The sequence below is a fragment of the Phacochoerus africanus genome, chromosome 8 (assembly GCF_016906955.1).
Source record: "Phacochoerus africanus isolate WHEZ1 chromosome 8, ROS_Pafr_v1, whole genome shotgun sequence".
NCBI classification, from domain to species: Eukaryota; Metazoa; Chordata; class Mammalia; order Artiodactyla; family Suidae; genus Phacochoerus; species Phacochoerus africanus.
This window is the reverse complement of record NC_062551.1, coordinates 93244577-93315161: the sequence shown is the minus strand read 5'-3', so window position 1 is coordinate 93315161 and position 70585 is coordinate 93244577. Positions and strand designations below refer to the sequence as shown.

Sequence of the window (70585 nt, the reverse complement as noted above, 5' to 3'; positions counted from 1 at the left end):
TGTATCTACACAGTCCCTGGCACTTTGCAAGCCCTCTGAGGAATACGCTGTTACTTGGAAGGGAGCACCAGGCTTGGCAAATGTCCAGTCTCAGGATCAGCCCCAGGCCCCAGCTCCTCAGCCCCTCCTTCTGCTTCCCCACCAGGTGAGAGATGCTGTCAGCTCTGCCAGAGCGCAGTTTCTGAGCCTGGGAACAGCTGTCTGGACACCTGGGAGCAGCAGGGTGACTTCGTCCAGGGCAGCCCCAGGGCCCGCAGCTGCCCTGGGCAGACAGGACCCTGCAGCACGTTCCTGGGTGGGGAGCTGGACAGGCCCACCTGCACCACTGAACTTGGCCTCAATGCTCTGTCTGCTGAGTTAGCTGCGTTTTCCTAACCTGCTGCCCCTCGCTCTGGGCCCATGTCGGCTTTGTGAGGCACCTGGCCTTCCTTTCCCGCCCTAGCAGAAGTGAAGTCAACCAGCTGCTCTCACCCCCTTGGTTCCCCCAAAAGTTGCAGGAGGAGATGGGACCAGGGCATTCTTCCACCTCTGACCCACAAAGCCCTTCTCCAAGTGGCCCTTGGAGGGGGAGGTGAGGCTGGGGACTGGCTGAGGGACACCTATAACCAGATGTCCCTGTCTTGGTCAATGCTGGTTCTCAAGGGGGCAAGGGAGGGCTGAGCCTTCTCCCCAGGGGATCCTGGGCTCTCTGGCCTGGGCCAGGGTAGGGGCCCTTTGGGGAGGGTCTGGGGCCAGCTGAATACTTTGGCATCAGGTTCCATGCAGGCCAGGATGGGGGGTGGGCAGGCCCAGCCCCCTCTGGCCAGACATGCAGGGGGAGGCGGCTGGGCACGGCCTTGTGGGGAGCAGGCCTGGACACGGCAGAAGGCAGGGGGCTGGACTGGCTGACCTCCTGTGAGCCCAGAGGCTCCAATTCGTCCTTCTCCCCTCTAAGCAGTGCTCCTGGGAAAGCTGGCAGGTCTGGGTCAAGGGGAGGGAGTCTGGTATGGACCATATTCAGGGACGGATTAGCTGGGGGAACTGCTCCCACCAGCAGGGAGGGGAGAGATAAAGCCTGGGAGCTGGAGAAGGGGGGCCCGGCACGGAGACATTCCCTCCCCTGACCCCAGGCCCGTGCAGAGCCGTGTCTGTGGTGGGGGAGGGGGCTGCCCCCTTTCCCAGGGTACTGGCCGGCCGTGGAGCCCAGCACTTTCTCAGGCCCTTTATTAAATTTCTCAGGAGCAAGAGGGGAGGTTATTCCTCCCTCTTTTCCCCAGGCTCCCCTCCTTTTGTCTCCCTCCCCAGGAGGGTCGGAAAGGAGCTTTTCTCATTATTGTGGTTATTAAAAAATAAATGAGGCAGGGACAGAGACACACACACAGAAACAGAGACAGAGAGACTGAGAGACAGAGGCCAGCAAAGAGAGACAAAGAAAAGACAGACTGATGGGAAGAGGGAGCTGGGAAGACAGAGAGAGAAGCAAGTTGGCATAGAGACTTCGAGAGCCTGAGAGAAATAGAGAGATCGGGGGCCGCTTGATGTTGGTGGGGGAAGGCTTTGGAACTTTCTGCATTTCAGGTCACACCTGGTACAGAGCAGCATGACCTTGGGCAAGCCATGTCACCACCTTGAGCCTCAGTTTCCTCATCCTCAAAATGGAAACAATTCTTATTTTGTAGCATCCTCTTAAAGCCTAGAAATTATGTCTGAGCGCGAAGCCTGGAGCTTAACAGGTGCTCCAGACATGGCCTTCTGTATGTTCCACATTCTGTGTGTACCCATGGGGACAACGGTGCCTGATGAAGTGCCCAAAGTCCATGGGGCAGGACCGGGAGTGTCCAGGTTCCTTTCCCAGGGAATGAATGCTTTGGGGTCCCATCCACCTTCCTTGTTCCCCACCTCACTTCCCTGAACCAATTCTTGGCTCCTGAATGGGAAGGAAACTGGAGTCAGAGATCATCCCCCTCAGGTTTTTGTTTATTTTTTTCTTTTCTCTCCCAAACAAAAGTCTTTGAAAGCAAACAAACCTGGCATGGAAGGAAGTCCAGAAATTTACCGAGTTTTTTTTTTAAGGGCCAGAGGGCTAATAATGTTTATCTCATAGTTATGTTTTTGTTTTTTGGGTGTTTGCCTTTTTGTCTTTTTAGGGCTGCACCCACGACATATGGAGGTTCCCAGGCTAGGGGTCAAATCAGCTGCCAGCCCACACCACAGCCAGATCTGAGCCGCGGCAGTGACCTACACCACAGCTCACGGCAATGCCGGATCCTTAACCCACTGAGCGAGGCCAGGGATTGAACCTGCAACCTCATGGTTCCTAGTTGGATTCATTTCTGCTGCATCACGATGGGAACTCCAGTTTTGTTTTGTTTTTAATCGTTATAAAATTCCCTGGTAAAACCCACCCACTTTAAGTGCACAATTCAATGATCTTTAGTAAATGTACAAAATTGTGCAACCATCACCACAGTCCAATTTTAGAACAGTTCCATCACCCCCAAAATATCTCTCATGCTTGTGTAAGTCCCTCTGAATCCCAGGCATCTACCAATTTTTTTCTATCTCTATGGATTTGCCCTTCCTGGACATTTCCTATAAATGGAATCATGCAGGAGGTGGTCTTTGCTGTCTGACTTCTCTCACTTAGCATCTCACTTAGCATCATGCTTTGAGATGCATCGTGTTGTAACAGGGAGCAGAGCTTCACTCCCTTTTGCTGCTGAGTCATCTTCCATTTATGGGTGTACCCATGTCATCTGTCCATCCACCAGTTGAGGTCACTTGGTTGTTCACAAGGTATTTTAAGAGTTAAATAAGATAATGGAGTTCCCGTTGTGGTGCAGTGGTTAACGAATTCGACTAGGAACCATGAGGTTGCGGGTTGGATCCCTGGCCTTGCTCGGTGGGTTAAGGATCCGGTGTTGCCATGGGCTGTGGTGTAGGTTGCAGACACGGCTTGGATCCTGCGTTGCTGTGGCTCTGGTGTAGGGCGGTGGCTACAGCTCCAATTAGACCCCTAGCCTGGGAACCTCCATGTGCCACGGGAGCGGCCCAAGAAATGGCAAAAAGACAAAAAAAAAAAAGAGTTAAATAAGATATTGTTTTTGCTTGTTTGTTTTTTTAGGGCTGTACCCTCAGCATATGGAGATTCCCAGGCTAGGGGTTGAATTGGAGTTGTAGCCGCTGGCCTACTCCACAGCCACAGCAACGCAGGATCCTTAACCCACTGAGTGAGACCAGGGATCGAACCGGCGTCCTCATGGACATTAGTCAGATTCGTTTCCATTGAGCCATGACGGGAACTCCTCCAAGATAGTGTGTTTTTTTTTTTTAAAGGGAGGCCTAGCAGTTAAGGATTTGGTGTTGTCGATGCTGTGGCTTGGGCCACTGCTGTGGTGCAGGGTCGATTTCCAGCCTGGGAAATTCTGCATGCCTCTGGCTCAGTCAAAAAAATAAAACATAAATGAAAAAAAAAATATTGGAGTTCTGACATGGCTCAGTGGTACCCAACCAGTATCTATGAGGACGAGGGTTCAATCCCTGACCTTGCTCAGTGGGTTCAGGATCTGCCGTGAGCTGTGGTGCAGGTCGCAGATAGGGCTCGGATCCTGCGTTGCTGTGGATGTGGCCATAGGTCGGTGGCTACAGCTCCAGTTTTCCACCCCTAGCCTGGGAACTTCCACATGCTGCAGGTGCAGCCCTAAAAAGACAAAAATAAAAATAAAAAAAATAAGATATTGTATGTAAAGTGATTAGATCAGTCAATATCAGATAATTTAAAAGAGATTAAGGAGAGAGAAAGAGATTTGCTTATAGGCTTACCAAGCAGCAGTGAGAGTTGGAAGCCCTTTATAGTAATTTACTTCTCACATCACCACCCTGGGGGTAGGTAGTTCTATTATCCTCTCTGCTTTAGTGGGAAGAAAACCACGGCTTGGAGGAGGGAGGGCTTGTCTGCAGTCATACCCAGTAAGTGTGGAGCCGGGACTGTGTGAGCTGGGCAGTTGGCCCCAGCCCTGCAGCACCCCCTCCACTGTCCAGACCTGCCCTCGCAGCAACCAACCCCCTCACCCCCGCCCCCAGGGAGCATGGGGCAGAGCTGGGATTCCCGCAAGCAAGCCCCAGGCTCTCAGCACCCAGCGCTCACCTCCACCCACAGGTCCTGCTACTGCATTAGCTACAAATTCTCCCCCGACCCCCCACCCCGCCGGGTCTGCTCCCTCCTCTGTGTTCTTGTGGGGTCTCCAAACATGGAGCAACTACTGTGTCAGGCATGTTTCACAGGTGTTACATTCAAGATCTACTCTCATCCTTGGCAACCTCTGAGTGTCGGTGCAAAGGCTCAGAAAGGTTCGGAAACTTGCCCAAGATCACAGACTTTGTGTGCAAGTGGTGAAGCCCAGATTCCAGTATCTACATCTGTTTGACTCCAAAGGCCATTCTCTTCCTCCCCCCCTTGCTTCTCTCTCTCGCAGAGGCTGGGGCTCCACATCTGGCTCCCAAATGACCTCCCCCAGGAGGGAAGGCGAGGGCCTGGGGACCCTACTGCAGGGGTAAAGAGGCTGGGATGGGCAGAGGGACAGGCTGGCCCTCCCTAGGGCTGCAGGGGTGCTGAGCTGCCCTCTCTTCTCAGCTTCTTTGGGGAGGCCATGTGCTTCTCATTAGGCTGGTGTTGGGTTTTGCAAACCACACTAATTATGAAGTTTGGGGGTGTGAGTAAGTGCACATCTCGTGTGAGAAGAGCAGTCAGGCCTCTCCCACCTTCTGGGGTGACTTCCAGCACACAGCTGTGCCCCAGTCCTCACTGAGTGCCAGCCCAGAGGGGCAGGGAATGGGCTCCCCAAGAGAAGGCCTTTAGAGCAGGGGCCAGTGGGGGCTGAGACCAGACCATGCTGCCTTCATCTTCATCCATTGCAGGATGGAAGAGGCATCCAGCTTTACGCTCCTCTAGCTACCTCCTTTCTGATCAGGGGCTGGGCCCCCGGAGACAGTCTTCCAGGGCCAGGACTCCCTCCTCAGCCTTTCTCCCAATCCAGCAGGAGGACAGCAAAGGGGTTGCACCCCGTCTGGTTCCGCAGTGCTGGGTTCACAGTGGAGAAGCTGTGTAATGAGCGTGTAACTGAGTTAGAGCCACGGGAGCCTCCAAAGGCTCCGGTTTCCTCCCCACCCAGCGGGTCTGTCTGGGTGACTGTGACGGGGGGAGGCAGGATGCCGCCTTCTCAAACGTTCCGAAATCCTCTCTGTGATGCTGAGCCAGGCCCCCCCCGCCAGGACAGGGTAGGATGTGACTATTAAGCTGCCAGAGCTCCCGACACTTCCCTCGGCACGCATGCGCGCGCACACACACACGCACACGCGCGCGCGCACACACACGCCCGTCATAGCTGCATAGGCACAGAGAGACCACGTGACACCCTTACTCCAGCGGACATGCGTGTGAACAGACCCGAACTCACAGATGCACTGCCCCCAGACACACAAATGTCCGAACTTCTGATCACACACACGGACACACACGCAGCCACCCCATGTGGGCACTTAGAGTCTGATGTCTGCTGCAGACACATGCAGACCCGTCCTCATTCTCAGGGCATGGTGACATGCAAGGAACCCTAGGGTTCCAGTGCTGGAAGGGACTTTGGAAAGGCGCTTGTCCAGCCTCTGCCTGGCAGGCACTCCCCAGCTCTCCCAAGCCCCTGCAGTATCACCCACGGAGAGACCCAGCTCTGGGTTCTGGTTCCAAGGTCAAGGAGTTCCCATGAACTCTGACTTTTGCCAAATGGACCTTGTTGATCTGGTCCTTTGTAAACCACCTCCGGTGACTCAGGTCCTGGAGCCTGGGGCTGGCTCTCCCCTGGGAAGGGGCTCTGGGAGGAGTGGATGGGTAGGAGGGTCCACAGGGGGCCTCGCCAAAGAGAAGCATCGGTTTGGATTAGGGAGGATACCTTGTCCCGTCCGAGCTGAGGACATTTGGCTTATTTGTTTGCTTGGACAAAAGGGGGAGGAGTCAGAGGCCCAGGCCCATGTCCCAGGGATGCCCTCAGTGGACGGGGAAAATGTGGGACGGGGACCAAGGCAGAGAGGCCGGTCAGTAGACCTGATCAGGATGGCTGGTCTGGACCCCCGAGTCTGGGTAGGGTGGCCTGGAGGGGAAAGGTGAGGTCCTGGGCTCTCAGGGAGTCAGGAGGAAAGAAAGAGGCCCCACCCATCTGAGGCCAGAGGGACCAGAACGAGCACCCTGAGAAACATCCAGAATAAGATTTGCCTCTCTTGGGGTCTGAGGCCTGAACTCCAGGTTACCTGGGCTCTGTTAATTACTCCCCTCATTCATTCCCGGGTTAGAGGTTTCCTCTGGGCTCCCATGGCTTTTGGATGGCAACTTGTCTCTCTGTAGGTAACCAATGACCTGCCTGCCTCACTAGATGGTAACCCTTACATCATTTATTCACTCAGTCAGTCAGTCGTTTGTTACTCGCTGCGTAACTGGGGCCATTCGTTCTCTTCTCTAAAAGATGGATAATAATGGTACCCTCCTCAGAGTTGCTATGATCAAATGAGTTGTTATATATGTAAAGCTCACAGAATATCACCTGGCACAGAGCAAATCCTTGTACATGCCAGCTTTAAAAAGGTACAGCTGCACACTGGTCAGATGGGATGAGCTGTCATTCTTGATCCCTTGATGACAGTCATGTATGGTGACTGTTTGTAGTGGGTGAAGGCAGGATTTTAGGGGAGCACATGTCACGGGGTCCAAAGTGGGCTGAGGGTTGGAGAGGAAACTCCTGATGCAGGGACATTCAAGGTCAGAGCTGAAGGGTGAGAAGGAGTCCTTAGGTAAAGAGCTGGAAGTTGGAGCTCCCGCTGTGGCGAAAAGGGATCGGCAGTGTCTTGGGAGTGCTGGGACGTGGGTTCGATCCCCAGCCCAGCACAGTGGGTTAAAGATCCAGCATGATTGCTGCTCAGATCTGATCCCTGGCCTGGGAGCTCTGTATACCGTGGGGCAACCAAAAAAACAAAACAAAACAAAACAAAACAAAACCAGCTGGAAGAAGGGTGTCCCCAGCAGTGGCAACAGCACGTGCAAAGGCCTGAACTCCAGGGTTTAAGGCAGAGCCTGGCCTCTGGTTAGCCCTGGGTTGTTATCTGTTGAATGCAGCTCCTACAGTAGATGCACCTCATCCCATGAAATCTTTGCGGCAACCTTGTGAGATGAGAGCTGATGGATCTCACTGCACAGAGAGACAGTGAGGCCCTGCAGCATCTGTCAGTGGCCAAGGTCACACAGCTAGTGGTGGCTCCGTGGTGGACTCAGGATGTTCCACCTTATCTGTCAGCTGGCTCTGGGGAGTAAGGGGAATGTTTCTTTGCTGCTACGGTAGGGGACCCCTGAACAGAGACCCAGGCATGAACTGACAGGCTGGGGGTAGGCCCCAAGGCCCTCTCCTTTGAGACACAGCCCCTGGGATCTGAGATCAAAGTGCCTGGGGCCCAAATTTCTGGACCACTTTTGTCCATCCTGAGCCTGTGGCCTGACCTCCCCCCATGCCCGGCCTCTCAATGGCCTGGAGACCCTGGGCTCACTGGGCCCACCCCTTCCATCTCTCCTTCCCTGGAATTCCTGGGCCCCGGATCTGGCTCTGTTCTCAGGAACGTGTGTCTGCAGCTGTGGCAGATGTGGGCCTGGGACAAAGCCATCACGAGGGGGTGAGGGTGAGGCCTTCCAGGACACTCCATGTCCAATAACCCCTCTCCAAGCCCCTTCCTTCCACCTCCAGCCCAGCTGTAATTTTCCTATCAGAACCTTCAAGCTGGGACATGTGGGCACAGGAAAGATTGTGTGTTCTCTTTCAGAAAGCTAAAGTCTAGGAGGAGGCCTCTTGTGAGAACTCTGGGAGAAGGCAGAGGCCAGGCCCCAGGAGCTCAGGGCCAGGGGGCCAGGGGGCCAGGGTATTGGCATATCTGAGGGTGGCTTAGGCCTGACTTATGGATCCTCAACTCCATGTATGGTCAACTGGCAGCCTGTTTCCAAATTAAAAATTCTTCTTCTGGAGTTCCCGTTGTGGCTCAGAAGGTTAAGAATCTGACTAGTGGGAGTTCCCATCGTGGCTCAGTGGTTAACGAATACGACTAGGAACCATGAGGTTGCGGGTTGGATCCCTGCCCTTGCTCAGTGGGTTAAGGATCTGGCGTTGCCGTGAGCTGTCGTGTAGGTTGCAGACGTGGTTCAGATCCCACATTGCTGTGGCTCTGGCGTAGGCCGGCAGCTACAGCTCCAATTAGACCCCTAGCCTGGGAACCTCCATGTGCCACGGGAGCAGCCCAAGAAATGGCAAAAACAAACAAACAAACAAACAAACAAACAAAAAAAAAACAAGGAAAAAAAGAATCTGACTAGTATCCACGAGGATGTAGGTTTGATTCCTGGCCTTGCTCAGTGGGTTAAGGATCTGGTGTTGCTGTGAGCTGCAGTCGGAGATGCAGCTTGGATCTGGCATTTCCATGGCTGTGGTGTAGGCTGGCAGCTGCAGCTTTGATTCGACCCCTAGCCTGGGAACCTCCATATGCCAAGGTTGCAGCCCTAAAAAGCAAAAAAAAAAAAGCTTCTTCCTTAGGGTGCCAGGTCTCTGACTTCAGAACCAACACCAAACCCACTACACAGATAGGAAAAGTGAGGACTGCGATGCCAGGAGGGGCTGGGGGCAGGTCTGTCTTCCCCTCATCTCAGGGCAGAGAAGGGGAGACCGGTCTGTCTGTCCTTCCACCCACCCATCCTCAGGCCACTCTCAATCTTCAACCCCTCTAAATGCTCCCCGGAGCCCGTCCCGAGCGACCCCCTTCTGGGGAATGTGATGAAAGCCCTATTTATTACACTTCAGCTCGGACAGTTGTTTCAGATGTTTCCAATTCGTTAGCCTGCTCAGACATCTGTTCCTGGTTGAAGTCAGAGAAGAGAAAGAAAAAAGCGTTTCACACACCCTCACTCAAATGCACATGGACGGGCCCCCCTCCCTCCCACAGACACTCACAATCCCCCCTGCACCCTCACCACACTCACATCCCGCTCACTTTCACTCCACGTGCCCGCTCAGCTTCCACAGCTGTGCTCAAACCCGACACAACCCCCTGCCCCCGACCGCATGCACGCTCCTGCCTACACTCCTCTGGCACCTGTCCCCTCGTGGGCCCCCCAGATCACAGGTAAGCCTCACAGGGCTGGGGGTGGGGAGTTGGGCCCCTGGACCACTCTGGGCTTTTAGTCTAGACGTTGACCCCTGAGTCCAGGGAGTGTGCCTGGCCCCTGAGCCTCAGGTCCCTCGTTTATAGAATGACATCGTTTCCTTCCCTCAAGGGGCGGTGGTGCTGATTCATCTCTTGCGTGTGAGGACCTGGCCTGATGCCTGGCAGCGAGCCGGTGCTCCCAGACCAGAGGGCGGGTCATTGTTGCCAAAGCTGCTTCCACCTTCCCCTACCCACACGCATGCTCCTCTCTGCTCTGCTGCCAAATATGCTGGCACTGGGTAGGATTGAAAGCGCTCTAGGGTCCTGGGAAGCTTGGGGTCCTGCGATTCTTTTTTTTCTCCCTCCATCTCACAGCATATGGATTTCCTAGGACAGGGATCAGATCTGAGCTGCAGCTGCGGCAATGCTGGATCCTTAGCCCACTGTGCTGGGCAGGGAATTGAACCTGCTTGCTTCCCAGTGCTCCAGAGGCGCTGCCGATACTGTGGCGCCACAGCTGGAACTCCGAGGTCCTGTGATTCTTGACACCCCCCGCCCCACAGATGTACACAGCTGGACGTGCCTGCATGATGAGCAACCCAGTCCGACACACACACACACACACACACACACACACACACGAGCAGGTGTAAACAAAGGCACGTGCACTTAGAAGCAAACCTCCCCATACACAATCCTTAACACACTCACACTTACCTACACAGTCACGCACACCCCCCACCCCCACAGCACACACTCCCTTCTCAGCTGATTCATACATTCCCACCCAGCTCCACACACTGGAACCCCCCAGGGGAGCGCTGGGGACTGGCTGGGTAGGGGGAGGTCTGGGGTCATAGGGACCAGGGCTGGACCTGCTGGGCTGGGGACTGAGGGAAGTCAGCCTCTCCAGCTTCTGGTCAGGCTGGATGCATCATTGGGGTTGGGGAGAACAGCCCCACCCAACTCTGGGGGCTTGGGGTGAGCAGGGTGGGGGGAACGATAAACACCTCTCCTGGAGTTCCCGTTGTGGCACACGGGAAACAAATCTGACTAGTATCTATGAGAATGCGGGTTCGATCCCTGGCCTTGCGTAGTGGGTTGAGGATCCAACATTGCCATGAGCTGTGGTGGAGGTTGCAGATGCGGCTCAGATCTGGCATTGCTGTGGATGCGCTGTAGGGCGGCAGCTGTGGCTCTAATTCAACCTCTAGCCTGGGAACCTCCATATGCCATGTGTGTGGCCCTAAAAAGCAAAAAAAAAAAAAAAAAGCCAACAAGAATAAAACTGAAAAAACAGTCTCCTGACGCCTGGCAGTGCTCACCCCAGTCACCCCATCTCTGAAGGACTCTCAAGCGAAGGAGCTCCAGGTGAAAGGGAGGTTGAGGGGCAGCGAATCAGTAGGGTGAAAGGTCAGGGGGATGGCTCCTCTGCCCAGGATGGTCTGCTGGTCGGCACCTTGTGTTCAGCAACCCCAGCCCCCAGGTCTGGGCCATGAACTTGGAAACAAGAGCTCCTCTCTCACTGCCTTCCCACCTGCCCCAGTTCCCGCCAGCCACAGGTGGCTTCCATCATGGTGTCTCCGCCAGCCCAGCCCAGGGCCACTCCCACCTAGGGCACTCCAGGTGGGCTTAGCTGACCCCTCCACCATATCCTGAGCCCCCAGTAGGGTGGACATAGGGGTTGACCACTGTGGGGCAGAGAAACTCCGACCACCAAAGAGCAAGGAGAGGGGGTCTTCAAACCCCACCATAGCTCCCTCTGCTTCCCCCAGGCTGACCGTCCAGCTGTCTGTTACTCACAGTCCCTGCTCCCCCCACCCAGACCCCAAAGCAGGAGGGATGGAGGGTTTTCCTTATTAGACTTCGACAAACCTGGAGCAGCCAGCTCAGCATACGTGTGTTTTGGGGCCTCTGAGTCACAGTCCAGCTGCCAGAGGCCCCCCAGCTCCATTCTCTTCCCTGCCCAAGCTTGGGCTCTTAGGGAAACTGGACCACCTCCTTCTCTCCTCTGTTCTTGGAGTCAGAACAGACCCAGGTTCAGCGCCTCAGCTCTGCGGCTGGGCGCAAGGCATGTAGCTGCTCTGAGCTTTGGTTTGCCTCCCTGTGAAAGGGGCAGGATAAATAAGGCTTTGTGGTGAGAACTCCAGAGATCACAGCCACCAAAGGTCCTGGCCCTCTGTGGGGGCTCAGTGAGAACTTGCTGACTCCATCCTGAAGCCAGGTGACCGGTCCCCACTCTGCACCCTTGAAAATTTCTTCCTTCTGCAAACTCCCCCATTTGGGCCTCCACCTCAGTAGGAGGGGGAGTCTGCCTGGATGAGGAAAGGCAACATCTCTCCCAAGGAGCCTTCCCCACTCTTCTCCCAGTTTTCCTGGCAACCCCCACCTCCAGTCCGAAGGACCATAGGCCCTTCGGGAACGAGGGGTGGTGCTGGGTGGCAGGCAGTGCTGGAGATTCTTAGATCTGCCCAGTGTCCTTGGATAGGGATCTCTTCTCCCAGCCACAAGGGGCGCAGTCATGAACTGAGCCCTTCTTCCCCTCCCCATCCCAAGGCCAAGGGCAACACGTGCTGTCATTTTGCTTTTAACTATTTCACACCTGCAAGGTTTGCAGCTGTGCATCCACCCTGTTCCTACCCTAGAAGAAGCCTTCTTCAGGTATTTAAACTGGAGTCAAGAACCAAGGAGGAGCAGAGTTCCTGTTGTGGCTCAGCAGGTTAAGAACCTGACTAGTATCCATGAAGATGCGGGTTCGATCCTTGGCCTTGCTCAGTGGGTTAAGGATCTGGCATTGCCATGAGCTGTGGTGTAGGTCACAGATGTGGCTTGGATCCCGTGTTGCTGTGGCTGTGGTGTAGGCCGGCAGCTGCAGCTCAGATTCAACCCCTAGCCTGGGGACTTCCACATGCTGAAGGTTTGGCCCTAAGAAGCCAAAAGAAAAGAAAAAAAAAAAAGAACCAAGGAAGAAGGAAAGGGGCCAGGAAGAGAGGCTCCTGCCTCATTTCTCCCCCAGGAAATAACATCAGGTGGGAGGAGAGGGTAGGGAAGTAAATGTTTATTGAGTTCCAACTGTGTGCCAGACCTTGCAGGGCAATGCACGTATTAGTCTGTATATACCAGAGTGTAATTTCATAAGGGCAGAGGCTTTTCTCAGTTTTGTTCAGTGTTATAACCTCAGTGCCTAGCACAGTGTCTGGCAAGTCATAGGCACTCAATAAAAATATGTATTCATATATATGAGTTTTTACCTGTCATTGTCATAACTCTGTGAGGCAGGTGCTATTATTATCTCCATGTTACATTATCTTCACCTGAGGCTCAGAGAGGGTAAGCAGGCTCAAGGTCACCCAGCCAAGTAAACAGAAGAACAGGGCCTATCTGGCTGTCAAGCCCTTTTTTTTTTTTTTTTTTTGGCTTTTTAGGGCCACACCTGCAGAATTTGGAAGTTCCCAGGCTAGGGGTTGAACTGGAGCTGCAGCTGCCAGCCTACACCACAGCCACAGCAATGCAGGACCCAAGCTGCATCTGCAACCTGTAACACGGCTCACGGCAATGCTGGATTCTTAACCCATTGAGTGAGGCCAGGGATCGAATCCGTAACCTCATGGATACTATTTGGGTTCACTACCACTGAGCCATAATGGGAACTCCTGGCTGTCAAGCCCTTTTTCTGTTTGCATCACTCAGTGAGCAGGCCCAGACTATCACTGTTACTCTGTGCGTGTAGGTGCCCAGGCACAGGGCATGATGCCCCTGCTGTCCCATAGACACCCATGGTCCTCTTGGCTACTCCGGTGCCTCAGCGTACCATGTGTGCTCTGCACGCAGAAGCCTGTCCCTCCACTAGCCCCAGCTGCTACCTGGTCACCCAGGTATGGACTGGACATGAGGTGCGAGAGGCAGGTCCTGGGACAGGGCGCCCAGGCTTCTCTGGGGCACAGTGGACCCAGCTGGCTCTTCTTGTCTCTCTTGGACCAGTGCCCAGAGGATGTGATTGCTTGAGCATATTTGCACTCATGTATGGTGTGCATATGTGTGCACACGTGTCTGTGCATTTGTGTGTGTTGTGTGTGCATGTGTATGCATGTGAACCTGAATTGCTTCTGCCTCAGGGACCCTGGCCTGACCCATCTCAAAGTCCCAACTCTTGTTTTTGTCTTTTTAGGGCCACACCTGCAGCATATGGAGGTTCCCAGGCTAAGGGTTGAAGCAGAGCTGCAGCTGCCGGACTATGCCACAGCTACAGCAACATAGAATCTGAGCTGCACCTGTGACCTACACCACAGCTCACGGCAATACTGGATCCTAAACCCACTGAGTGAGGCCAGGGATGGAACCCATGTCCTCATGGTTACTAGTCGGGTTCATTACCACTGAGCCACCACAGGAACTCCCAAGTCCAACACTTCACAGACAAATGGGGTCCTGGGAAGGCTGAACAAAGAAGCTGGAAGAAGTCAGCTCTGGGCCTGATGCCCCTGGGGTGGGTGTGCATCACAGAGCAGGCAGAGGGGTGGGCACAAGATTAGGGAGTTAGAAAATCCCCACCCTCCTCTCCCCTCCCAGGCTAGGCGGGGCACATCAGACCTGGGGTTAAGCGAGAACACATACACACAGACACACAAACCATACACTGATGCAAGCACACATGCATAAACACTGATTCCCACACACACAGAACAGATGGGTTCACATGTGCAAACGTGCCTGGACATACACACTAACACAGGCTCCTGTGCACACAGATATGTCACTGATAGCAGGTGGACACACACACACACACAACTGACGAGCACACAGGTCCATAGACACACACATCACAATGAACAGATCTGGTCTCATCACAGGAGCTCCTGCCTGACTCCTCCACCCAGCCCACCCACCCTGTCCCTCCGTGAATACCCTCGTTTCCCCAAATCTGAGCTGGTTTGGGCCAGACTGAACTGAACTGAGGTTCACGCTGCAGGATGGGTGAGGGCTCTCCATTGCTCGTTCCTTCCGCACAGAGTCCAGGGGCCAGAGCACCTGCACTTCACTGGCTGACCAGCCTGCTCTGTGTAGGTCCTGCCTGGGGCAGGCTAGCCCAGGGAGGGGCTGGACAAGCCCTCTGTGGACTTGGGACTCAGCTCCCGACCCCCTGCTTACAGAGCATCATCTCTCGTTGTGGCAACCTCGGTACACACTCGGCCCCCTCCTACTTCCTTCAGGTCTCTGATGATGACTTATCTTCAGCCTCCAGGACTTAATCACATGCTCCTGCCCTCAATACAAACCTTTCCTTCCCACTGTTGGCCTATCCACGTGCTTTCGGATCCCAGCTGAGAGTCACTTTCTCCAGGAATCTTTACAGCTTATCCACCTCTGCTCCGGGGTCCCACTGCCTCTGATTCATCCCAAAGGGAACACCGTTCCTCTGAAATGTAAATGCTGCATGACCTGTCCCTCTCCTTTCTCCCCTTGGCTGCTCTCAAGGACAGGGGCAAGTTTCTTCTATTTGTCACTGTTTTCTAGTTTTTGTTTGGGTTTTGGCTTAGAACTTGACATATAGTAAATGCTTCATAAATACTAATTGAATAAATGAAATCAGTGAATGAATGCATGAGAGCTTCAGCCCAGTCTTTTTTTTTCCTTTCCTTTTTACGGCCAGACCTATGGCATATGGAACTTCCTGGGCCAGGGGTCAAATTAGAGCTGCAGCTTCTGGCCTGTGCTATAGCCCCAGCAATGCTGGATCCCAGCCACATTTGAGACCTATGCTGCAGCTTGCAGCAACACCAGATCCTTAACCCACTGAGCAAGGCCAGGTATTGAACCCGAATCATCATGGACACTATTTGGGGTTCTTAACCTACTGAGCCACAATGGGAACTCCTCAGCCAGTCTCCTCACTGACACCCTGGTATTGCTTGGAAAGGCTGGGTGATGAGAGGATGGGTCTTTAGCTGGTAGAAGAGGCACCAGGCTTCTTCTTCTTCTTCTTCTTTTTTTTGTCTTTTGTCTTTTGTCCTTTTAGGGCTACACCTATGACACATGGAGGCTCCCAGGCCAGGGGTCTAATCGGGGCTACAGCTGCCAGCCTATGCCACAGCCACAGCCATGCATGATCCAAGCCACATCTGTGACCTACACCACAGCTCATGGCAACACTGGATCCTTAACCCACTGAGTAAGGCCAGGGATCGAACCCTCAACTTCATGGTTCCTAGTCGGATTCATTTTTGCTGCGCAATGACAGGAACTCCAAAGAATTACAAATCTTTTTTTCTTTTCTTCTCTTTTTGCCACACCCATGTGGAAGTTCCCAGGCTAGGGATCAAACCTGCACTACAGCAGTGATCTGAGCTGTTGCAGTGACAGTGCTGGGTCCTTAACCCAACTGCACCACAGGGAATCTAATCATGAAGTGGCAGAGTGACCTTGGGTAAGTCACGTCCCCTCGCTGGGCCTCGTCTCCTCCTCTGTGAGGTGGAGGAGAGCTGATGGCCAGGTGTTCCCCGACATCCTTCCAGCTCTGCCACTTCACATGCCCTGGGCCTCCGGCTTCCCAACCATGGGCCCGCAGTTTGGGAGGAACTGGCCCTTGCTTTCTGGGAGGGGCAGGGGCACGAGTGGAGAATCCAAGCACCCTTTACTTGACAGAATGAAGTCTGACTCTGGTTTGGCATTCAAGGCCCTCCACCATCCCGTCTCAGCCCCACGGCTTCCTTATTTCATTCCTTCCCCTCGCCCCACGAAGAACACACACACACAAACACACACACACACGCGCTTTGCGCACGAACACTGGGCAAAACAAGAGGCTCACAAGAAAAAGATGCCTGGGGCCTGTTCCAGCTGCCAGTTACTGACCTGCCATCAGCATCTGAGTGTGACAGGTGAAGCTCAGGGTACTGAGTCAGCTGATCTGAGTTCAGATCCAGGCTTGGCCCCGCATGGGCAGGGCACTTAGCCTCTCTGTGTCTCGGTTTCTTCATCAGAAAGATAGAAACGGATAACTTCCCTGTAGGGAGGCTTTGATCAGAAGAAAAGAGAGTGTCTATAAAACACACGGAATGTCGTGTGTTCAGGCCCCTGACCAGGAACTGAGAGATTCAGGAAAAGTTTGAGGTCCAGTTGCTGTCTACTTTGGGGGACTTATGGTCTAACCAGGAGAACGGATGAATATCCAGGAGCCCCAGGGGACAGAAACATGTAATCTGATAAAGGGCAAATGACAGGCTGGGGGAAATAGTTGCAATGAATATGACAAGCAAATAATGAATATTCTTGCCATCTCACAATCTTATACAACTTAAGGGGAACCCCTCCTGAAAGACCTCAGCCTATTAGTGGGCAAATGATATTGATACAAAATTCACAGGAGAGAGCACTATGTATCAACTATACCTCAATAAAATGTTTAAAAATTCACAGGAGATAAATTATAAATGTTCGGTGGTAGACATTTGTAAAATATATTCCATCTTCTCAATCACCAAAGAAAGGCAAATTAAAGCAATGATGACATTTCCGCTTATCAAATTAGCCAAGTTTTTTTTTCTTGAAAGAGAATACCGCCAAAAAAGACAAACAAAAAAGAAAACAGAAAGAAAAAAAGGAGAGAAAAGGCAGTGTCGGTAAATCATCATGAAATGGACAACCTCAAACACAGACACTTTTTCCAGTCATCTTTCAATATTTTTCAGGCACATACAACACACCAGGCACCATACTGGGTGCTGGGAAGCAGGTTGGCAATAGAAAGAAGGAGCCTTCAAACATCATACACCAGCCTTGCAGTGAGAAGTCCCGTCTACAGCACTGACTGCCTTGGTTGAGCCTGGTGGTGCTTCCCAGAGAAGTGGATGCAAACCCAGACTGTGTCATTAGTGTCAGGGGAGCTGCCTGAGGGGCCAAGCTCTGTTTCCTTGTCTGTACAATGAGGATAACAATACCCAGTCCGCAGCACTGTTGAGCCCTAAGCAAGACAAAGGTGTAGACATCAGACCTCAAGCGACTCAGTGGCAGAGCCTGGGGACACATGATTTGCCTTGTGCATTGTTTATCATGGCCAGAAACACCCACCCAGGTGTCCATCAATGGAAGAGGGGCAAATATATGTTGTCACATTCACTGCATCCTCAAAACACCATTCAAAAGGGTACTTCAAAGGAGCTTTAATGACATAGCCCAATATTTGCAAAGCAGCAGTTGATACAGATGGTGTATGACAAGTGACAAAATCACTGCTGAGCAGCACCTCTGGAAGGAAGGAGTGCCTCCACAATGAGATTAGGGATGAGTCTATTCCTCCTGTTTTCTAAATAATCACAATCTTATTACAGGGAACTACTTATACATATTATATTATATAATATTAATATTATATAATATAATTCACTGTTGATGTATTGCCAGAAGGGTCTTGTCAGGCAGGGAGTCAAAAGGCTATTGCAATGAGTGTCGCGGACCTGTCAAGAAACTTTATACTTTTTAAAGCCAGGGATCATTTCCTACTCATCTTTCTTTTCCTGGGCACATTACTGGAACCTAATCAATCAATCCATCTTTGAGAAACTATGTACATACCTGCTTTCCATGCATCCTTTCAACTCTCCCCACAATCCTGTGAGGGGTGAACTATAATTACCGCCATTCTACATGTGAGGGAACAGAGCTTGTCAAGTTCAAGAGACTTGCCAAGGTCACAAAGTTATCAGGCAGAGCTGAGATTTGAACCCAGGTGTAGTGTGGCTCCAATGTGGCTTTAGCCACATTGCTGTGCCGGATTCTCTAACTCTCTGGTGCTAGAGACAAGTTGGGGGGATGCCTCACCATGGGGGAGAAGGTAGGAAGACTTCCCCCAGAACCCTGAGATGGGTAAGGGGAGGTGGGGGGATTTGGAGTTGGGCTGCCTGGAAGAGGCCAGCTGGGTCAGAGACAGGACAACGGGGGAGAGGGGCTCGTTTTTAGGGGAAGAGTAATCTTTTTTCAGGTTGAATTTGAAGAGATAGCAGGAAGCTTGCGGCATTCACTGGTGTGAGAATTGGAAAACCAGGCTGGAGATAGATAGACAGGGGAGCCAGAGGATCCCAGCAGGAGGGAAGGGCGAAAGAAGGAAGTGTCTGGTGGGTTTTTTTGTTTGTTTGTTTTTTGTTTTTGGTCTTTTTAGGGCCGTGTCCTCAGCATATGGAAGTCCCCAGGCTAGGGGTCAAATCAAAGCTGCAGCTCCTGCCTACACCACAGCCATAGCAATGCAGCATCTGAGCCATGTCTGGGACCTATACCGCAGCTCACAGCAAGGCTGGCTCCTTAATCCACTGAATGAGGTCAGGGATCGAACCCTTATCCTCACTGATACTAGCTGGGTTTGTTACCACTGAGCCAAGATGGGAACTCCTATTTTTTTTAAGCTCAGTGAATTTTATTATTTTTATAGTTGTACAACCATGATCACCTAATTTTACATTTCCATCCCAAACTCCCAGCCCATCCCTCCCCCCCACCTGTCTCCTTTGTAACCATAAATTTTTCAAAGTCTGTCAGTTTCTGTTCTACAAATAAGTTCATTGTATCCTTTTTTTTAAAGATCCCACATATAAGTGATAGTATATGCTGTTTGTATCTCACTATCTACCTTCATTAAGCATGATAATTTCTAGGTCCATCCATGTTGCTGCAAGTGCCATTATTTCATTCCTTTTTATGGCTGAGTAATATTCCATTGTGTATATGTAGCACATCTTTATCCACTCCTCTGTCCATGGAGATTTAGGTTGCTTCCATGTCTTGGCTATTGTATATAGTGTTGCAATGAACACTGGGATACATATATCTTTTTGAGTCATGGTTTTCTCTGGATAGATGCCCAGGAGTGGGATTGCTGGATCAAATGATAATTCTATTTTTAGGCTTTTTTTAGAGGACTCTCCATACTGTTTTCCATAGTGGTTGCACCAATTTACATTCCTGAGAGTGTCTATTGAGGATGTGCCACGTGCCAGAGCATGCTAAGTGCTCTGATTTACGGCAGGTGTGTTTTGGGGTGCCTGTCCCATCACACCCCTTTCTTTGGAATTGTCCTCTATCCACGATCCCTTCTGAAGGCACATGCCCAGGCAGCCACAGGCGCCCCTTGACCTCATCATCCCACCCACAGGTGACTGCACCAGCGGGTCAACAGTGCACTCAAGTTAGGTCCACTGAATATTCTCTCCCTGGAATGGGCTGGGACCCTGGGAGACAGAAGTAGATCTTGGGCAGCCAGGTTGGACTGTGAGTGGCTACCTAGAAGCGAAAGAAGCTGGTCTTCAGAGAGTAGGCACAGCTATACAGAGAAAAGTGATGAGAAGGGACCATGTGGCCCCACAGAGAGATGGAGGATGATGACTGTCACCTTTCTGGTCCCCTGGAGGTAGCCCATCTCTCCTGTGTTGTAATTCCTCTCCTTGGATCGTCATCAGATTATCAGTTGTAGCATTTTGGTCAACCTCTTTCCCCTGAGTTGGCTTGAGAGAGTTTCTGATTTTTTTTTTTTTTTTTTTGCCATCAAATGCCATTGAATTCACAAATGAACATCCTATCTTTTTTTTTTTTTTTCTTTTTAGGGCCACACTTGGAGCAGATGGAGGTTCCCAGGCTTGAGGTTGAATCAGAGCTACAGCTGCTGGCCTACACCACAGCTACAGAAATGCCGGATCCAAGCCATGCCTGCAAGCTACACCATAGCTCTCGGCAACGCCAGATCCCAGACCCACTGAGCGAGGCCAGGGATCGAACCTGCATCCTCATGGATGCTGGTCAGATTCGTTTCCTCTGAGCCATGACGGGAACTCTGTGAGCATTCTATCTTAAGTATAAAGTGCTTGGTGTCGTGCTTGGCTCATCACTGGCAGCAAAAAATGGTGGTTATTATCTCATTTACTCCTCAAAGCAACCTGAAAGATGGAGGGTACCATTACACCCACTGGAAATTTTAGGAAACTGAGGCTCACAGATGCGCTCAACAAATACTAGTTGAGTTCCAGCACTGGGGATACAGGAGAGGCAAGAGTCTAGCTTTGAAGATTATTTCTGATGGGGGAGACAAGCAACAGACAAAACAATAATACACAGGAAAACATCAGGCAGCAGTACAGTGCTGGAAAGAAATGGCCTGTTATTTTAGGCAAGAGAAAGCCTCTCTGAGGTGGTAAGAGTGAAGCTGAGACGTAAGTGACAAGAAGGGCAGGCCAGGGAGTTCCTGTTGCAGTGCAGCAGCAAAGAACCCAACTAGTATCCATGAGGATGAGGGTTCAATCCCTGGCCTCGCTCAGTGGGTTAAGGATCCGGCATTGCTGTGAGCTGTGGTGGAGGTCATGGATGAGACTTGGATCTGTGTGTTGCTATGGCAGTGGTGTAGGCCAGTAGCTACAGCTAAGATTCAGCCCCTAGACTGGGAACTTCCATATGCTGAGGGTGCAGCCCTAAAAAAAAGCTAAAAAAAAAAAAAAAAGGGGCAGGCCAAGTTTGGACCTGGGAGAAAAGCATTCAAGGCAGAAGGAAAAGCCAGAGAAAGGCTCTCTGGGAGTTCCCCAGGGGTCTAGTGGTTGGGACTTGGCACTTTCACTGCTGTGGCCTGAAGTTCAAACCCTGGTCTGGGAACTGAGATCCCATATCAAGCTATTGCACGCTGCAGCCAGAGAGAGAGAAAGAGAGGCTCTCTGGAAGGACTGGGTTTCGGGCTTTCGGGGGACAGCAAGAGGCCACCATGGACAGAGCCAGTGAGCAGGGGCAGACCACCAAGTGTTTTGTGCATCAGCAGAAATGTTTGGCCTTAATTCTAAGCGCAGTGGGAAGACTTACGAGCGCTGTGGTAGACAGCCCCCCAGAGATGCCCACCCACTAATCCCCCAAACCTGACCTGGAAAAAGGGATTTCACAGATGTGACTAACATAAGGATCTCGAGATGGAGAGATGGTCTTGAATCAGCCAGGTGGGCCTGGTATAATCACAGGGGTCCTCGTGAGAGGGAGGCAGGAGGCTCAGGGTCCAAAAACAAGATGTGATGACAGCGGCAGAGGTCAAAGTGATGCAAGGAAGGAGCCATGAGCCAAGAAATGTGTGTGGCCTCTAGAAGGTAGAAAAGGCAAGGAAACCGTCTTCCCAGAGCCTCCAGGAGGAACGAGCCCTTATAACCCAGAGCAGGCTAGATGGAAGCTAATAAATTTGTATTTTTTTTCATTTTTGAAAATTATTATAGTTGATGTACAATGTTGTGCCAATTTTAAGCCACCGAATTTGTGGTAATTTGTTACAGCAGCAATAAGAAACTCATATAAGTGCTACGATCTGATTTTTTTTTTTTCTTTTCGCTGCACCTGCAGCATGTGAAATTTCCCAGGTTGGGGATCGAACTCATGCCACTGCAGTAACCAGAGCCATGGCAGGGACGCCAGATCTTTAATCTGCTGACACATCAGGGAACTCCCTGCTTTATTTTTTTTTATTTTATTTTTTTTTGTCTTTTTAGGGCCACACTCGTGGCATGTGGAGGGGTCTAATCACAGCTGTAGCCACCGGCTTACACCACAGCCACAACAATGCCAGATCTTTAACCCACTGAGTGAGACCAGGGATCAAACCCGCAACTTCTTAGTTGGTTGTTAGTTGGTTCTTAGTTGGATCCGTTTCTGCTGCGCCACGACAGGAATTCCTCCCTGACTTCTATTTTTTAAAAAATCACCTTGCCTGCTGTGGATTGTTGGAATGAAAGGAAAGCTGGGAGACCAGCATCACCAGGCAGGTGAGGATGGCGCCTGTACCATAGTGATGGGAAAGGAGCTAGAGCTCAGTGCATGGATCCAGACATCCTCTGGAGGCAGAAGGGCAACAGCTTGCTGGTGGATCGGATGGGAGAGTAAGGTAAAACCTAGGGTGCCTCTGGGTTTTACCTTCAGCAGTTGGTTGCTTGCTGGAGGGGCTGTTTATTGGGACGGGAAAGATTTGGAGAGAAACAAGTTTAGAAATATCGGAGTTCCCGTCGTGGTGCAGTGGTTAACGAATCCAATTAGGAACCATGAGGTTGCGGGTTCGGTCCCTGCCCTTGCTCAGTGGGTTAGGGATCCGGCATTGCCGTGAGCTGTGGTGTAGGTCGCAGACGCAGCTCAGATCCCGCGTTGCTGTGGCTCTGGGGTAGGCCTGTGGCTACAGCTCCGATTCGACCCCTAGGCTGGGAACCTCCATATGCCGCGGGAGCAGCCCAAGAAATGGCAAAAAGACAAAAAAAAAAAAAAGAAAAAAAGAAATATCAAGGGACCTGGATAAGGTCACCCAGCCAGCAAGTGGCAGACCTGGGACTAGAACCGGATGTCCTGATTCTCAGGCCCAACATGTTTGTATCTGTGAGGATGGTTTCACTAAGGAAGAGTTTGGGAGATTGTAGTTAACATTCTATTAGTGGAGCTCTCCAGAGAAACAGAGCCAATGTGGTGTGTGTGTGTGTGTGTGTGTGTGAAGGAATTGGCTCACACAATTGTGGAGGTTTGGCACGTCCAAAACCTACAGGGTAGGCTGAAGGCAGACACCCAGGGAAGAGCTGGTGTGGTCGTTGAAGGGCTGGCAGATTGCTTCTTGCTCAATGTAGGTCAGTTTTTATTCTACCAAGGCCTTCAACTGATTGCATGAGACCCACCTGCATTGTGGAGGATGACCTGCTTTCCTCAAAGTCTTAAATGTTCATCGCATCTAAAAAATACCTTCACAGAAACATCTAGAATAATGTTTGCACCATGGCCTAGCCAAGTTGACAGATAAAATTAATCATCACACTTACTTTTCTTACTATCAGACATTGTGGTGGGGCTTTTGGTTTGTTTGTTTTCGTTTTTGTTTTAGCTTTTTAGGGCTGCACCCGTGGCATATAGAAGTACTAGGCTACCGGTTGAATCGGAGCTGCAGCTTCCAGCCCACACCACAGCAATGTGGCATCTGAGCCACGTCTTCAACCTACACCACAGCTAATAGCAATTAAGGCAAGTAGATCCTTATCCACTGAGCAAGGCCAGAGATAGAACCCTTATCCTCATGGATACTAGTCAGATTTGTTTCCCCTGCACCACAACAGGAACTCCCTGTTTTTTATTTTTTTTGTCTTTTGTCTTTTTAGGGCCACACCTGTGGCACACGGTGCTTCCCAGGCTAGGGGTCTAATCGGAGCTGTTGCTGCCAGCCTATGCCAGAGCCACAGCAACACCACATCCAAGCCTCGTCTGCAACCTACACCACAGCTCACAGCAACGCCGGATCCTTAACTCACTGAGCAAGGCCAGGGATTGAGCCCGCAACCTTATGGTTCCTAGTCGGATTCGTTTCTGCTGTGCCATGATGGGAACTCCTGTTTGTTTGTTTTTTTACAGCTGTACCTGTGGCATATGGAAGTTCCTGGACCAGAGGTTGAGTCAGAGCTGCAATTGCAGCCTGCACCACAGCCATAGCAACACCAGATCCAAGCTGCATCTGTGACCCATGCCATAGTTTGTGGCAATGCCGATCCTTAACGAGTGAGGCATCGAACCCTCACAGAAACAACACTGGGTCCTTAACCCGCTAAGCCACAACAGGAACTGCATTTTGTTTTAATCTGTATTAATTCCTGGTTAAAGAGAAGAGCAGTGGCCAGGGATAACCTTTAAGGGCAGGGAGGAGATGTCAGTAGAAAGACAAAGAACAGGAAGCAGGGTGGCAGAAAGACGCATTCCAAGAAGGAGGGGGGTATTGAGAGCTGTAGAGAGGGGCATTCCCGTTGTGACTCAGAGATTAACGAACCGCCCCCCCCCACTAGCATCCATGAGGACCTGGGTTTGATCCCTGGCCTTGCTCAGGATCCGGCATTGCTGTGACCTGTGGTGTTGGTGGCAGATGCAGCTCGGATCCCACGTTGCTGTGGCTCTGGCGTAGGCCGGTGGCTACAGCTCCTATTCGACCCCCAGCCTGGGAACCTCCATATACCACGGGTGCGGCCTTAAAAAGACAAAAAGACACACACACACACACACACACACACACACACACACACGAGTTGTAGAGAAGCATTTCCTGGTGGCTCAGAGGGTTTCTGGCATTGTCACTACTGTGGCTTGGGTAGCTGCTGTGGTGAGGGTTCAATTCCTGGCCCAGGAACTCTCACATGCTATGGGCACGGCAAAAAAAAAAAAAAAAAGAGCGAGAGAGAAAGAGAGTTGCGGGGAGATAGAGAAGGAAAAAAAAGGAGTTACAGAACGTGGTGGTTAGGAGGTTGCTGGTGACCTTAGCGACAGACCCCGCAGGAAGAGTGAAGGGCAGAAAGGAAGAAAGTCTCTTTCCCGTGCCAGCAATGGGGACTTGAGTCCAGTGGGGAAGCAAGCAAGGCAATGATTACAAAGTACAACCTCCGATAAAACAGAAAGGAAGCTGTGATGGGCCATGTTGAGGAAACTACTTGGACGGAGAGGTCAGGAAAGGCCCTTCAAACAAAATGATGTTTAAGCTGAGATTGGAAAGAAGAAAAGAAGCTGCCCCCGTGAAGGGCTGTGGGAAGGGTGAGCTGGCAGAGGACCTGTGCAAAGGCCCTGAGACGAGAAAGAGTTTGGAGCGGCCAAAGAATTGGAAGAAGCTCAGGAAGGGCTGAGAGAGAGAGAGAGAGAGAGAGAGGCGATAAATGAAGCCGGAGGGATGTGGCCTTATAAGGGATGGTGTTTGGATTTGATTCTAAGCGCGATGGAAAATCACTGGAAGGTTTAAGCAGGGGAGTGAGTGATGGGATCCGCTTTATACTTTTTAAAGTTTATTCTGGCTACTGTGTGAAGCCTGTGTCGGGCAGGGGATAAAGGAGAAACAGGTGGGGACACTTACAATGGACCAGGTAAGCAGGGAAGATGGCGCAAGGGGGTGGCAGGGAGGTGAGCAGCAGATGGGCTTGGGAAATGGTCTGGAGGTAGAACCAATAGAATTTGCCAGTGGAGTGGATGTGGGAGGTGAGAGAGGGAGAAGAATGAAAAACAACTTCCGGTTTCCTGTTGGTCAGGTTCACTGCTGTTTACCAAGAAGGAGGAAATCTAAGGAGAATGAGGTCCTGGGCAGGGCTCACGAGTTTAGTTTTAGGGGTAGGAAATTGAAGGTGTCACTCTCGGCCGTCTCAGCATGTCTTGATGAAGGTGGGCTTCCAGTGGCTTGAGGGTTGGAGGCTGGTGGCCGAGTGCCAGGTGGAGGCTGGCAGGGGCACCGTCCCGGGCATGGCTGGGGGACCCTCTTGCAGAACTCAGCGAGAAGAGGTCGAGGGTTTGCAGGGCAGTGGAGGCACTAAGGGGAGGTCAGGGCAGAAATCATTATGGAGTAGTGGAAAGGTCTAGAATCTGAATTAGGAGGAAGGGAGGAGGAGGGTCTGCTGGGGCCCCTGGGAGGGCGACGACCACAGGGATGGAGCAGTTGGGGGGAAGCCAGGAGGGGGTTGCCCTGTGAGCAGGAGGAGGAAGTGAAATAGACCATTGACACTGTCTGGGAGGCCAGGAGGTGTTGAAAGTGGCGCTGACATGGAGCATGAGGTCCCTGAGATGACGCTTGCACCTGCAACGGAGAAGAGGAACCTGGAGACAGATGTCAAGGTCCTGTGTGACCAGTGAAGGTGCCGGAGGGCAGGTAACCCAGGTGAGGAGCGGAGGGAGGCAGAACGGGGGAATGGGAAAGAGCAGGGCGTTCCCAGGATGGTGCAGGGCTGGCCACCAAGGGGGGGGCAAAGGGAAGAAAGCAGATGGCCCATGTGCTCCCCGTGGATGAGAAAAATGAGTGGGTTTTCCAGACCCTTCAGGGTGAGGGCTGCAGAGTTCCAGGGATGTGTTAGGGGAGCCCACGCTCCCTACAAGGCAGAGAATCTGGGAAGGTGGGCTTATGCTGGCAGTAAGTTTCCAGAGGGCACGCCAGCCGCTCTTGGGAGTCTCCTCCCTTCTATTCTCTCACCGGGGCTCCTCACCCCCTCCAGGTGCTCTCTCTTCAAATCCAGCCTTCACAAGAGCTGCTAGGCACTCCTTCTAAAGCACAACTCCATCCTGCCTCACATCCACCTCATAAACCCCACTGCCCTCAAGCTGAGTCCCTGCTCTTTAGCCTGGTACACAAGATCCTTCTGGAAGGATCTCATCTGCTGCCCTCCTTCCCACCTCTCTCATCTTAAATCCCCTCAAAGCAGGACAACATACCTCCAAGGGCACCACGATGCATCAGGCCTCCGGGCCTTTGCACATGCCATTCCCTCTGCCTGGAATGCCTTTTTCATCTCATGTGCCTAGAAAATGCCAAGTCTTTCAAGCAAGCATTTCCTCCTTGGGGAAGCTACTCTGACTCCCTCAAGCCTTCATGAGTGCCCCTTTCTTTGTGCCATCACTCTTCCTCATCTACCTTGAGGAAGAGTGAAGACAGTGTGGTATTCATTTCTCATCCTCCATTCCCAGAGCAATGCTTAGGATGCAGTAGCCCTTAAAACATATGAATGACAGGACACAGTTATAGCTTATGATAAGAGCCAGCATGTACTAAGTACCCTCACACTGCAGTAAACTCCTTAAATGCACTATCTTATCTTATGCCCATAAGAACTGTAGTGGGCAGACAGTGTTACTATACCCATTTTACAGATGAGAACACTGAGGCTCAGGGAGGCGAAGTGACTGGCCCCATTGAACTAGCTGGTGATAGAGATGGGCTTTGAATGCAGACAAGGCTAATTCCAGTGTCTGTGCATTTAACCATCATCCCTCAGTGCCTCCATGAAAGAGAGGATGACAAGAGCTCAGAGAACAATGGGGTCGTGGAGACTAAGGTTTTTGGGGGAGTCTGAAGTCAAGTGACAATACCATAGTCATCTTTTTGAATAACAGTATGATCATAAGCACTGTTGGGGGCCTTCCCAAAAGCCCATCTCCCCTTTTTCAGTGCTGTCAGAGTTCTGCTTTTGTCTGTGAACACCTTTCCCCCCCACCCCCCTACCCCCATAATTCAGGTAAATCCTGACTGGTCTAAGCTAATTTTAGTAGCATCATCCTTTTCATCTGTCGTTGGTTCAGTGGTGGACATGTGATTCAGTTCGCTCCTTTAAAATGTTTTTTAAATCGTGATAAAATATACATAACTCAAATTTTATCCTTTTAACCATTTTAAGGTGTCACTTAACTCTTTAAAAAGAGAAAGCTAGACTTATTGCCGGACTTGATTGAGGATGTAGTGTCTGGAGCTGCTGCAGCCATCTTGTGATAATGAGGACAATGGCCAACATATTGAGGATGGTGGAATGAGAGTCGAGGAAAGAATCTGATATAGTTCCTCGGCTGCTGGATCATTCCCACCTTAGCTCTTCCTGATGCAGGAGATAAGAAATCAATAAAGAAAAGTAGAAAAGAAAGGAAACCACCCTGTTGTTTAAACTATGTTGAGTTGGTCTCCTATTACTTGTAGTTGAAAACATATTGATATTGACCCTGCAGGTGGTAGGATAGTTCTTGCCTGGTACAGGATGACTTAACATATAAGGAACTTCACTAATCTTTGGGAGCTAGAGCCCTGGCCTGAGTCCACTGAACTTTGCCCTTCTAATGAGAATGATGATCTTGGCCTGGGTGAGTAGTGATAGCGACCTGAGACATCATCTGAATAAGCCTGCAGGATCTACAAAAGATACAGTCCTAGCCATCGAGGGGTTCAGTTCACCAGATAGCAGTTAAGTGTGATGCTGCATGCTGGGATCATAAGGCTGAATCAGACACAGCCTTTGCCCCTAAGGGGCTCACACTGCAGTTGAAGGCCAGGGATGAGTAATGTGTAGGTACACACACCGTTGGAGGCTGATGAGCAAGGTGGCCGGGAGAAACTTCACGTAGGCATTTTGAAGGATGATAAGAGAAGGGTCAGAGGGAAAGACATTTCTAGGCAGAATGACCAGCATTTGCAAACTTAGAACAACATGACTCTTTCAGGGAAATTATAAGTCATTTAGCATAATAGGAACCGAGCTGGTCACTTAACAGGTTGTGTATCTATCTCTGAGCAAATTACTTTTTTTTTTTTTGTCTTTTCTGGTGCCACACCTGTGGCATATGGAGGTTCCCAGGCTAGGGGTCTAATCAGAGCTGTAGCTGAGGGCCTACGCCAGAGCCACAGCAACACAGGATCTGAGCCGGGTCTGCAACCTACACCACAGCTCACGACAATGCCAGATCCCTGACCCACCGAGCGAGGCCAGGGATTGAACCCGCACCATTATGGTTCCTAGTCGCATTCGTTAACCACTGAGCCATGATGGGAACTCCTGAGCAAATTACTTGATGTCTCTGAGGCTCAGAATTCTCCTTTGTAAGAAAAATAAAAAGCAAGCAAGCAAAATAGTTGCAAAATTAGGTAACAGAATTTAGATGCAAAGCACAGTGCTTGGCATATATTAGGTGCACAAGAAATGCTCTATATTATTCGTCCGTTCGGGTCACATGGTTCTAATTCTTTATCTTCTCTGACCCAGGTGGCTTTCTTCCCTTCCTCACTCATTCCTGAGCCTAGCAGTGAGGCCCCCCAACTCCCACAGACTTTTCCTCAGGCAGGAAACCCGACCCACTGCCTGGCCTGGGACAGCTTCTAGGGCTGGGTGGTTTGTGTTATTCATTCTCTTCTCTCCCTCTCTCTCTCTCTTTTTTTTTCCCCTAAATGCAACAAAATAAAACCAAACAAAAAGCCCAACGCCTGGCGTGGCTTGTCAGGGAGTTATGCAAGTGTGTAAAAAAATAAAATAAAATAAACATTGAGTTTTCGGCATTTGGAGCTGTTTGATTAGGCACAGAGCAGAGCCAAGGGCCAGTGAGGTGGAGGGAAGGCTCAGGGCAGAGGGGAGAGGGGAGGGGCTTGAGAATGGGGATGGAGGGGGCCCAGGACCAACTGGGAAATGGCTGTTTGCCCCCTGCAAACTTGGCAAGGATCTGACTGAATGAGCCCAGACACTGGTATCTGGGACCCAAGGGTTCCGCTTTCTCTGGCCACCATCTCTGCTCCCTGGCCCTCAGGACACACCAGAGGTCGTTCCATCCATTCCCTCGTCACTGTAAATGACCCTGTGCCCTTGTCTCAATAGTCAGGGCTCCCTCCTCCTCTCCTGAGAAGGAGATTCCACAGCCTGTCTTGATTACTCACCACCCCACCCCACCCCCCATCAGTATAGCTTTTCTGCTCCAACTTAACTCCTGCTAACTATAGTTTTAGCCCATTTCCCTTTACCCAATCTGAAATGATGCCGAAGAACAGCTGTTTGCCACCCTGAGAAGTGAGTCTCCCTCCCTCCCCTTCCTCAGGCTTGACTTCAGCATCATCTGGGTTCCTGCAGATGTCTACAGCCCTTCAAGACACATTCCACCAACATTTGTAGAGTCCCTACCATTGACTGGGCATTGGCATCCTTCATCTCACTGACCCTCAAAACAGATGAGCCCTCTGAAACTCAGAGAGGTTAAGTAACTTAGGTGTGGTCACACAGCTGGTTCGTGATGGAGCAGGGATTGAATCTAGGTTTCATTGCTAAATCTACATCACCCTCTCTCACCAGCTCCCAGTTGGGGAGCCTCACTTGCGTTCCTGGGAGGTTATAGCCTCACATTTCCTCCGAACTGGAAAGATGCTCTGAAGAGTTGACTCTGAGAAGAGGAAGGCGTGGCCGGGACCGTAGGCCCTGTTGAGCCTGTTCCTTGTCACTTTCTAGGTTCCAGATGGGGAGACTGAGGTTTCAAGAGGCAACCCGGTCCTGTTCTAACCCCAAGATGCCTGGAGCTGCAGCCGGTGCTCTGGCTGCGTGGAATCCCCGGGGTTCGGGGCGGCAGAAGGGGACAAGGCAAGGACAGATGGTCTGCGCCAGGATCCAGACCCAGTGTGCCGTCTCCAGCCCTGCTCCAAGTGCAGCACCCCAGCTGAGGGCAAGGACTTGCGGGAGGGGGGCTACGAACTCCCGGGCCTGGCGCTCCAGTCCGTTTTTTGCTGCGGATCCCGGGAAGGGGGGCCGGCTCGGGGGTGGGACTGCAAAGGAGGTGGGGGGGATTCCCTCCCTCGTGCGCGCGGAGGACTAGCCCCTCTACCGGCTGGGAGCTCCGGAGGAGCCAAGCGCAAAGGAGAGCCCCAGCGCGGGCGGAAAGCGGGGAGCGGCCGGCCGGAGCGGGGCACTGCGGAGAGGAGGGCCGGACCGGGCCGCCCCAAAGGACCGATGCGCCGGGTGGGGCGCTGGCCCCGGAGGGCGTGAGCCGCCCGCAGATTGAGCAACTTGGAAACCGGCGGGCGGAGCGCGGGCGCGCTGGGCGCCCAGGACAGTTCCGCGGCGGGCGGGTGAGCTGGCCGCGCCCTCGCCCCTCCCGGGCCTGCCCCCGCCGCGGCTGGCAGCGCGGAGGTGAGTCCCCTCGGAGCTGCCCCGTCTTTCTCCCTAGCGCCCCCTTCCCCTGGGACCTGGGGCGCCGTGGGCTCTCTCCACCGGGCTTGGCCGAGCTGAGTGCGGGGGGCGGGGGGCGGGGGGGACCGCTAGAGGAAGGGGACTTGTGACTGCTCTCGGGTCAGCTAGGGCAGGAGAGGGCACCTCTTGGAACCCCTCCTGCAGATCCCGCGGTCTCCACCCCCGGCGTCCCTCAGGCCGGTGGGCAGCCTCCTCGCCCTGCTGCCTCGTGTTGCCCTCAGCCCCGCAGCCCCCGGGTGATTGGTGATCATCCTCACTCCTAGTTCTGAACTCGGCAGCTCCGCCAGACCTATTCTCCACCAGCCCTGAACCAGAAGCCCTTGATTCCTGGGCGTCTTCGCCTCGGATTCTTCCCGAGTCCCACGGCCCCTAGTCGTCTCCCGCTCCAGCCCCCGCAGCCTGGGCCCGGGTCCGACGTGGCAGGCGTGTGCGGCGGCCCCGGGTGCGCTGCGAGGTGGCCGCGGCTCAGGGACCCGCGGGGTTGGGCGCGGAGGGACGGATGGTCTTGCTTGGTTGGGGAGTGGGGAGGGCCTGTTTGTTCGCACAGGGCTCCCAAGAGGTCCAGGATGGATTCCGGGTGCGCGCGCTTGGGGCAAGGGTTTTCTTGTGAAACGGGCCTCTCGGACTTGGAAAGTTCTCTTGTATTTTGGGGTGCAGTCAGGGGAACTTCAGGTCCGCCTCCTCTCCCCTTGCACCTGTTGGGCCTCTCCCGATAAGTAGGGAGGAAGAGTTTGCGCGCTTGGAGTCACGGTGGAGCGACGAGAAGGAGCCTTTCCCTGCTGCCCTTGGTGTTGCGGGAGGCGGAGGGTGGTCGGCCTCAGCACCTGGCTTGGCTCCGGCAGACACACTAATCCCGACAGGTCGGGCTGGCACGTACTTGGTCCCGCCCCGCCTCGCCCCCAAGCCCGGCAGTACCTCTGCCCCCGCCTGCCAGCCCTCTCCACCCGTAGCTGGTCCCGGGGAGGGCTAATGAGAAATTATCGGGATGGTTTACATTTTTGGGTCTGTATGCGGCCCGGGACGAAGTACCAATTTCTCCAGATAGTGTTGCAGGCAAGAAGGTGAAAGTCATTCCAAACTTGGGGGGCAGGGTGAGTCCTCGCCCTCCGCCCCACCCCTAGCTGTGTCCCCGTCCCCAGTCTGTCCTCCTCATCTCAGACCACCTAGCACGTGAGGCCACTCTCCCTGGCCCCAGGTCGCCCGGCCTCCCACCGGGTCCTCAAGCTGAGTCTGTGCCCTGTGCCCTACACCCTTCATTGACTAGGATTATAATCCCAAGACCCTTAACCTCTCAGCACCAGTAAAGTGGGAATAAGTCTGCTTTCTTCCTAGCATTGTGGTGAGGAGTCACTGAGGCCCCGCAGCATGGCAGGTAGTGCAGGCACCAGTAGATGTGAATCCCTCACCCCCCCCTGGGATGCCTGAGACCTTGACCACTGCCAATAATTCCCACTGCTGGCTCTGCTGGTGCAGAATGATGGACCTCAAAAAAGGATCCGCCTGTGACATGTAGCCCAAGGAGCAAAGGAAATCAGAGGAACCAATAGAAATGAGGCAGGCTACTCAAAAGAAAGTCATTAACTCCTATGCCCTCTCTCAGCAGCCTTGGTCCAAGGTTGTCTGTGTGAGTACCCACTGCGTGTTGGGGTGGGGGGGGTGGGAAGAGGGTAGGGGGCTAGGTGAAGGTGGAGCTGTGATCTTCTGGGGCTTGGTACCACAGGGTTCCTAGCCTGAGACCTGCCCTGCTTTTCAAATCAGAGATCACATAAAATTCATAGTTTTCAACTTCTCTTTTGAAAAAAAATCAGAAGACCTAGCATATTGAGCCAGTATTTCTGCCTAGCAGCAATCGGCTGGAATGGAATAGCAGATGCTCCTTTTAGATGGAGGCATTTGCTCTCCAGTTCACCCCGTCCACACCCAGCATCCCTCTGGTTTGTTGCTTATACCTCTGTTAGATTGAACTCTTAGCTCCTTTTCAGAGTTGATTCTGTATTGAAATGCTTCCCATCCAGTGATAAGTGAGGAAGGCCACTGTCACTTGCTCTAGTGACATTCAGACCTGGCGTCTCCTCTGTATTTCCTCACTGAGATCATGGTTCAGAGGGGATACAGGTGGGTGGGAGTGAGTCCGAAGATCCTCACTGGCAAAGGGCTGGGTGAGCCTGGCAAGGGCCAGACCGCAAGCTAAGGCCTGGGAGGATTGAGGGGGCATTTAGAGGGAGCAGAGGGAAGGAGAGGAAGGGCACTAACATTTGCTGAGCACTAGCCCTGAAGTGCCAGGCAGTGAGCTGGGCAGGCACCGGACATGCACAGATGCACAGACCTGTTCTGTCCCCAAGGACCCCAAGGATGCTGATCCCGCAGCGAGACCAGAGCCTCACAAACTCAGGATGTGACACCAGCTCTGTCCGATGTGGTCTCCTCCAGCGTTTGTCAACTGTAAGGACTCAGGGTACCCTGAGAATGTATCTGCTAGGGGTTCTCAGATTTCAACTTGAGAAATGCCACCATTAAAGGCTAATCCGGTTCCCACCATGGTGCAGTGGGTTCAGAATCTGACTATAGCAGCTCAGCTCACTGTGAAGTTGCGGATTTGATCCCCAGCCCAGCTCTGTGGGTTCAAGGATCTGGCATTGCCCCAGCTGTGGTGTAGGTTGCAGCTGTGGCTCAGATTCAATCCCTGGCCCAGGAATTCCCATATACAGCCATAAAATAAAACATTTAAAGAATAAATAAATAACATTTAAGAAGCCTAAGCCTATCTCTCTAAGTTATCCCTAGGGCCAAGGCAATCAACCATAAAGACAAATGCAAACAGGGAAATTGCATAACCGGACTCAGTGTTAAGAGGAGTGTCCAGATGGTATGAAAACTGTTGCTCTTGCTTTTTAGATGACCATTGGAATGTAGACGCAACACGAAGTCTTGGTCATAGAACACACAACCTTATTGAGTCCTCCTTATGGGCCAGGCACTGTCCTAAGTAGTTTCATGTATTAATCAACTTAAGCTCTAAAAACAACAGCCCTCTTTGTAGATAAAGAAACTGAGGCTCGGACCAGCTAAGCCACTAGCCTTAGGTAACAGCTAATAAGTAGCAGAGGCAACATTCAAAGCCAGGCAGTCTGGCTCTGACATTTATGCCCTTAACCATCATGCTCCACGGCCAGCCTGTGGGATTGTGTTCTTGGGGCTCAAGTGCGATCAGCTCAGCCGGACTTCGGCAGTTTGTGGGTGAGGGAAGTGGGGTGTGGGGGCTGGGGAAGATGAGAAGAGTCTGGCAGGTCACGCAGGGAGTACTGGAGAGGCAGGTAGGGGCTGGCAGCTGACAGGGCATTTGGGGGCGGCTGGGGGCATCGCCGCGAGCTCCGGCCGCAGCACCAGGTGGGACCCATCAGTCTCATGTAAACACTTCTCACAGGCAGCTTAACCACTTGAGTGTGTCTGGCCTTCAAAGCCGGTGGGAGAGGCTGAGGAGGGGGTGTTGAACTCCCTCGTGGGATAATGATTTATCTTCCGTGCAGGTGGGCTCTCCTGGGGCCTCCCTAGAGGCGAAGGGGGAAAGGGTTGGGATGAGGTTGGGAGGGGCGCCTCTACTCTAGCATTTCAGTTTCCTCATCATTAAGCAGAAAACTCAGCCAGCTCTCAGAGCCAGCCTGTGGACCAGGCATATGTATCCCCATTTCACAGATGAGGAAACTGAGGTTCAGAGAGGCTCAGTGACTGGTGCAAAGGAGTCTTACCCAGCGGGTGGGAGGGCAGTGCCGCCCTGGCATCTATGAAGCTTCCTGAAGGCTCACTCTTTCCTCTCACCCCCGTGTGAGTGTGTGTGTGTGCTTCAAGTGTGCGGGGGGGCAATGCGTGTGCGCCTCCATTGTGGGAGTGTGAGATCCTGTGAGTGCGAAGTGGGTTTTCATTCCCTGACTCCCAGTTTGGGCTCCAACTTCCCAGACACATTTCATCGGGGAGGGACCAGCTCCCCCTGCCCCCATCACCCGGGCCAGCGGGTCCAGGCTCTCGCTGGGCTGGGGGATTATCCCCATTCTCTGTGTCTCTGGCCAGGGCGGGTGTTGCTGCCTCTTTTATCCTCTCACAAAGGCCAGGCCCGCCGGGCCTGCTGTGTCAGAGTTTCTGTGGCCGGGGGAAGCCTTACTTCCTTTTCTCCCGCCAAGCCCAGAGGGCCACGCAGGGTCTGCCAGCTTGTCGGGGCCAGTGCTCTAGCTCCAGACCTGTGAAAGGCACAGGGGTGACTCAGCACTGGGGAGAAAAGGCCGAGGGGTCACTCTCAGAAGGCAGAAAGAGCTCCTGTTTAGGAGACGTGCTATTACTGCAGCATGAGGCCTATAGGGTAGACCTAAAGAAGGACTTCCAGCTAGAGCTGGCTAACATTGAGCAGGGTGGAAACCGGGCAGCTGGTTTCCAGGGATCCACACGTTTGATTTGAGTGTCCACCGTATTTTAACTACTTGAGTAGTAGCCAACTCCCATGCCACATTAGGGATTTTTGCAAGATAAGAAAAGGAGCAGATTCCTGCTGCAGGGATGCAGGATGGGTAACTTGCCATGTCCAGCATTCCGAGTTCTCACAGTCTCCTGGGTAGGGGACCACATGGGAGGGCAGGAGGTATAGGTTGGAATGGCCCATGGTACCCCAGAATTAACCCTTCTCTTTCCTCCCGTCCACAACAGGTTGGTTTTTGGAGGTGTCCCTGCTGAAGTGACAGAGTTCTCCCATGTGACACCCCGAGGTGCCTTTGAGGAAAGTTCTCTGGACCTCTTACGGGCTGATGAAGAAGTGGGCTTCCCACACCCTCTTTGTCTCCAGCTGAGATTATGGTGGATTTGGGATACAGGGTGGATTTGGGATACAGCCCAGGCCTGGGCCTCCTGCTGCTGACCCAGCCCCGGAGGCGTTAGCAAGAGCCCTGTGCCGTCCACAAGCGCCCCCCCACCCCGAGACCACCCCTCCTACCAGGGGCCTGGAGCTGGCGAGTGACTATGCGGCTTGGGCTGTGTGTGGTGGCCCTGGTTCTGAGCTGGATGCATCTCGCCGCCGGCAGCCGGGGGATCAAGGGGAAGAGGCAGAGGCGGAGTGAGTACTGAATGGGGCTGGACCACCTTGGGCCTTGGCAGTGGTGGCGGTGAGGGTGTTGTCCGGGGTCTAGGGTCTTCGGTCGTTTCCTTCTGTGATGACCGTTGCAGATTTCCACTTTGTCGCTTCCAGCTTCATAGATTGCTCAGTGGATGATCCTGCTCGTGGATTATCCAGTTTGTGGAGTGATTTATTGTGATCCCCATTCTGTAGATTACTTTGTTTTCCCCTTTGTAGACGCTCTGCTTTCTAGATTAACCCCTCTCTTGTGGGGACCCTGATTGTGGATTCTGCCCTTTGACATAACACCAGCTTTGTGTGGTATCCATGGAGATGCTTCCCCGCCCAGAGCCCCTGGGGTGCTCAGCCCCCCACGGAGAGGAGTTCAGCACTCCTTTCTTTTGGTGGTGTCTGAAGGGCAGCCCTCAACCCCTCGGGGCCAGGAACCCCTGCACAGCCTGGTGGTGGGCAGCTGCCTTCCCTGCCCAGATCGCAGAGCAGAAGCGGTGGAGCGGGAGGACTGTGGGATAGTCCACCGCCACCGTGGTTTTTAACCCCGCCCAGTGGAACGGCGGGCCGCACTAGGGACTGAAGGGGAGGCAGTGGGCGGGAGGCTGGCCCCACCGTCCTTCAAACCAGAGCAGCTTCACTCTTCCCTGCTTTGGGGACGATTCCACTTAAGATGTCTTTGGAAGAAAGGCTGCTCACAGCTTCAAAAATAATAATAATGATAATAATAATAGTAATAAATCCTGGAGTTCCCATCGTGGCTCAGCAGAAGCAAATCTGACTAGCACCCCTGAGGACGTGGGTTTGATCCCTGGCCTCGCTCAGTGGGTTAAGGATCCAGTGTTGCTGTGAGCTGTGGTGTAGGTCGAAGATGTGGCTTAGATCTGGCATTGCTGTGGCTGTGGCCTAGGCTGGCAGCTACAGCTCTGATTGGACCCCTAGCCTGGGAACTTCCATATACTCTGGGTGTGGCCCTAAAAATACAAAAAAAACCCAAACCCCAAAATTAAATCCTATCATTGTATGGTTGGGGAAACTGAGGCTAAGAAAGGGGGAGAGACACAGGCTGAAGAACACGGTATTGGAACCCATGTCTCCAGATGCCTGTGAGTCCAGTCTTGAAAACAGAGCCCATGGAGTTCAAGAGTTACCTGTCCCCAGCATCTTCACCATCCCTCCCAGAATCTCATGCTAGGCGGTCCTGAGAGCAGGTCCCCTCACCTCTGCTTGATGCCTCCAGAGAGGGGGGTTCAGAATCTTCTGTTGTGTTGTGGAAGTAGCTACTGTGTGTGAGGGACTGTGCCAGGCAGCGGGGTGAGGCCCGACCCATGCTTGTCTGTCTCTCAGCATCCTCAGCAAGAGATGTCACGCCCCCAGACAGGCAGCTCCTCTGAAGTCTGGCCCAGCCACCTCTTGCTTCACTCCTGAGGCCCTGCAGGCCGAGGTCTGCCAGGAACGGCTGAAAGGCGGTGCAGTGTTGTTGGGTCCCCATGGGAGGGGCCAAGGCCAGATCCTAGCGGAGGGAGGGAAGCTCAGAGAAAGGGTGAAGCTGAAAATCCCTGCCTCACAAGCAATTAGAGGCAGTTAGGTTTAATCAGCAGCGAGGCCTTGATTTTTCCTCCCGTCTCATCTGTTGCGACCAATATTTTGGGCTCCACGGGCCAGATGCGGTTTAGCAGTTTATAATCAGTCTCCTCTATTTCCGAGATGAGAGAGAGAATGGGAGAGGCCACGCACCCTCGTGTGATATGCACTAGTGGTCTTACTTTCACTGGTGAACCACACACTCGCCTAAACCAGGAGTCAGAAGACCTGGGTTCATCGTTTGTACTTGAAAAAGAAAAAAAAAAAGCCATTAGAATGGGCAGATCCCAGCATCGGCCAATCAAACGCAGCGATTTGGATGTGTCCATTTTTGAGACAGCCACATCCCACGGCCTCAGCAGCACGTAGGCCAGTGTTTATTACCAAGCAGTGTGAGTGACAGGCATTGTTGATGGTGAGATATGAGGATGGGGAGACGTGTGGGAAAGACTCGGGGTGCAGCGAAGGTTCAACGTGGACGGAGGCTCTGAGAGAGATGAGGGTAGATGTTGCCAGGCAATAGTTAAATCATAACCATAAAGCTGCAGGGGGGAGTTCCTGTCATGGCTCACGTGGTAAGGAACCTGACTAGTATCCATGAGGACTCATATTTGCTTCCTGGCAGCTGCAGCTCCATTTTGAGCTCCAGGTCCCATCCTAAGTAGGTTAAGGATCCAGCGTTGCTATGAGCTGTGGTGTAGGTCGCAGACACAGCTTGGATCCTGCCTTGCTGTGGCTGCGGTGTAGGCTGGCAGCTGTAGCTCCAATCCCACCCGCAGCCTGAGAACTTCCGTATGCCGCAGGTTCGGCCCTAAAAAGCAAAAGCGGAAAAAAAAAAAAAAAAAAAAAAGGCTGCAAGTGTAATTGCAGAGGCTTACAGGGAGCATTATATGAGATAATAGATACACTGATTGTGAAACTTTGGGAAAATATCAAGCTCTCTGTAGATGTAGGGAAGCATGTCCTGGTTACATAAACGATCTGTGGACCATTTTGCCACAGGGTTCCAGCGGAGTGAGGGAGGGAAGGAAGGACGGAGGAGAGGAGCCAGTGAGGAGGCTGCTGTGGTCCCCACAACATGCAAGGGCAGGGGGCAGCCTCGGGGGCAAAGTCTGCTTGCTGTGTATAAGAGCCTCAGATCTGTGGACTCTGCCATCTCTCGTGACTGCATACCAGTAGAGCCACCCGGAGCCACCCAGTATAGCTCTGATCCAGAACCACATGCCAGTTTTGAGCCCAGAAATGCCTGATCCTGGATCTGAGTGATGATGTCCCCGTGTGAAGCGGGAGAAGTTCAGCTATGAGTCGTGAAGCCTGGCAGGGCGTTCTCCTCCTGTTCCACATGTTGAGGGCCCCCCTTCCCAGCCCTCTCTCCATGCACCCTCGCTGGCCCTCACCCTGTCCTGAACACCTTCCCCCTGGAATCTCTGCTCCTCTTGGAGCCCTCAGAGCCCTCGCTGTGCCCTGAACTGAGTGCCCCTCCGCTTACTGAGACCCTTCTCCTGCCTGATCCCTGGACCCCCTCCTTCAGTCCTGCACCTCGTGAAGCCTTCATTGAACCCTGATTCTTTCAGAAGCTGGATGCCCCTTTTTCCCCTTCTCACCACCCCATCCTCTATCTGGAGCCTTCATCCCCTCCCCCGCTGACCATCTGTGAGCTCCGCTTCCCTGGCTGAAGCCCCATGCACGCATCCACGGTGAACCCACAGAGCCCAGCCCTGGGTGGCAGAGACAGATCGTGAGGAGCCCACGGGTGAAGGAGGAAGATACAATTTCAGCCTGGTGTAGGGAACGCAGGAGAGAGCCAGGAGGGCTGCGAGGGCCTAGAAGCAGTGACTGCTGCATTGTGATTTTATTCTATTTATTTATTTATTTTTAGGGCCACACCCACAGCATATGGAAGTTCCCACGATAGGGGTTGAATTGGAGCTGAGCAGCCGGCCTACGCCACAGCCACAGCAACTCCAGATCGCAGCTGTATCTCCAACCTACACCACAGCTCACAGCAATGCTGGATCCTTAACCCATTGAGCAGGGCCAGGGATTGAACCCCTGTCCTCATGGATACTAGCCAAGTTTGTTTTGGCTGGGCCACAATGGGAACTTTCTGAATTGTGATTTTAAAGATGAGTAGGGAGGTCAGGGGAGTGGAGGACACTCCAGGCAGAGGGTGGGGTTGGGATGAGGCACAGACCAGACCGAGCAGTAAGTGGGGTGCAGCTGGAGAAAAGGTTTCTGAATGCGGTTCTTGGGAGTGCTGGGGTTTTCACTGGAGCAGCTCTGCTCATTCTGTTTTATACCTGGAGGTCCTTCTCTACTGAGAAGAAGGGTTATGCTGCTAAACCCATCAGGGCAGAGTCACGAAAGCTGCCTGGGGGTGAACGAAAGCAGCCGCGGGCAGAGGTCAGATGTTGGAGTGCCTGGTACCCACCCGGCGCCCACCTGTGGAGTTTGAACTGTGGGTGATGAGGAACCCCTGGGAGGTTTTGTTCAGGAGAGTGGCATGGTCCAGTTCCAGGAGGGCGTGAGGGGAGCAGCTCGAGGTGGGAGGCAAACAGGCCAGTGAGAGGCCATGTGGGCCCAGGTCAGGGAAACCTTCAGTCTTCACTGAGCTCACAGTTGAGTTGAAGTATGCTGGATCTTCCTGGGGGGCATGCGCAGGGCGCCAGGGCACCAGGAGTGGGCTCTTCTCCTGGGAAAAGTGTGGTCTCAGAAGGCCCTTTGTCTACCCCCTGCCTCAGCCCCTTCAGCGAGGCCGCTGTTCCTGTTACGGCCCCAGCCCCATCCACTTAACTCACTGCTCTCTCACTGAACCCAATTCCTCCAAGGTTAGATTCCACCTCAAAGCCAAGGTCAGCCCTCCTCTGGATCATGGAGAGTTCCTCTCTCTCTGCCAAGGACCCTCACCCAATGCCCGCAGCCCCCCAATTCCTATCCAGTCCTGCTCCCCACACTTCATTGAACACTCAGTGAGCTCCGCCCATGTACTCCGCCCTCCCTAAGCCTCTGTCTCACTCACTACATCCTCAGCCCTGCATTCTAGGGGTGCCCTTGGTGGAACCTCACCCCTTACTGGTGTCCCATTCAGAAACAGGACTGGCTCCACCCTCCAAGCTCTTTCCACTTGGCAAAAAAGACATCTTAGTGGGCAATAAGGACACAAAAAGATGTCTACCATGATAGAGTCAAGTACGGGGGGCAGGGAACACAGAAAAATACTCCATCCAGATTTTACAGGGAGGTGCAATCAGGGGAGACTTCCTGGAGGGGGGCAACTTTAGTTCTGAGGCATGAAAGAATTAGGCTAAGGAAGGGGCAGAGAGAGTTCCAGACAGAAGGCTCAACTTGAGCAAAGGCACAGAGGCGTGAAGCAGTGTGACATGTTCAGAGAAACAAATCCGTCTAGGAACCATGAGGTTGCAGGTTCGATCCCTGGCCTTGCTCAGTGGGTTAAGGATCTGGTACTGTGAGCTGTGGTGTAGGTCGCAGATGCGGCTCAAATCCTGCATTGCTGTGGCTGTGGTGTAGGCTAGCAGCTGTATCTCCGATTAGACACCTAGCCTGGGAACCTCCATATGCCTCGGGTGTGGCCCTAAAACAGGGGGAAAAAAGTTCCATACTGAAAAAAAAAAAAAAAGGAGTTCCCGTCGTGGCACAGTGGTTGACGAATCCGACTAGGAACCATGAGGTTGCGGGTTCGGTCCCTGCCCTTGCTCAGTGGGTTAACGATCCGGCGTTGCCGTGAGCTGTGGTGTAGGTTGCAGACGCGGCTCGGATCCCACGTTGCTGTGGCTCTGGCGTAGGCCGGTGGCTACAGCTCTGATTCAACCCCTAGCCTGGGAACCTCCATATGCTGAGGTAGTGGCCCAAGAAATAGCAACAATAACAACAACAACAAAAGACAAAAGACAAAAAAAAAAAAGTTCCATACTTCTTAGAGTTGGTGTTAAAAGATGAAGTGGGAGTTCCCGCTGTGGCTCAACAGTATCCGTGAGGACTTGGGTTTGATCCCTGGCCCCACTCAGTGGTTCAAGGATCCAGCGTTGCCACAAGCTGTGGTGTTGGTCGCAGTTGTGGCTCAGATCTGGTGATGCTGTGGCTGTGGCTGACAGCTACAGCTCTGATTCAACCCCTAGCCACAGGCGCAGCCTTAAAAAGGCAAAAAGGAGGAAAAAAGAAATGAGGTGGGCGGCACAGCCAGGCAGAAGAGCTGGGTCTAAATTCTGCATGGATTGGGAGCTATCGATGGGTTTTAGGCAGGTGTATGACACCATCAGAATTTGGGTTTTTGAAAGATCTTGAGATGAGAAAGTTGGGGACTGGGAGAAGTAAAGCCCAGGCGGAAGAGGCACTGAAGCCATTCTTCAGAGAGGTGTGGGCTGAGCCACCCCGGGGTTTTTGCACAAGGATTCGGGAGGTGAGAAGCAGCAAGGGAACGGAGGAGAGCACAGCCTTGCCTTCCTGGCTCAGAGTAGTGGGCTCCACTGAATGCTTGGGATGGAGGGAGTACACTGGGGATGGGAAGGGCAGAGCTCTGGGAGAAGGGTGGCCAAGAGGTTAGAAAGAGGCTCCATCCACTTTCTGAGCACCCTCCCCCATCACTGAGCCCACGCCGTCTCCTCAACCCAGGCTCCAGCCCTGCAAGGCTGCCTCCTCTGCCCTCCTCCCTCCATCATAGGCACAGAAGCCAGAGGGAGCATTTCAAATTGTGAATCCCGCCATGCCCTTCTGAAGTCCCTTTCCTTGCTGCTAGAATACAGCCCGGTTTTCCATTCCCCGGATGCACTAGGATGTTTGATGCCTCTGAGCCTTCGCATAGGCTGTTCCTCCTGTCTGCACACCCTCTTCACCCAGCCCGCTGGGGAAGGGAGCGCCCTCCGTCCTCTTCCATTCCCTACAATGTGCAGCCAGCCCTCCGTGGGCGTTAGTTGCTATACTTCCACATCCCCAGCTCCTAAAGGTTCTGGACACATACTCGGTATGCAGCGAACGTCTATGGAATGAATGAGCCTCGGTTTCTCCCTTTGAACGATGATGCAACCTCTGCCCATACCCAGCATCTTCTTGGGACACCCCCCTCCCCGGCACATGCAAAGCCGAGCCTCCTCCCCTCTAGCTCTTCACCCCCCTACTTCCCATCTATTTGCTTTGCTAAGCCGAGAACACCCTTCGGCTCCCAAGCCCCTTGATAAACATCCCTGTCCTTAGTGAACCACCCCTGCCCATCCCTGAGCCCCTCTCCTCCTTGCTAAGCACCCATCCCTCTTCCTAAGCCTCCAAACCTCATGGAGCTCAGCTCCCTAGTCCCTTGTCCCTGACTCCCGCCTCAAGCCTCAAACCTGGTCATATGGCCTGTAAGCTCTGAATCTTGACTCGTATCCCGGGGTCTTTGCTCCGTCACTTTACCCTGCCTCTGTCTTGTGACCACAGTCCCTGCTCCCAGCTGCTCTCTCCTCTCTGTCTCTGCGTTCCCTGACCCTCTCTGTCCCTCACCTCCTTTTACCTGCCACCTCCATCCTGTCCACTCACTCTTCAGCCCCCTGTGGTTTGGCCCTCATCCCACCACGTCACCACGTTGCCCTTCTTGAGGTCACCCAGTCACCTCCTGTGCACGAGTGGTAGGTTTGCCCAGTGCTCCTCCCAGCTCCGGTCCCTGCAGATCTCCCCCTCATCCCCTGGGTTTCCACCCCCACCCCCTGTCTTTCTCCAGCCATTGCTTCTCAGCTTCTCTCCAGGCCCCTTCCTCCTCTTGTCTGCTGAACATATTGCCGGGACCTCAGTGTGGTCCTTGTCTCAAGCTGCACAGCTTTCTCCCTGGATGCCTTCCACCCCCAAGGATTTAATCACAACCACGGCTCCCAGGATGGATCGCTGAGTTCTCTTGCCCTCTCCACAGCCAGTTTCTTTTCTTTTCTTTTTTTTTCTTTTTTCTTTTTTTTTTTTTTTTGTCTTTTTAGGGCTGCACCCGAGGCATATGGAAGTTCCCAGGCTAAGGGTCAAATCAGAGCTGTAGCTGCCAGCCTACACCACAGCCATAGCAATGCTGGATCCGAGCCTTGTCTGCGACCTATACCACAGCTCACGGCAATGCCAGATCCTTAACCCACTGAGCAAGGCCAGGGATCGAACCTGTGTCCTCATGGATGCTAGTCAGATTCATTTCCGCTGAGCCATGACTGGAACTCCAAAGCCAGTTTCTTGAATGAGATGGTTCTTCTTCCCCACCTTCCTTTATCCCTCGACCACTGCCCTCCTCTCATCACCCCCACCACGGACGCCAACAACCTGTTTGTGGCCAATTCCTTCGGCACTGGACCTCCCCCTCCTTCCCTGAGTGTACACTTCCCTTGGCTTCCTTGAGGCAACATGCTTTTCAGTGTCCCCAACCTGTCTGGATGTTCCTTCTTCTTTTCTCTTTTTCCTTCTTTTTTACGGCTGCACCTGCAGCATATGAAAGTTCCCAGGCGAGGGGTCAAATCCGAGCTGCAGTTGCTGGCCCACACCATAGCCACAGCAACACCAGATCCAAGCCACATCTGTAACATATGCCGCAGCTTGCAGCAATGCCACATCCTTAATCCACTGAGGATGCCAGAGATCAAATCCATATCGTCATGGATACTAGTTGGGTTCCTAACCCTCTGAGCCACAGTGGGAACTCTTGGGTGCTCCTTCTGGACCGTTCTCTTCCATGTCCAAGGCCTGTTCTCACTACCCTCCCAGCCATCTCATGGACCTCCAGGCCTTTGATAACTTTTTTGTTTTGTTTTTTTTTTTTTTGCTACACCTGCGACATATGGAGGTTCCCAGGCTAGGGGTCCAATCAGAGCTGTAGCCGCCAGCCTAGGCCACAGCCACAGCCATGCAGGATCCGAGCCGCATCTGTGACCTACACCACAGCTCACAGCTATGCTGGATCCTTAACCCACTGAGCAAGGCCAGGGATTGAACCCTCAACCTCATGGTTCCTAGTCAGATTCGTTTCCACTGTGCCATGATGGGAACTCCCCGATGACTATTTCAAATTAAGGACTCCATGTCCCAATCTCCAGCCAAAATATTTCTCTTGAGTTCCAGACCCACAGGTTTGGCCACCTAATAGACACCTTCCTCTGGGCGTCCCACAAGAACCACAAACTCAACACAGCTCATCAATTCCTCCACCCAAATCTGCTCCTCCTCTGTGGGCCCTGTCTTTGTGATGGGCTGACAGCCGCCCCATTACTCATGTGTTTTCCCGGGCCCTCAATCCCCAGCCGGTTCATCACTTGGTCTTGTTGATTCTATCACCTGGAGATCTTACCTATGTCTACTCCTTTTCCATCCTCTTGGTTCAACTCTGTCTCTTTGAACCTGGGAGTCCTCTCCCCGCTTGGTTTACCCTTCCTACAATCCATTCTCTACCTTACCGAGTCATCTTTCTAAAGTGGAATCCTGACCATACCTCCTGCTTTGTTTTCGTTCTTGTTTTTCCTTTTTCAGCTGCCTCAAGGCATATGGAGTTCCTGGGCTGAAGAACAGACGTGAGCCACAGCTGCCGTAATGCCAGATCCTTTAACCGACTGTGTTGGGTGGGGGATCAAACCTGCATCCTGGTGCTGCAGAGATGCCACTGATCCCTTTGCACACAGTGGGAACTCCCATGCCTCCTGTTTTAAGGCCCCCAGGGAGATTTCCCTGGTGGTGCAGTGGGTTAAGGATCTTGCTTTGCCAATGTTGTGGCTCCAGTTGCTGCTGTGGTGTGGGTTTGGTCCCTGGCCAGGGGACTTCAGAATGCTGCAAGTTTAGCCAAAAACAGCAACAGCAAAAAGCCCCCAGGGATTCCTCCTGGCCTTCAGGGTACTGTCCGTGCTCCTTTATACAGGTTCAAGGTCCTTCCTCCTCTGGCCCCTCTCTCCACTCACTTCACGCTCCAGCCGTGCCAAACTAATTTCAGATGCTGCATGGGCCATACCTGCTCTTGCGTGTCATTGATAGCTCTGAAGGCAAAGATCCAGACATTTGTTACTGGTTGAGCTGGAGGTGGGCAGTTAGATTCTAAGAAGCCCTTTTGCAAATCCACCCTTAACAAAGGTGACAAGAGAGAAACAAATGAATAAGGGAATGTAGCTGGAGGCCTGTTACTGGGATGCCTGGATGACTTTGGTTATTGAAACCAAGGCCAAAACCTAGAGAGAGTGTTCATTTCAACAGTGAGTTAAGTGTGGAGTTCCCGTTTTGGCACAGCAGAAGCAAATCCAACTAGGAACCATGAGGACGCGAGTTCGATCCCTGGCCTCACTCAGTGGGTTAAGGATCTGGCGTTGCCGTGAGCTGTGGTGTAGGTCGCAGCACAGCTCAGATTCTGTGTTGCTGTGGCTGTGGTGTAGGCTGGCAGCTGTTGCTCCGACTGAACCCATAGCCTGGGAACCTCCACATGCTGCGGTTGTGGCCATAAAGAGCAAAGCAAAACAAACAAACAAAAAACAATGAATTAAGTAAAAACCTTGAGTGATAGATAATTTAATATCTTTGAAGAGGGAGTGATATCGAAAATTTACAGTGATTTATTAATTCGTAATACAGCTGAATAAAGACCTAAAGTGGAAAACTAATCCCAAAAAATCTCCCTTATAACTTCAACACAACCTCGGGAGTCTTTTTTCTTTTACAATGACCCAACAAACGAGAATGTTATTTAATTTTAAATTCATTGATTAATTAAATGGTCGTATTGATTCTATATCAATAAATTCTCCATTTAAAAAAAATGAGTCTGGGAGTTCCCGTCGTGGCGCAGTGGTTAACGAATCCGACTAGGAACCATGAGGTTGCGGGTTCAATCCCTGCCCTTGCTCAGTGGGTTAACGATCCGGTGTTGCCGTGAGCTGTGGTGTAGGTTGCAGATGCAGCTCGGATCCCGCGTTGCTGTGGCGTTGGCGTAGGCCGGCGGCTACAGCTCTGATTCAACCCCTAGCCTGGGAACCTCCATATGCCGTGGGAGCGGCCCAAAGAAATAGCAAAAAGACAAAAAAAAAAATTTTTAAATTAAAAAAAAATGAGTCTGGGGGAATTCCCTGGTGGCCTAGCGGTTAAGGATCTGGCGTTGTCACTGCTGTGGCAATGGTTTGATCCCTGACCCAGGAACTTCCGCATGCCATGGGTGCAGCCAAATAAATGAAAAAAAGTCAGTCTGGACATGCTTTCAGTTTCCATGTCACCTCTTAATGTCCCACCCTTGGCCTTCATAAACTTTGTACCCTCCTCCTAGAATGCATACTGGCTGTGAAGCTTCGTTCAAGTTATTCGACCTCTCCATTTCTTCATCCATAAAAATAGAGTGTGAGAAGGTACTAGTACCAGAGTTCCCCATTATCCCTCAGTGGGTTAAGTACCCGACTAGTGTCCGACTAGTGTCCGTGAGGATGACCATTAGATTCCCTGGCCTCGCTCAGTGGGTTAACGATCCAGTGTTGCTCTGAGCTGTGGTGTAGGTCACAGACATGGCTCAGATCTAGCGTTGCTGTGGCTATGATGCAGGCCGGCAAGCTACAGCTCCAATTCGCTCCCTAGCCTGGGAATCTTTCCCTTCATATGCCGCAAGTGCGGCCCTAAAAAGACCAAAAAAAAAAAAAAAGTAGTAGTACCTACTTCTTGGGTCATAAGGACTAAAGGAATTAATACTTGTAAAGCACTGAGAGCGGTGCCTTTGGGAATAAGCCTCCGTGATGACGATTTAGTTGTTTTTAATCATCATTGCGTCTGTTATGCCCCACTTCTCCTCTGCTCGCTTTTCTCCTACTCATTCTCCTGTTCCGAAACCAGGGATTGTTTCTGGAGCATGTGCTCCTCCCCACAGCCCTGTGGGATGGGCCTCCTTATCTCCCTTTTCTGGTGGTGGGAAGGGAGAACCACAAGATGCACTAATTTTTTTGTATTTGTTTTGTTTTGTTTTGTTTGCTTCTTAGGGCCACACCCGAGGCATATGGAGGTTGCCAGGCTAGGGATCAAATTAGAGCTACAGCTGCTGGCCTACACCACAGCCACAGCAACACCAGATCCAAGCTACATCTTTGACCTACACCACAGCTCCCAGCAACGCCGGATCCTTAACCCACTGAGTGAGGCCAGGGATCGAACCTGCAGCCTCATGATTCCTAGTCGGATTCGTTTCCGCTGCACAAGGATGGGAACTCCAGGATGCACTGTTTTGCTTAGGGTCACGGGCTGGGCATTTGGCTCCAGGTCCAGCCAACTCTGAAGCCTTAACTCTGACTCTTGTGTTGCTGCCTGATCTCCTGCTGTCTCTGTTCTGATTCCCCGGCTCTGCCTGCAGCCTCTATCTACAGCTCTTCACCGCCTGGTTCCTCTGTCAGTGACTGGCCCCAAACATCCCCTTGTCCACAACCCTGGGAAACACCCCAGGCTCCTCTCACTCCTACTGGTCACCACAGCCATGCTGAGTGTATTCCCCAAGCATCTCTCAAATCGTTTTCTCTCCACCACTACTGAGCAGAACTTGGTTTAAGATTCCCTTACCTTTCTCACCAGCATGATCAGGTCAGCTTCCTCCCAAATGGTCCTCCAGTCTCTGATCTCTCCCCAGGTTGCAGAGGAACCCTTCCAACCAAGAAATCGGATGAGCTCTTGCTCCTGCGTAAAACTTGCCCATGGAGTTCTCTTCATGGCTCAGCAGCAACAAACCCAACCGGTATCCACGAGTATTGGGTTCTATCCCTGGCCTTGCTTGGTGGGTTAAGAATCCAGTGTTGCCACAAGTTCTGGTGTAGGTCACAGATGAGGCTCAGATCCCTTGTGGCTGTGGCTTAGGCCAGCAGCTATAGCTCAGATTCGACCCATAGCCTTCCATATGCCGCAGATACGGCCTTAAAATGACAAAAAATAGAAAGAATAATAAAAAAAATAAAACTTGCCAATGACTCTCTGTTACCTAGTCAGTTCTGAGAAAGGTCCCCCTCAAACCCTGCGAAATATAAGGGCTCTGTGGCCAAAATGTCTATGAAGTACAACTCACTCTGTCCCCCTCAGAGAGAGTCACTCTATGTCATAGGAGCATAAGAAAGACTTCAAAAAAGCCCTGTAGCAAAAAAAATCCTGTTCAGTCAGACTCGATGATTCTCAGTCTTACCTAATGCCTTGGCTTTTTCTCCATACTCTCCTTTAGATATTTAGGAGAGTCACCTTCCAAGGAATACTCTTTGCGAAATTCTGCCTGGTAGGATAAAGTTCAAGTTCATTAGCATGATATGAAAAAAGGCCCTTCAAGATGGGACACCTCGGAGTTCCCATCGTGGCTCAGTGGTTAACGAACCCGACTGGTAACCATGAGGTTTTTGGGTTGGATCCCTGGCCTTGTCAGTGGGTTAAGGAACTAGCGTTGCCGTGAGTTGTGGTGTAGGTCGCAGCCGAGGCTCAGATCTGGTATGGCTGTAGTGTAGGCTAGCAACTACAGCTCCAATTGGACCCCTAGCCTGGGAACCTCCATATGCCACGGGTGCAGCCCTAGAAAAGACAAAAAAAAAGAAAAAAAATAGGACACCTCAGGGAGTTCCCTGGTGCCTCAGTGGGTTAAGGATCCAGCATTGTCACTGCTGTGGCTCCAGTTGCTGCTGTGGCAAGGGTTTGATCCCTGGTCCAGGAACTTCCACATGCCACGGGCACGGTCGGAAACAAATAAACAAAATGATAGGACACTGCATCCCTCACCACTGCCCTCTCCACCTCTCCTGCACCCTTAAACTAGCCAACGTTCCCTTTGGGTCATTTTATACCTCTGTGGTCTTGCTCTTGGAGGGCCTTTATCTCTGCTTCTCAATGGACACATCGCTGCTCATTCTTCAAGAGTTGGTCCAAATAGCACCTCCTCTGGGACTCCTTCCTTCCTCTCTTCTTTCCGGATCCTTTATTGCTTGGCCTCGTGGCTACCAGCATGCACCTGTTTGCAGGTCTGTCTGCACCCCTGAGAGATCAGTTCAGGGTAGCTAGCTGCCTTTGTATCCATGTCCCCAGCACTTACACTGCACATGGTACCTGGGAGGGGCCGGATGAGTGTTGGTTGAACAACTGAGTGAAGAAATGAGATCAAATATCTGAGACTATTATTGCTGGGCCTGGAGACCCCACTGGCTCAAAGGATGGTTCCAACCTCAGCAACTTTGACTTTTTTTTTTTTTTTTTTTTTTTTTTGCCACACCCAAGGCATGTGGAAGTTCCCGGGCCAGGGATCAAATTCTCACTGTAGCAGCAGCCCAAGCCACTGGAATGACAATGCCAGATCCTTAACCTACTGTGCCACAAGAAAACTCCAGCATCTTTGACATCTTGGACCAGATGATTGTGGTAGGGGCTGCCCCATGCATTGTAGGGTGTTTAGCAGCATCCCGGGCCTCTGTCCCCCAGATCTCCCTATCCACCCCCCTCCCCAGTGTGATAATCAAAATGTCTCCAAATTTTGGAGACATGACTCTGCCAAATTTCCCCTGGGGGAACAGACTCATCTCTGGTCGGGACCAGTGTTCTAGACATGGGTTATTCCAGTTGTCTTCTCATCTCTGGGCAGGTGGCCTTTTCTTCATATCTCTCTTGTCCTTAAAACTTTCTCAAGGATACGAAGCCCTCCTTCCATTCCTGAGGCTGAACTTTTCTTCCTTGGGCAGGGGGTGGGGGGGACTTAAATTCCAGGAAGGGTGCAGCTTCGGTGGCTTCTCTGGGGATGGCTAAGCAAGCCTGGAAGATGAGCTTGCATTGTACCCAGAGCTGGGGAGGCACGTAGGATGGATGGCAGCTCTTGCTGTGCTGGTTCCCTTGAAAGCGGATACTGGGGACATTTATAAAGCAGCCTTGCAGAGAGCTGCCAGCCTGGCCTGTGCTTTCTGAGAAGCGCATTCATTGCGTAGGCTGAAATTCCTGTCTACTCACTTCTCATCCTTGGGGGAGCCTGGGAAAGGTGGAGGTCTCTCCTATGGCTGCCTCTCACCCTTGCTCCCCCTTCCAGTCAGCGCCGAGGGGAGCCAGGCCTGTGCCAAAGGCTGTGAGCTCTGTTCGGAGGTCAACGGCTGCCTTAAGTGCTCGCCCAAGCTGTTCATCCTGCTGGAGAGGAATGACATCCGCCAGGTGGGCGTTTGCTTGCCATCCTGCCCTCCTGGATACTTCGATGCCCGCAACCCCGACATGAACAAATGCATCAGTGAGTGTGCACAGGGCTGGGGAAGGGCGCCAGAGGTTCTGGACGTGGTGGGTAGGGGGTGCTTGGAACTGTCGATGGCCTGCAAAGGAGTAGAGGGGAGACTGAGGAGGGGGAGTTCCTGATTCAGATATCTAGCTGCTGGCCAGACATCTCCCCAGACATTCCACCCCCTTTCCAACACTTATCACAGCTGCAGCTCCTCCCTCCACACCTGCACTGACCCATTCTCAGTGTCCCAACCCACCATCCAAGCCACAGACCTGAGAGCCAACCTCTCATTTATGTGCCCACCCCACCCCTGCCATCCATCCAATAACCAAATGGTGCCTACTCCATCACCTTTCTCTCTTTCTCCCTTTTTTTTTGCGGGGGGAGGGGGGGGGGAAGGTTTCTTGCTTTTTAGGGCTGCACTCACGGCACATGGAGGTTCCCAGGCTAGGGATCAAATCAGAGCTGTAGCTGCTGGCCTCCACCACAGCCACAGCAACTCGGGATCCGAGCCACGTCTGTGACCTATACCACAGCTCACAGCAACACCAGATCCTTAACCCACTGAGCAAGGCCAGGAATTGAACCTGCGTCCTCATGGATGCTAGTCAAATTCATTAACCCCTGAGCCATGACAGGAACTCCTCTCTCTCTTATTTGTTTGTTTGTTTATTTATCTATTTATTTATTTTTCGGATGTCTGTGGCATGCAGAAGTTCCTGGGCCAGGAATCAAATCTGTACCACTGCAGCGACAATGCTTAACCACTAGGCCACCAGAGAACTCCCTCCTCCGTCTCCTTTTCATCCTCACTGCCATTTTCTTCCCTTCCTCCTCTTCCTCTTCCTCTTCTTTGCTGCATTTTAGGGCCATACCTGCTGCATATGGAGGTTCCCAGGCTAGGGGTCAAATTCGAGCTGTAGCTGCCAGCCCGCCCCACAGCCACAGCAATGTGGGATCTGAGCCACGTCTGCGACCTACACCACAGCTCATGGCAATGCCAGATTCCCGACCCACTGATCGAGGCCAGGGATTGAACCTGCACCCTCATAGATGCTACTTGGATTTATTTCCGCTGCACCACAATGGGAACTCCGTTACTGCTGTTGGAGCTTATCCAGGCTCCCATCATCTCTTCTGCACCATTGCAATAGCCTGTTCATCTGTCGCCCAACCCTCATCTGGTTCCCTTCAACTCTTCCTCAGCACTGCAGCCAGAAAGATGCTTCTGAGACACATAACCTTTCCAATCATACTTAAAAAAAAAAAAAAAAACCACTACCTGGGAGTTCCCTGGTGGCTCAGCAGGTTAAGGACCAGCATTGTCACTACTATGGCTCGGGTAACTGCTGTGGCACATGTTCAATCCCTGGCTCGGGAATTTTTGTATGTCTTGCTTGCAGCCAAAAAAAAGAAAAAGAAAAAGAAAAAAAAATAATAATTGCTGGCTCCAGTGACCACAGAGAAATTCAAGCCCTGATTGGCCTTCTCTCCTCACCCTTCTCCTCTCCCCCCAAGGTCTTCTCACTCTGCTCTGCTCTCTTATACCAGTCCCAGACCACATGCTCCAATGCACATGCTGTCACACCTGCATACTGTCTCAGTTGTGACATGCTAGGGGACACACAGTGAACATACTCCTATGAACAATGCCAGTGACCCTCCCATTTTGTTCAGTGCCTTGGGGTTTAGAATGCATTTCCAGACTTCCTAGCTGCTGAGCTACCCAACCACCTCTGGAGGAAGACAGACCTCAGTGATGCTTCCCTTTTCGTAGCTGATAACACAAAGGCCGCAGGGGAAATGATTGACCCAAGATCATCAACTTGGGTTCTAATCCCAACTCTGCTGCTTATTCATTGTATGACCTTGGGCAAGTTGCAGCCTCTCAAAACTTCATCTTCAAAATTCAGGTGTGCTTTCTTTTCTTTTCTTTTTCTTTTCTTTTTTGGCTGCCCCACGGCAGATGAAGTTCCCAGGACAGGGATCAGATCCGAGCCTCAGTGGCGACCTACGCCACAGCTGCAGCAACACGGGAACCTTTAACCCCACTGTGCTGGCCCAGAATCAAACCTGCATCCTGGTGCTGCAGAGATGCTGCTGATCCCGTTGTGTCACAGAGGGAACTTGGGCGCACATTTTTACCCTGTAGGATTGTTTTGAGAGGCATATGTAAGCCCTCGGTGTCTGGCAGTTAATAAATGTAGATGCTATTCTTATTTTTGTTCATATATTGCCTGCTACCAAACCCAGGAATCAGAGCCCAGGAGGCAAAGAGGAGGGTGGGGTAAGGGAGGTAGGGAGTTTGTGAGGATGGAGGTAGGATCCTGCCCTCTTGGTCCTCAGGTATTTAGGGTAGGGAGTACCTGGTTGTGCCAGCTCCTGGGGAACTGACAGCCCAGGCTTCGGGAGCAGAGACTGGAAAGAAATCAGCTCAGCCCACAGTCTGGGAGGGGAAAGATTGTGAAAGACCCCCGGGGGCTTCCAGTCTAGGCCAGCAACCTGCCCTCCCCTCATGTCCTCAGAGAAGGGAGAACTGGCAGAAAGGCATCAGGGAGGGACCCAGAGTCCAACCAAGGTGGTTTGTGGAACTTGGCCTTGTAGAGGCAGAGGAATTTGCCCTGGAATTGCTTCCCCTCCTCCAGGCAGATTCTTGCTGCCCAGGGAGAGGAGGAAAACCAGGGTTGGGGGTATTGTCAATGCCCAGCAGTGGGAGAAGAGACCACACAGCCACTCTCAGTGTCATTGTATCCCTCAGTTCAACTCTGATTGGTGTCCTCTGGGTGCCATGAGATGCTGGGACCCTCCTCACTTGCCCCCACCAATCTCCTCTCCTCTGAAACTGGCTCTCTTGCCCCCCGCCCCCAGGCTCCAGGGCCTGGGATTGGGTTGGGGTTGGAGGTTGGCTGAGTGGCAGGCATCACAGCCAGCTGGCAAGAGAGACTGCTTTAGCCCCCTATCCTCCCACACCCTGGTTTTCCATTCTTGCCACCCACCCCCAATACTCCTCTGCCGTAATTCCAGCTCCAGCCTGGGTCCTGACCTGTGTGGATGGGTGTGGATGGGTGGGCTTTGGGCATGGTGGTGGCAGGGAGGGGAGCTGTCCATTTCAATCCTGCCCTGTCCTCAGAATGCAAGATCGAGCACTGCGAGGCCTGCTTCAGCCATAATTTCTGCACCAAGTGTAAGGAGAGCTTGTATCTGCACAAGGGCCGCTGCTATCCCGCCTGTCCCGAGGGCTCTGCGGCTGCCAACGGCACCATGGAGTGCAGCAGCCCGGGTAAGGCGGGGTAAGGCGAGGCGGGTGCCGCACTGAGGGTCCGGGACCGGGAGGGAGGGGCGGGCCACGTGGGTGTGGCCAGGGAGAGTGTGGGCGGGGCCCTATGCAGAGAAAGCTCCCCCAAGACGCCCCGCTAAGGTTTCTCTGCCCTCTGGACCATAGATGCCTCTGGCCTCGGGCTGAGGTCCAGAGCAGGTGGGAGAGGCTCCCCGGGGGTACCCAGGGCCATGAAGGAGAGGGGACCCCCGCCCCACCCTTGCCTCTCTCCATCTTCACCCTCCTCCCGTCAGCACAATGTGAAATGAGCGAGTGGTCTCTGTGGGGGCCGTGCTCCAAGAAGAAGAAGCTCTGTGGCTTCCGGAGGGGCTTGGAGGAGCGAACGCGGAGGGTGCTCCAGGCCCCTGGGGGAGACCACGCCATCTGCTCCGACACCAAGGAGACCCGGAGGTGCACTGTGCGGAGGACGCCCTGCCCCGAGGGTGAGCTGCCACCCCGCCTCCCTGGGGTAGAGGGTCAGCACAACCATGGCAGGACTGACCACCTCTGTTTCCTGCATGTTGCCCACGAGAGGGCCTCAGGCCAGGGACCCATGGGGCGTCCCCAGCTCAGGACCCCACGTTGTGCCGGCCCGTGCCAGGCACCGAGCAGTCCCCGCAGCTGTGTGGTGTGGCAGGAAGCCTCTGTAGCCCTCTCCCTCCAGTTTCCCCATTTCTTCTGAGCCAGCGGATGTTGGCCCTGGAAAGGCCCTCAGAGGTCAGACGGCGGCGTGGAAGAGGGTGCCAGGACCCAGAGAGGTGCAGTGATTTATCCAAGGTCACGCAGCCTGTGGTTGGCAATGGTGCGGCAGTGGTGGGGGATGGAGGAGTAGGGGCCACCCTTCCTGTCCTGAGAGCCGCAGTGATCATCTGGCAGATGTTCTCCATCCATTCAGATCCAAGATCTGAGGAAGACATGAGGGAGAGGAGGGTCCATCAGGGGTGGAAGGTGCAAAAGCTCATGGGACCCTTTCTCAGTACCTGGGTTGCAGGGCCCTCTGTGGTGGCTGCTGGTCCAGTGGCCTAAGGGCCTCCCTCCCACATCCCTGGACTCAGCTTCCTCACCCCACCCGCCCTGGGGCCCTTGGCCTTGCCCAGGGCCTCCCTGTTGTGTCAGGATGCCCTTTGTTGACTCTTCCTGCTATTGGGGTTGCAGGCCAGAAGAGGAGGAAGGGTGGCCAGGGCCGGCGGGAGAACGCCAACAGGAACCCCAGCCGGAAGGAGGGCAAGGAGGCGGGCACCGGTGCTCGGAGACGCAAGGGCCAGCAGCAGCAGCACCAGGGGACAGTGGGGCCGATCACCTCTGCGGGACCCACCTAGGGACACCATTCAGCCTCTGGGCCCATGTAGAAAGAGTCCAGCACTGCTCTGTGTGATGACAGCTTTACCGAACCCGAGCCCTGGGAGCAACATGTACACACACTCTCCGTACATAGAGGGACACGCAGATACAGACACACAGACCCTATGTCCAAAGGTGTTACTGACATACATGCAAAAGTGTGCACGTGTGCGCATGCGCACACACACAGACATATACACACACACACACAATCGAAGCTACGGGAAGACACTTCTATTCCTCGGACATCACTGAGTGAGCGGGGCAGGGAGGCAGAGGGGGCATCTCTGCCCGAAATAAGGCCCAGAGGCACACACTTTGGTTTGTGATGCTCCCAGGCAACGTGTCAGAGAGAACGTTTTCCAGCGTCCAAGCCCAAACTCTGCAGAGTGGAGCTTTCTGCAGGAGCTGCTAGAACCAGCCTGGTGTGGCAGACAGGAGCCAAAGTTCAAGGACTGTTCAGCCTCTCCAGCTGTGTGACTTTATCCTTGGAGAGTATTGTTACACACCCATGATCCACATCAGGGCTTTCCTGACTCTGAAAACTGCTTAAAGGTTTATTTCAAATTAAAAATGACTACCAAATGACAATAGTAGCCACAGGTACCATGTTCCTTGTCAGGGGACAGGGGCTGGTGGGGTACCCATGGGGGTGGGAAGGGACAGGGAAGAATTTCAAGAGACTCCCCCCCACCATGGTCTCCTCTGCAGAGGGGCCACAGCAGGAAGAAAATTCAGGGGATAGTTAGGTGACCAGATTCTCTGCATCTTTGTTACTCAAAGTGTGTGTGGTCCATGGACCAGGATCAACATTACCACTGGGCAGCTTGTTAGAAATGAGCATCCTGGGAGTTTCAGTTGTGGCTCAGCAGGTTAAGAACCTGACTAGTGGAGTTCCCATCGTGGCTCAGTGGTTAATGAATCTGAGGACACAGATTCGATCCCTGGCCTCTCTCAGTGGGTTAAGGATCTGGCGTTGCCATGAGCTGTGGTGTAGGTCGCAGACACAGCTTGGATCCTTCGTTGCTGTGGCTGTGGTGTAGGCAGCAGGTACAGCTCCAATTCAACCCCTAGCCTGGGAACCTCCATATGCCACAGGTGTGGCCCTAAAAAGTAAAAAGAAAAAAACCTGACTAGTATCCATGAAGATGTGAGTTCAATCCCTGGTCTCAATCAGTAGGTTAAGGATCTGGTGTTGCCATGAGCTGCAGTGGAGGTCACAGATGCGGCCCAGATCCGGTGTTGCTGTGGCTGTGGTGCAGGTTCGACCCCTAGCCTGGGAACTTCCATACGCCACGGTGCTGCCCTAAGAAAGAAAGAAGAATCTCAGGTCCCATCCCAGACCTGAGGAACCAGAGTCTTCTTTTTAACAAGGTTGCAGGTGATTGGCCTGCACATTCAAGTCTGAGAAGCACTGTTCTCTTTATCTCTAAGGATGGAGCAAAGAGCTCGGCCAGCTTGCAGCAAGAGGGCTTCTAGTTAACTCTATAGGAGGACTTGCCATCTGGGAGAGGTAGAATCTATGTACTGAAGGGGTCCCGTGGCCCCTTCTAGTGGGAGGGATGCTCAGGCTCTCTGAGATGGTTGGGGACAGCTGGACCTGAAGGCAGAACCATGGATGTACTTACCTCTTGAGAAATTCTGAAGTGTCCACTGGTAGCCATCCATGCACCAGGCTCTGGATGGATATTTGGTTCCCAGAGGGGAAGCAGACAGGGGCCTCCCTCTCATGGAGCTTAGAGGTCGGTTGGGGACAAGCGTGAATCAAGTAATCCTTCAAATAAATGTATAGTTATAAATGAGTGGAGATAAAGGCAGGCAACCTTGGAAACATATACAGAGCTATGAAAATAGATAAAACTAAATACAAATAAAAGGACTCTATCTCAGGGATGCTTTTCAGAGGAGGTGATTTTTTTTTGTCTTTTTTTGCTATTTCTTTGGGCTGCTCCCACGGCATATGGAGGTTCCCAGGCTAGGAGTCGAATCGGAGCTGTAGCTGCCAGCCTACGCCAGAGCCACAGCAACGCAGGATCCGAGCCGTGTCTGCAACCTACACACAGCTTACGGCAACGCTGGATCCTTAACCCACTGAGCAAGGGCAAGGACCGAACCCGCCACCTCATGGTTCCTAGTCGGATTCGTTAACCACTGCGCCACGACGGGACCTCCTTTTTTTTCTATTTTAGGGCTGCACCTGCGGCATATGGAGGCTCCCAGGCTAGGAGTCTAATTGGAGCTACAGCCGCTGGCCTATGCCACCCACAGCCACAGCAACACAGGATCCTTAACCCACTGAGCAAGGCCGGGGATTGAACCCGCATCCTCATGGATCCTAGTTGGGTAAGTTATCTGCTGAGCCATGAAGAGAACTCCCAGGGGAGGTAATATTTAAGCCAAGCTCTGAAGGATGGATAGAAGGGTTAATACAAAGATGAGGAATGGCATTACAGACCAGGGCTATCCAACAGAAATACGATATGAGCCACCTTACAGCAGAAATTGACAGAACAATGTAAATAAACTATAATTTAAAAAATCTGATGGAGTTCCCATCGTGGTGCAACAGAAACAAATCCGATTAGGAACCACGAGGTTGCGGGTTTGATCCCTGGCCTTGCTCAGTGGGTTAAGGATCTGGCGTTGCCATGATTTATGGCGTAGGTCACAGACGCGGCTCCCATCTGGCATTGCTGTGGCTCTGGTGTAGGCTGGCAGCTGCAGCTCTGGTTAGACCCCTAGCCTGGGAACCTCCATATGCCGCAAGTACAGCCCTGAAAAGACAAAAGACATAAAAAAAAAAATCTGAGCCACTTATCTAATTAAAAAATTGGGGGGAGTTCCCACTGTGGCTCAGTGGGTTAAGACTCCAACAAAGTCTGCGAGGATGCAGGTTCTATCCCTGGCTTTGCGAGTAGTTAAAAGTTTTTGGATAACTGAATTGAATGCTTTTTAAACTTTAATTTAATTAATTGAAATTAAATAATCTTCACAATTCTGTTCAAGTGCTCACTAGCCATATGTGGCTAGTGGTTACTGTTCTGGACAGCATAGTCCTATATAAAGGGCACAGCATGTGCAAATGTCCTGTGGCAGAAAGAAGCTTGGTGTTCAGTGAACTGAAAGAAGGCCAATATAGCAGGAAGACCTGGAGAAGAAAGGAGGCGAGATGTTCTCAGAAAGATTGCCTAGAGTTGGGTCCTTTATTCTCAGAGCCAAGGGAGGCTACTGTAGTGTTTTAAGCAATAGGCCATCATGATCAGATTTTCAAAATGCAAGTTTGATCATATTGGTTGTTAGTTAGAAGACAGATTGTCAGGACGCTGTTTAGGAGGCTGCTGCTGTCATCCAGGTGAGACATGTTGGAGGCCAGGACTAGGGTAGTGACAGAGGAAATGGAGAGAAGAGGACAAAGTGAAAGGAATCTGGAGAATAAAGTTGTCAGTGTTTGGTGACAAATTGGACATGGACAGGGGGAGAAGGAGAGAGAGCGATATCAAGGAGAAAGTCCCCATTTCTGACTCAGACATCCAGACAGATGATGGTGCCATGTTCTGAGATGGGGAACCCATGAGGAAGACCACCTCGGAGGAGAAAGAAGAACAAAAGTTTGGATTTGACCACGTTGAGTTTGAGATTCCAGTGAGACCTGCTGGTAATGATGGTGAGTAGACCTTGTGTTGACACAAGTACAGGTCTAGAGCGCACACAGAACATCTGAGCTGAAGTGTCCCCTGGTGTGGAGATCACTGAGGCTGTGGCTTTGGAAGATTCCTGGGTGAAGAGAGGGCTCAGGACCCAGCTCTGCAGCCCTCCAAAGATAAAGATGAGATAACAGAGGATCAATTGGCAAAGGGGTCAGAGAAGGAGCAGGTGAGAGAAAAGCCAGAGGAGCATCATGTCCCAGAAGCCAGCAAGCAGGAGGGGAGATCAAGACCAAACACTCTGAATTCTCATTGTGGCTCAGACCTGACTAGTATCCATGAGGGTGCAGGTTCAATCCCAGGTCCCGCTTAGTGGGTTAAGGATCCGGCATCAGCGTGAGCTATAGTGTAGGTCAAAGGTGTGGCTCAGATCCTGTGTTGCTGTGGCTATGGCATAGGCCAGCCCCTGCAGCTCTGATTCAGCCTCTAGCCTTAGAACTTCCATACGCCCTAAAAAAAGAAAGAAAAAAGGAGTTCCCATCATGGCTGGTGTTTCCATTGTAGCTCAGTGGTTATCAAACCCAACTAGCATCCATGAGGACTTGGGTTTGATCCCTGACCTTGCTCAGTGGGTTAAGGATCTGGCGTTGCCATGAGCTGTGGTGTAGGTTGCAGACACGGCTCGGATCCCATGTTGCTGCGGCCGTGGGTAGGCTGGCAACTGTAGCTCCGATTCAACCCCTAGCCTGGGAATCTCCATATGCCTCGGGTATGGCCCTAAAAGGCAAAAAGACCAAAAAAAAAAAAAAAAAAAGGAGAGAACCAAAAACTGCTAAGAGACAGGTGAAATAGGCCTGGAAATTGGTCTTACAACATGTGTGCCAATCGTAGCTTCGGCAAGAGCTTTTTGGAGAGGCTGAGGGAGGCAGCATTCAGCATGAATTCTTTCAGGATGTTTAGCTGAGAGACAGAAATAAGACAGGGACAAGAAAGAGCTATGGGGTCAAGAGAGACGCTTCTTGAAGGTAGAAAAGACTTGAAAATGCTTTTGTTTTTGTTTGTTTGTTTGTTTTCATGGCTGCACCCCAGCATATGGGCACTCCCAGGCCAGGGATCGAATCCAAGTGGCAGCTGCAACCTTTGTCACAGCTGCAGCAACACCGGATCCCTAACCCACTGGGCCAGATTCGTGCCTCCACAGTGACCCAGGCTGATGCTGTTAGGTTCTTAACCTATGATGCTGCAGTGGGAACTCTAGAAAGACAAAAATATTTAAAACCTGCTGGGAAGGACCCAGTGAAGAGGAAGAGATGGAACAGAGGAGAGAGAAGGGGAAAATCAGTAGTGGGAGTCTCTGGAGGGAGAGACAGCTCCACAGGAGCAAGGAGAGGGTGGTGCCTGTGGGAAGAGACTGGGCAGTTTGGAAGGTGGGACATCTCGGGCCAGGTCTGTGCGCCGGACACTCTGCAGGGGCTCGACCCACCCATACCTCTGAGCCCCTTCCCTGCTTATCAGGAGCCTAGAGTGTCACCAGCTGCCCATGGCTGGCTCTGGCCTCTCCCCAGACTCCTTATCTTACCTTCTCTCTCTACCTTGGCTGTCCTTGCCAGGCCCCGGCGCTATCCATCATCTATCTCTGACTTGGTCTCTCTGCCTCTGCCCCTCCCTGTTTCTCTGACTCTGTCCTTTGTCCTTCTTTCTGTCACCTTGTCTTTCTCTGTTCCTACCTCCTCCGCCTCTGACTAAAGTGGGTGCACAATTGTTTCTGTTTCACTGGGTATCGGTACTCAGTGTCTGCGCGTCTTGGCTGCTCTCACTCTGACTTGTCCCCATCTCTCAAGAACCCCAGGTCCTCCTTGGCTGTGCAAAGTGTGGCCCCAGGTCAGCAACCTCAGCCTCATTTGGGAACTGATTAAAAATGCTCGCAGTTCCCATCATGGCTCAGCAGAAACAAATCTGACTAGTATCCATGAGGACGCAGGTTCAATCCCTGGTCTCGCTTAGTGGGTTAAGGATCCAGTGTTGCCGTGAGCTGTGGTATAGGTTCCAGACGAGGCTTGGATCTGGCACTGCTGTGACTGTGACTGTGGCCAGAGGCTACAGCTCCAATTGGACCCCTAGCCCAGGAACCTCCATGTGCCATGGATGAGGCCCTCAGAAAAGACTGAAAAAAAAAAATGCAGACTCTAGGAATTCACTAGTGGCTCAGCAGGTTAAGGATCCAGAGTTGTCACTGCTGTGATGCGGGTTTGATCTTTGGTCTGGGAACTGCGGAATGCCACAGGATCGGCCAAAAAATAAAATAAAAAGTAAAATAAAAATACAGACTTAAAAAAATTATGTGTACATGTATGTGTAACTTGGTCCCCATGCTGTACAGTGGGAAAAAAAATGCGGACTCTCAGGCCCCTCCCAGATCTAGAAATCTGGATCTGCCTTGTAACAGATCTCCAAGTAATTCACATGCATGTTAAACATTTCAGAAGCACTGCCTTCATCTTTCCTCTAAAACAACATCAAAATAAAACCCCAGAAGTTTCCACTGTGGTGCAGTGGGTTAAGAATCTGACTGCAGCTGTCAGATTAAGAATCCGACCACAGGTTTGATTCCCTGCCCAGCATGTTGGGTTAAAGGATCCAGTGTTGGTGCATCTGCGGCTGGTGTCAAAATCTCTGGCCTGGGAACTTCCATATGCTGCAGGTGTGAAAGTTGTTTAGTGATAATGAACCCAACTAGTATTCATGAGGAAACGGGTTCAATCCCTGGCCTCTCTCAGTGGGTTAAGAATCCGGCATTGCCGTGAGCTGTGGTGTAGTTCACAGACCCGGCTCAGATCTGGTGTTGCTGCGTCTGTGGTGAAGGCCAGCAGTTGCAGCTCCTATTTGACCCCTAGCCTGGGAAGTGCCATATGCCACAGATGCAGCCATAAAAAGAAAAAAACAAAAACAAAAACGATGTATGCCACTGAGTGTGGCCATAAAAACCAACAAACGAATAAACCCAGAAGAATCAGAATGAGCTGAATCCTCCCTTATCTCGTGTATCACCTCGGTGATGCTGAGGTATTTGGCATCTCTGCATCCCTCCTAAAGCCACTCCTGATGCTCTAGGCAGTTAAGGGAGGGAACTTAATAGGGGTTTCGGGGGATTCTGAGCGTCCCCATCTGCAGAATTACCCACAGAAGGAAATTCCCTTGATATTGATACACTGTGCATGCAGATACAATTCCAGTGTGCCCTGGTACCAGCCCCACCTAGATCTACCCCTGCCTGTCCCATGCTGTCCTTTCAAGACCAAAAATGGTTTTTTTGAGCTGGAGATAGAGTGTGGGTTTCAAGATGGGATGTGTGTGTGGGGGGGTTGGTTACCTGCTCACAGCCATAGAAGCAGATCACCTGGAGCCAGAGACCATAAGGATTGATTGGAAGTTATACCTGGAGTTCCTGGGTGGCCTAGTGGTTAAGGACTTGGCGTTGTCACTGCTGTGGCTTGGGTAACTGCTGTGGCTTGGGTTCAATTCCTGGTCAGGGAACCTCACATGCTGCGGGTGAGGCCAAAAAAAAAAGAGAGAGAGAGAGAGAGGGACAAAAAAGTTACATTGAGAGAGACAAAAAAGTTACATTTTGTGATTTTTAGAGTGAGGGTGTGCTGGAGAGAGGAGTATGTAAATATCCCTAACCCTAACACTACTCCTGGGTTTAGGCAACAACAGCACAGTGACCAGTATGTGGCTGTTATCTGGCCACAGTGTCATTTGGAAAATGTTAACTTTTTCCTCAACAGGGTCACAGACGTGCTCAGACTTGACACATTTCTGGTCACCTTACCCAGTGCCAGCCCTGGTATGTTTCAGACCACTTCTCCAGAGAATGCCTTGGTCTTCCATTTCAATATTTCGGATAATGGGATTGTATTTTCTGAGTCTGTTTTTGTAAGGAGCCCGCCCCCCACCCCTCCCCGGTTTGTTTGGTTTGGTGTAAAAGAACTGAGAGAGAATTTAGAAAAAGGGTCAGCTTCCTGGGCCCCGATTCAAATCCCTGACCCAGGGCCCATAATCCAGGTGCTGGCTTTTTTTTTTTTTTTTTTTTTGGCCCCGATGCTTCCAGCTGTGGTTAAGATTTGATTCAAACGTACGACAGGTGGAAACCGTGATGAAAGGTGCTGAGGCAGGAGAAAAACACTCAGAGAGGACAGGTTCCATTTTGAAGGAGTAAATGGATTCATTACAAAGAGCCTGGAATACTGCCTGGCTAGTAAAAGGGAGCCGGAACAAAAGCCTCGTTATAAGGGAGCAGAGAAGATCGGAAGATTAGATGCCTCAGGGGTTGCCGAGACCAAGCATACCAGAGTTGGGTGCACCTGCTTTGGTGTGGCCTACCTCCTGGCTCTCCCGAGGAAAGAGCCGACACGGGGTGAAGAATAAACTGGTTTTGTCTGGAGCCTTGCTTGACTTCAGCATCAAATAGACCCTGGATCAGCAGCCCTGATGCGGACAGTGGGAGAGCCACCAAGCGTGGGCCCCTGCTTTTCTCTCATACCTCTAGCCCACCAGTTTGGGGGTGAGGGGGAGAATGGACCCAGGCCCGTGGCTGTAGGTGGTGGCTTGGGTCCTACCGTAGAGCCTTCCAGGACTTAAGTAGGAAATTGCGAAACAGGGCTACATTTTGAAAGAGAAAGTATGTGAAATATGGTTCCTCCCTCGCCTGTTCGCTCTCCCGGAGCTTGGTGCAGGGTGATGGGTGAGATGGATTCCTGGCTGGATGGACTCGGTCCTGGGTGGGAAAGAGGGCAGAGCCAGGCCCCCGGGAGCCCCTCAGGCCAGACCACAGCAGCTGCCAGCCTTTGATTATTGATTATTGTTATTGGGATGCACTTTTTCCGTCTGTGGAGCATCAGCCTGGCCCGTGGAGAAGGCCGGCTCCTCTCTCTGGCTGAGTTTCATCTCCTGAAAGGGCTGGCTTCGGAGGGCTCCCTCTGCAACCCAATATGTACCATGGGCTGCTGATTAAATATTTGGAACGTCTTCAAGTCGAGCCAGGCCTGTCCATAAAACGGGAGGCCTTTCTGGCAGTTCCAAGGCCCCTGGCACCCAGTCTTGGCACTGGCCCTGCTGTCTTCTTCTAGGAGTTGGGTGGGCCTCCCGCCAGCACGCTTCCCTGGGAAACATCGAAGTGAGTTAAAGTCAACAATGAGTTCATCTCCAAAAGGAATAAGCCGGCAGCCTCCAGGGCAGGGGAACAAGAGGAGGGGGAAACAGGGACTCGGGGGCAGTGGAGGGGGTTCAGTGAAGCTGGAACAGCCAGACCAGATCTAAGCCTGTCAAACAAGCTGGCAGCTCAAGGAACAAAGAAGAGTTCTTTTCCAGGCCAGCCAGCCCTGGATGGCTCACTTGGCAACAGTGGTGACCATGAGGGTGTCACAATCCCAGGGACCATGAGAAGTGTCCTCTCAAGGATTGGGAGCTGGAGCAAGACACTGACTTGGAAAGAGGCTGGGGCTGTTGAGGTGGTGGATTCATGAGCTCTGGCTCCACCAGCCCCAGGATTACCGCCTGGTGGGCACGGGCCGATGGCCATGTGGGCAGTTGATCTCCTCTGTCTCATCTTGGAGGATTCAGAGGGGGAGGACGTAGAGGTCAAAGCCAACTGAAGAGCAAGCTTGTGCCTGCAGAACCTAGCATTTGAATCTAAATGTCTCTATCAGTAGATTCATCTTTGAGGGCTTTACCTTTGGATGATGGCCTCTGGTCTGGGCCAGTGTCTCACATCTGGGACATGAGGAAACCCCATTCTGAAGGGCACTGAACCGCTCTCTACTTGCTTGATGGGATGCACCATGGGGCTGGGGGGGCCAAGGCAATGCAAAGCCCAAAATGACCTGCTGTCTGGGACTGGCCTGAAGCTGGAGCCACCTCTCTTTGGGCACCGAGTGGAATCCTGGCCTCTCCAGGCCACCTTTCAAGGGCTGGGCTCCAAGTGGAAGGAGGGGAGCAGTGCCTTCCTGCTTTGGACAGAAAAGCGGAGTGGTGGCCCATTAGCTGCTTGTGCCAGTTGAGATGCTCGGAAACCCCATCCGTTCAGGCTTCGGATCTGCCCCAGGGGCTGGGAGACTGGCAACCACTGCCTGGAATATATACTTGGCCCTTCTCGCAAGGGCAGGAACCAATGCTGAAGACTGTGTTTGATTTCTCTCGAGCCCTCACATCCATTCTTACAAGGTATTTTATTGTATGAGGTATTTGCTGACCATGCATATTTACAATTCTTTTCTTTCTACCAAACCAACAAAATGTCCGCAGACATTGCATCTCAATTTCTCACAAACACATTCTCTTTGCATTCCCCTTGTTTCCCCTCCTCCTATTTCCCTCTTTTCCTAAAAAATATGCTTCACCCTTTGGGTCTGTTTGATTCCTCTTTATGTTGCCTAACTTTGGGATTTCTTCCCCCCGCCCCCCGCCTGCCTCCGCCAGAGCTTTTCCAGCTGCCTCCCACCACCCTCCTGTATTTTCTTTTTCTTCTAGGGCCACACCCATGGCATATGGAGGTTCCCAGGCAAGGGGTCTAATCAGAGCTATAGCCACCAGCCTATACCACAGCTCACAGCAACGCCGGATCTTTAACCCACTGATCGAGGCCAGGGATCAAACCTGCATCCTCACTGATATTAGTCGGGTTCATTACCGCCAAGCCATGATGGAAACTCCTCTTTGTTTCCTTTTGACGTGCAGCCCTGGGTCTTTCACAGCCATGGCTTGCTCAGTCCATATGTCCTCTGTATTTGTCTTTCATTTTCATGATGTTTGTTGAATGAATTTTTAAAAGCGAATGAATGAAAAGGTCTCTCCTGAATGTATTTATTCTCATATTATTCTTGGAGATTGTAGTTATTGATAAGGCTACTCCTTTTGCCTTCTGGAAGGAAAAGTAAGGCTAATATCAAAGTTCATTTGGGCAGTGAACCAAAAGCAACCTTGACCTTTTTGTCATTTGCCCACCACTGGTTGTGACAATCCAGCTTTCCAGTCACCTCCCTTCACTCCCCTTCCCCATCCCATCTGCTCTTCTACCCAGAACAACTCAGTGGTGCCCAGTTCAAATGAAATTTCAAATTTCAGTGCCTTCGTCCCTGCTGTTCCCTCCCCCTAAAATGCTCTTCCCCACAGTCTCACTCATATCTCATAGCCAGAGTGAATTAGTATTGAAGGCACCCCCCTCACTGGTGGTTGTCTCTCCCTCTGTGTTTCTACGGACTGGATATACACCTTTATCACGCGAAGTGTCTGTCCCCAGCCGAATGTCAGCTCCTGAGAGCAGAGACTGTGGAACTTAAGTCTTGCCTTTCCTAAGTGTTATGAAGCCATGGGTGCAGTGGGAGACATACTTCTAATAACAAAAGCCAAAATTTACATGGCACTTACGCTAGTCTAGCCCTTTACCCTTTAAATGGGTAACTTCATTATGTCCATTTTACAGATGAGAAAACTGAGACACAAAGAGGTAAAGGGAAGTGAGGAGTTTCTGTCGTGGCTCAGTGGTTAACGAATCCGACTAGGAACTGTGAGGTTGCGGGTTCCATCCTTGGCCTCACTCAGCAAGTTAAGGATTCGGCATTGCTGTGAGCTGTGATGTAGGTCACAGAAACGGCTCAGATCTGGCGTGGCTGTGGCTGTGGCGTAGGCCGGTGGCTACAGCGCCGATTAGACCCCTAGCCTGGGAACCTCCATATGCTGTGGGTGCAGCCCTAGAAAAGATAAAAAGACCAAAAAAAAAAAAAAATGAGCTGGAGCACCCAGCTAATAAATAGAGGAGCCAGGACTTGAATTCAGGGAGTTTGGCCATGCAACCACCTGGCTGTATGAAAGCACATTCTGCATGTCTTTTTCCCCACCTGGGTACCACGAAACCCAGTCTGTTAGGTCTCCCTCATTTATCAGGAAGAAGAGAGGAAGCCAGGGCATAGATCACATGTGCTCGCAAATAACAACCATAGGGGGCCTGTCGAGCATCCCAGGCTCTGCCTCTCCATTGCAGACCCTTATCAGTGTCCATTGCTACCAAGCTGCCCAGGACCACCTTACTGCCCCATGGCTGCCAGCCTGTGCGCCAGCCTTGCCCCGAGGTGGGGGCATGCTGCCTGGGGATGCACCCTGGGTGCACACCTTCAAGACCCCAGTGCACCTAAACCTGATTGGGCAAAGCCCAGCATCTCTCTTCTCTACCTGTGTGGTGCTTTGCTCAAGATCACCAAAGCCTGTGTCACAAAGATTCTGGCCAAAGGGGCTCTTTGGATTTCTGCCGAAGCCCCCTTCTCCTTTAGGCTCAGGAAAAAAAAATTATCCCAGGGCGGATAGACACCAACAGGCCAGTGTCGATCTTAGACATTTTCTTTCGTGTGGGCTCCCTCTGCCCCCTCCCCAAGAAATGTAAACCTTTGCAGAGAGCCCCCTGCTGGCCCACCAAAGCATCAGCTATACTCAGAAGTGTAGGGAATCCCATCATTTGAATTCCCAGGGCAGAAAAAACGTTTAACTGTACCTTCATGTTGGGAGAGGCAACTTTCACTCTCAGAGACCAAGGGCCACTATAGTCAGTTACATGCCTGCCAACATACAGAACACACACAGAACCCCAGGACAGGCTTGTGAGCAAGCTTTTTCTGTAAAGGGACAGGTAGTAAATATTTTAGGCCTCCATCTCTGCCACTGCAGTGCAAAAGCAGGAGTAGACCAGTGTTCCTGCGGCTCAGTGGTAAAGAACCCGACTAATATCCATGAGAATTCAGGTTCAATCCCTGGCCTCTCTCAGTGGGTTAAGGATCCAGCATTGCCATGAGCTATGGCATAGGTTGCAGAAGCTGCTTGGATCCCTCATTGCTGTGGCATGTGGTGTAGGCTGGCAGCTGCAGGTTCAATTTGACTGCTAGCCAAGGAACCTCTGTATGCTGCAGGTTTGGCCCTAAAAAAAAAAAAGCAGTCGTAGACCATTTATAAACAAATGGGGTAGCTGTTTCCAGTAAAACTTTATGAGTACAACTATAAATGTAATAAAATTCATCGAGTTAAAAAAATACACAATACACATAAAAATTAAAAATAAAACATAAAAAAAGAAAAAAAGGAGTTCCTTTTGTGGCTCAGCAGAAATGAATCTGACTAGTATCCATGAAGTTGCAGGTTCGATCCCTGACCTCGCTCAGTGGGTTAAGGATCCAGTGTTGCTGTGGCTGTGGGGTAGACCAGTGGCTACAACTCCAATTTGACCCCTAGTCTGGGAATTTCCATATGCCACAGGTGGGGCTCTAAAAAGCAAAAAAAGAAAAAACGCTTTATTTTATGAATTCAGAAATTTGCATTTTTTTTGGCCACACCCATGGCCTGGGGAAGTTCCCAGGCCAGGGATTGAACCTGCACCACAGCAGTGACAACAGCGGATCCCCAACTGCTAGGCTACCAGCAAACTCCTGAAATTTGCAGGAAATTATCAGCCTCACGTGTCACAACGTATTATTCTTTTGATCTTTTTCAACGATTTAGAAGGGTGAAGACCGCCATTCGTGGCTTGAGAACCCTATGAAACAGGCAGTTGGTGGGATTTGGCAGGAGGGTTGTAATTTGCCTAACCCGGCCCTCGGAGAGAAGCCACTTGGTTTATGTCTGGTGCACTCTGGTGAGGGAAGAGGGAACACAACAGACACCTGAGTCCTCAGGTCCTGGGCACAGTGGCCAAGTATCCCATGGATTTGCCCGCCTGTGGCTGGATGCAAACCTTACTGACTGCTCTAAAATCCCTCATATAGACATTTAAAGCATCTAGAAGATTCCTCCATCTTGGTTACACGGTGAGTTGGAAGGATGGCTTTTTCCTGAGAGGAGGGAGTCGGCAGACTTGTCTTTTTCTAATTCAGGCTCTACAAAGATACACAAATCAAGGTTTTGATCACTTTTCCTTTGCTGCTTGAGGAGGTACGTGCCCTAACTTTCTTGCATCCCTCAGCCTGCGTCTCTCCTTTGGAAGTAAGATTTTGCTCCCAGTCTAGACTAGACCAGACAAAGGAGCAAGAGGGGTCCAGGAGGCCAAGGAAAACCTCAGTGTCTGGCAGAGCAGAAGCTGCCCCTAGGGCAAGACTGACCTTCTGACAGACAGAGGTCCCCCTGACACAGTGGTTTCAGCAGTTCACTGCAGATTCTTTAACATGACATGATTCTTCTGGAAACAATCTAAGGGACCTGGTTAACATTTTAAAAAAGTGTTTTCCTAAGGAAAAGGGGGGAGGTGGGCAGGAGAAGAGGGGGGAAGAATTACACAAAGATTTAGTCTAACGGCTTAAAAATCAAAAGGATCATTGGACAGATAGATACCAAGTGTAATAGGAAACACACTGATCCTGCGGAGATGACTTAATATGGGCCCTCCAGCCTCCTTGGAGCTTAACAATTACCTAGGATTTGGAATTATCCTTCAAATTCCCACGTCAGTGTGTGTTCTGGATCCACTTCTCAGGATGCGGCCAACAATCTTGAGTTACCTAAACCAGGCTGAAAATTAGAGGCCATTAATAGTATCTCATAAAATTGCTTCTCAGATTTTCTTAAATGGAATATGCCGAGGACCACAGGGATTCAGTGAGAGGGAGGAGCAAAACGCTGCTAGTTATTTTTCCAAAGCTTAATCTAGGGATCTTTTTGAAGATCCCTACCCGGCAAGGCGATGAAAGCCAAGACCAATATAGACTGTTTTTCCCACTTAGAAGTGGGGACCAGATACATCATCCACGAAGAGATGTTTCTTGGGGTTCCCATGGGTGAGTGTCTCAGCTTTTGATAGATTTTCTTTTCTTTTTTGTCTTTTGAGGGCCACACCCAAGGCTTATGGAAGTTCCTAGGCTAGGGGTTGAACTGAAGCTGTAGCCACTGACCTACGCCACAGCCACAGCAATGCCAGATCCAAGCCAAGTCTGTGACCTATACTGCAGCTCATGGCAACACCGGATCCTTAACCCACTGAATGAGGCCAAGGATCAGAGTTCCTGTCTTGGCACAGTGGAAATGAATCCGACTAGGAACCATGAGGTTGCAGGTTCGATCTCTGGCCTCGATCAGCGGGTTAAGGATCTGGCACTGCCGTGAGCTATGGTGTAGGCCGGCAGCTGTAGCTCCAATTAGACCCCTAGCCTGGGAACCTCCATATGCCGGGGGTGCGGCCCTAAAAAGACAAAAGCCCAGAAAAAAGCAAAACAAAAAAAAACGTAAAAACAAGGCCAAGGATTGAACTCACGTCTTCATGGATACTAGTCTGGTTCATTACCACTGAGCCAAAATGGGAACTCCTTGACAGATTTTCATAGCCATCAGCCCACCAGCTTGCTACAGGCTTGTCTAAAACTTCCCTGGCATCATAGACTGAAAACATGGGCAGTTTGGTCCATGAAGCTCCAACTGAAAGCACCTTACCTCTCTTTTATTCCCTCATTTTTACCTGAACAGGACCTCTCTCTTTTTGTTCTCTGTGAATGTAACAAAACCCCCAAAACATATTCCAGGTGCTTCTCTGTTCTTCCAGGGCCCAGGAGCCTCCGTGTGGGGGCTGTTAACTGTTTCACACTGAGAAGTGGTCATTCCAGGGGCCCAGCTCTTGGCCTCAGCAGGCAGGGGTTGCTTTAGCAGGACTTGAAAGCGGAGAGACACAGGAGGCTGAACAGAGAAGCCACTGCTCTCGGTTCAACTGGGAAGGCTAAACCAATAAGCTGGCACTAATTA

The 70585-nt window shown here is 51.9% G+C and overlaps 1 protein-coding gene across 1 annotated transcript; it reads left to right on the top strand.

Annotated features, from left to right (window-relative positions):
• The first annotated feature begins 30282 nt into the window (after nt 1-30282).
• Nucleotides 30283-55772, top strand: RSPO1 (R-spondin 1). The gene is made up of 6 exons (XM_047793395.1): nt 30283-30602; nt 35355-35757; nt 50345-50536; nt 53655-53804; nt 54095-54283; nt 54996-55772. Exons 2-6 carry the CDS (start codon nt 35664-35666, stop codon nt 55157-55159), a joined length of 789 nt encoding a protein of 262 aa, XP_047649351.1. The 5' UTR covers nt 30283-30602; nt 35355-35663; the 3' UTR covers nt 55160-55772.
• The last annotated feature ends 14813 nt before the right edge of the window (nt 55773-70585 follow it).

Coding starts and splice junctions, on each gene's coding strand:
- RSPO1 (XM_047793395.1), top strand. CDS start 35,664: ATGCGGCTTGGGCTGTGTGTGGTGGCCCTGGTTCTGAGCTGGATGCAT. Junction 50,537..53,654: donor CGACATGAACAAATGCATCA/GTGAGTGTGCAC, acceptor CCCTGTCCTCAG/AATGCAAGATCGAGCACTGC. Junction 54,284..54,995: donor GAGGACGCCCTGCCCCGAGG/GTGAGCTGCCAC, acceptor TTGGGGTTGCAG/GCCAGAAGAGGAGGAAGGGT.